Below are 59,784 nucleotides of genomic sequence, written 5' to 3' on the forward strand. Positions count from 1 at the left end.
ACACGAACATTGCTGCAAAATATGTTTGCGACATATGTTAGAGAGGCCATTTTTTCTGTGTGTATAAAAAGTGTTAGTAGATTCTTGCAGGTTCTGGAACATGCATTACATTTGTATTAACAAGTTTAAACTATTAACCTTCTTGTAGGGCACCCAATATTTATCTAAAGCTTAAAATTCCGATTCACTTTGTATTCAATTAAACTACAATGTTGCTGTCATTAGCATACGTTTTCCTATTTATTTTGAATTATGTAAATATTCAATTAAATGTTGAAATGGGACTTTCACCCAAAATAATTCTTGTCATTCATTAGTACGCGTTTAACTTGTCGTCTGTCGATCCGCAAAGTGTCCGGGTTTTAGTAAAGCCGAGAAAAGTACAATTGGAATTGAAATTTTTGCAATCAAAATGTCGATAGTAAATTTTTATAAAAATCAAGAAATCTTTATAACTGGCGGATCAGGTAAACAAACACATAATAGACTATAGCCTGTTTATGGATCAATGAACTTGAAATGGTTGATCGGACTCTCAATATTCATATTCTGTCTGAGAGTGTAAGAAGTTATTGAACCATGCTCCATGATTTTTTTGGGAGTACGAACTATCCGGATTTAACGTTTTGACCGTGATGGTATATAATGGAGTGAATTACATGTTTCATTTTATCGTAGTAACTAACCGATATATAAATTCATTTAGAATTCGATTCATATTTTGTGTGAGAAGTGTGAAGATAAGTGTAAGACATTATAGCTCTTTTCCAGAACCTGCAAGAAGCTACTATTTTTTAGTACGATAACATTTTTTCCTTTATGGAAAATACATAGTAAAAATTAGTAAAATCTTGCAGTACTGGAACAGACCATATTTAAAACTATACCAAGAATTTTGTGGATTAAGAATCATGAGGATATACGGTGTGACCATGATAGCAGGTTCGAAATATTTTGGAGGGAAGGGTTGAGGTTAAACAGTTTCAAATATATCACACCACTTTCGGGAACTGCCTGTTTCACGACACATAAAATTCATTGTCCAACATTTCAAACTTAGCCAGTTGGTTCGATGTCCCAAACAGTGTGTAGAGCCACCAACACTTGTTCTGCATGAGTCCTCCACTGATATGTGTAAAAATGGAGTAGATGGAGTGCAGAAGCGCTATTGTAGTGCTGTGTTGCTTGCGAAATCCATGCTGATTATTAGCGAGTGTATAGAAATATCTGATTCTGGAGAGGTGCTGTAAAGCCTCGCGAGTCTATCATCAATCCCACGGTGGCGGGTTCTTTGATACCGGATTGATCCGGAACCACAAAACACCCTTGTTCCGGCCAGCGACTGCGCATATGTTTGTATTTGTATCGTTTTTCTGTGTTGGAAGCAGCATATCACGGAATGCCGGCTCCGGATTCTTTTAGTCTTTGATGGGACAGAGGAGATGCAATAGATGCCGGGAGTGGACGCATATCAGGGGTTGTTTTGCGAGGGACTGCGACAGGACTATGTTGCTACATGCTGCATGATCACATTCCCCAGTGAGTCGTCGTCGTTATCAGAATACGCAACTGCCCCGCAGTCCCCCTAACGGCAGCCGCACATGCAGCTAACACCAGCCATTGTTGTTCCAATCCCTGAAAATGCATCATGTTTGCAATTTAATTGCAATGGACTCCGAGGTGAGATCGAGGAAATAGTAGATTTCATGATCCGGAAGAATGTCATGGTCGCAGCGGTGCAGGAAGCCAAACTCAACAACAACTGCTGCTTACAGGGTTGTGATACAACATACTGAGGAAGGATCGCAGCACGTACGTGGAAGTCACGATCCAGTAGAGTGAAACAGGGAGTTCCCCAAGACGGGGTGATATTTATACCCTCAGCCTTTAGGCTAAAGAGGGTATTTACACTTTGATACGACCAAAAAATTGCCTCATCGAAATAATGGTTTTAGACCCCAAGTATGTTTGTACGATATCTGTTTTAGACAATTTTGAGTAGATCTAGCAATGTCCGTCCGTCTGTCGGTCTGTCTGGCTGGCTGGTGCGCACGATAACTCTCGAACGGATCAATCGATTCGGTTCAAATTTTGGGTATCGAAATATTTTGTCCAGATTTGATTTAAGTTCGAAGATGGGCCATATAGGTCCACTCCTTCAGGTACCTCCCCCACAAATGTTCAAAAATTGTCGCAAAACTTGTGCGCACGATAACTCTCGAAGAGAGTAACCGATTTGATCCATACGTTGCACGTCGTGAAATTTGTACCAGACTAAGATGAGGTTCCAATATGGACTCAATCGGTCCACTCCATCGGGTACCTCCCACACAAAAATTTCGGATAAGTTCAGATTAGGACCTGCTCTCGAATCGCTTTAATTTTCTTTGCAGCAACTTGTATTTACTTCCCCCCTATACGACGGTACAAGTTTTATGAGGGGCAAGTCCATACTTCCTGAGAAAATAGCCTGAAAGTTTGCAAAAGGCCCCTATGACACCGTGTGTAGAGGTTGGAGCGCAAGATAACTCTCGAACGGATCTGCCGATTCGGTCCAAAATATTGCCTTCGTAATATTTTGTCCAAACATAGTTTAAATTCGAAGATAAGCCATATCGGTCCACTCCTTCAGGTACCTCCCCCACAAAAGTTCAAAAATGTTCGGAAAAATTGTGCGCACGATAACATTTGAAGGGAATGACCGATGTAATGCATACTTTGCACATCCTAATATATCTACCAGATATAGATCAGCTTCGAATATGGACTATATTTGTTTACTCCTTCTAGTACCTCTCACACAAAATTTCGGATAAGTTCACTTTAAGACCTGCTCGCGAATCACTTTGATTTTTGTTGAAGCGATTTGCATTCGCTACCTCCATTACGACGGTAAAAGTTTTTTCAGGGGCACGTCCATATTTCTTGGGAAAACAGCCATATGTGGCGGTCGGAGAGCACGATAACCGGTTTGGTCCAACATTTGGTCTTCGTCATATTATATCCAAACTTATTTTCATAGGGCAATACCGGTCCACAACTTCCGGTACTTCTCCCCAATATTTAAAAACACTTGAATGGGACAACCAATTTGGTCCAAACTTTGGATCTCCAAATATTTTTTCAAAATTTAGTTTAACTTCTAAAATGGCCCATATCGTTCCTCCATAAGGGTACCTCCCCGACAAAGGTTCAACATTTGTGTCTTAGTGCAGTTAATTCCTAATCCACATTTTTGTCGGCAGGTTCTAATGTCCAAAAAGGGCCACAAATTTCTGAAGAGACCTTAAATACATTCGATCTGTCCGTAGGCGATAATTTCACTTCACATTGGCTGAGGGTATATATCGGTCGGCAAAGCCGACTGACACTTTTTTACTTGTTCTAGATGACATTGATATCGTAACGAATGCGTATGATTGTATGATCTTGATCGATTTTAACATATTTTTCCACGTGAGTTATATGCAAATATCCGCCATTAAATCTACCTACGGATACTATGTTCACCAAAAAATATTTTTTAAAAAAATCCAAAAATATTTATTTGCTGCCAAAAATATTTATAACAAATTCAAAAATATTTCTGCTATTCCATGGCACAATTACCCAGGTAGTGGCATCGTAAAATTTTGAATATGTCATGTCAAAACTTCCTTTATGTTGTTGGGGAAATTACAACAAAAATATGGTCTGTTCCAGTACTGCAAGAATCTACTAATTTTTACTTTTTTTCGATAACATAAAGGAAAAAATGTTATCGTAGTAAAAAATAGTAGCTTCTTGCAGGTTCTGGAACAGAGCAATAATTTTTTTATAAAGGGATTTGACTTTTCATATTCGATCAGCTGGTGTGATACCACTACCTGGTAGTTCTGCCATGTGCTATTCCTAAATTGCTCTGTTCCAGAAGCTGCTATTTTTTACTACGATAACATTTTTTCCTTTATGTTATCGGAAAAAATAGTAAAAATTAGTAGATTCTTGCAGTTCTGGAACAGACCCAATACGTCCGTATTCCCAAAACGTACATATGTGGTGAAAAAAGTAGAACACATGTATTCTTATGAAACTACCGAAATATGTCGAGCGTACTAATATACTTTTTGTAAGTTGAACAAATTCAACTATGACAGCCCAGCAAACCAAATGTCTGATGTCCGACAAGTCGGAACAATTTCGGAAGCAAAGTCGTTCAGATTTCGTTCCGATTTCTAAACGATTTTTCGGAGCGGAAATAGTTCAGATTTTGTACCGATTTCGTTCCGATTTCGGAACGAATGTCGGAAAGAAATTTCCTTTCCGAATTTCCCAAGGATTTTCTTCAGATTTTCGTTACGAAATCGGACCGAAAACGATCCGATGTCGCTACGACATTTCGTTCCGAAATTATGTCAACCACTTCATACAACTTTCGTTAAGATATCGTTACGATTTCGGATCAGAAATCGGACGTATCGTCCGAATTTTGTTCCGATTTCGTTAAGATGTCGGTACGATTGGTTTGCTGGGAGAACATTTTGTATGCATGTATGTGTGTGTGTTTTGTATTTTGAAAAGAAAAGCCCAACAAAACCTGAAATACAATTCATTGCCAAGGAAAATTATTTACTTTACGAATGAAAACATTTAAATAAGTTTTGATCGCGAATTTTGTGTTTGAAATGTGATGTTGGACTCAATGTATTTGGGTAATACGGACGCTCAGAGAGCTTTGTTGTGGTAGTATTTGTGTATTTGTGTACGTCCCGTCGTTAATTACCCAGCAAACCAATCGTACCGACATCGTAACGAAATCGGAACGAAATTCGGACGATACGTCCGATATCTGATCCGAAATCGTAACGATATCTTAACGAAAGTTGTATGAAGTGGTTGACATAATTTCGGAACGAAATGTCGGAGCGACATCGGATCGATTTCGGTCCGATTTCGTAACGAAATCTGAAGAAAATCCTTGGGAAATTCGGAAAGGAAATTTCTTTCCGACATTCGTTCCGAAATCGGAACGAAATCGGTACAAAATCTGAACTATTTCCGCTCCGAAAAATCGTTTAGAAATCGGAACGAAATCTGAACGACGTTGCTTCCGAAATTGTTCAGACTTGTCGGACATCCGACATTTGGTTTGCTGGGTAGGTATAGCAGTTTATTGGAAAAACTTATTTGTATATTTAAAAAAGTCCTAAAATATTTTTCCACAGTTAATGAAGACCAAAAATATTTTTTTTTAAAATTCAAAAAAATTTATTGATGGCTATATATTTAAAAAAAAATACAAAAATATTTATTTGTTAATAAAAATATTTTTTAAAAAAATTAAAAAAAAATAATAATAATTAGCTAAAAATATATGGGTGTATATTGCGATAATACTTGTGTCTGTGTCCCGACGCATTTAATGTTAAAAATATTGAATAAATTTTAATTCTTAGAAACGGAATAAGTAATACAAAATGTCGAGGCTCGAAAATCAAAATAAAATATTCTACATATTTATATGAAAAAAATGGTCGCAAGGTGCAAATACTCATTTTGTGCTCAAAAAACACTGATATTCATTAATATTTCAAAATATATTATATAAATGAGGGTGCCACCGTGGTGCAATGGTATGCACGCCCGCATTGCACGCAGAAGGTAGTGGGTTTGATTCCCCGACCAGGCAACATCAAAATTTTCAACGGTGGCAAAATACCCCTCAGTAATGTTGGCGACATTTCCTGAGTATTTCAGCCTTGAAAAATTTCTCCATAAGTGGTGTCTTAAGACACGCCGTTCGGACTCGGCGATAAACAGTAGGTCCCATATCATTGAGCTAAATATGAATCGGGGTGCACTCATTGATATGAGAGAAGTCTCCCTTGTCCCGTATGGGATGTTGTGGAAAAATGTTTTTTTTTTTATTATATCAATGAAATACGCCGAGTTGGAATGTGTAACGGAATTTGGCCTATAACTAAATGTCCCAAAATATATAGAAATCGGTTGAGATTTCACATATTTGCTGCATCGAACACACAATATATGTTTAATTTCGATGAAATATGGAATGTGTGACTGGATTCGGTCTAAAAATAAATGTGCCAAATTTATCGAAATCGTTCAGATTTGGGTATAGCTCCCATATACATATATTTTCGCACTCTTTCACGTATTTGCTGCACCAAACACCCTATGTCTGTCAAATTTTGATGAAATTTGAAATGTGGGACGGAATTTTGTCTTGTAATAACTGTCCCATATTATATAGAAATCAGTTCAAATTGATATATATCTCCTATATTTTACATATTCACTTAAATTTTTACAGACTAACGTGCCTAGTTACTCGGTAATTAGCAGAGCTCCGAAATACTCGCTCGAATTCTACTCGCGAGTGAAATTCGAGCGAGTTCGAGCGGGAGTACTCGCGCGAGTAGAAAAAATAAAACGACTATACTCTATTTTTACTCGTCACTCGCGAAGCATATTTCAGACTTGCTCGTTTTTACTCGCGAGTGAAAAGTGTTTGCGAGTACGAGTACATTAAGAGTACGAGTTTTGCAAGAAAAAACGAGTGGGAGTGAAAAGTGCCCCCCTCAACTTGCACACCCTCAACTTCCCCGTCTTCAACTTTCCCCTCCCTCAACTTGCCACCCCTCAACTTCTCCGCCCACAACTTGCCCACCCTCAACTTCCCCGCCCACAACTTGTCCCCCATAAACTTGCCCCCCATAAACTTGCCCCCCCTCAACTTACCCGCCCCCCTTAACTTCCCCGCCCAAAACGTGCCCCCCCTCAACTTCCCCGCCCAAAAAGTGCCCCCCTCAACTTTCCCCCCATAAACTTGCCCCCACCTCAACTTCCCCCCCACCCCTCAACTTCCCCGCCCACAACTTGCCCACCCACAACTTGTCCCCCCTCAACTTGCCCCCCCTCAACTTCCCCGCCCAAAAAGTGCCCCCCCTCAACTTGCCCCCCATAAACTTGCCCACCCTCAACTTCCCCGTCTTCAACTTTCCCCTCCCTCAACTTGCCCCCCCCCCTCAACTTCCCCGCCTTCAACTTCCCCTCCCTCAACTTGCCCCCCCTCAACTTCCCCGCCCACAACTTGCCCCCCATAAACTTGCCCCCCCTCAACTTGCCCACCCTCAACTTCCCACCAACATTACACAAACATTTTTTCAAAAATATATCAATTCATTTTTTTACTCGATTTTACTCTTCGAGTGAACTCGTACTCTATTTCGTGTACTTTCACTTCCACTCTTATTTTTAAACCCCGAGTACTCGCGAGTGCTCTCAAATAAAACAAAAGAGTGGAGAGTAAACTTCTTTTAAAACTCGCACTCTTCGAGTACTCCCACTCGCAGGTACTTTTCACTTGCGAGTAAAAACGAGTAAAGCGGACTTTTTACTCCCACTCTTCGAGTACTCCCACTCGCGAGTACTTTTCACTCGCGAGTAAAAACGAGCAAATCGGAGCTCTGGTAATTAGGCATGTAAAGGGAAACCACTGACCATTGCTTTAAACAGTCTGTTTTTATACCCTCAGCATTTATGCTAACGAGGGTATATACACTTTCATACGGGCAAAATGTGACCCATCGAAATAATGGTTTTAGACCAGGCCTGCTCAAGGTGCGCACCTGAGCTGTCGGTGTGTGTCAATTTTCTCACACACACAATTTAAAAAGAGAGCTTTTGTTTTTGTTTTGAATATTTTCAAAATTAAAAATCAGTCTCTATTGAACATTCAATGAGGAAGGTTCTGTTTTCGAATTTGTCTATGAATTTATATGCGTACACTGAAAAAATGAATGAAGATACTGAATACGAATTTTTATTTGCCTAAAATTTTTACGGCAAATTAGAGTGTTTGGTTTGTCAACGCACTTTGGTTTGTCACGAACTTGATTTGCAACAAATTATAACATCAACAGTCACATTTGGTCAAAATAAAATAAATATTCTATATATTTTGAAATATAAAATAAAAAAAAAAAAACTGTTACGATATTTCTCACAGTATACAGAGAGACAAAGGAAAATTGAAATTTGTGTATTTCAAAACCAACACAATTACAAAATGTGTTTGTATGTGTCTGAGCAGGCCTGTTTTAGACCCCAAGTATGTTTGGACGAAATCCGTTTCAGACAATTTGGGGTAGATTTAGCAATGTCCGTCCGTTTGTCTGTCTGGCTGGTGAGCACGATAGCTCACGAACGGATGAACCGATTTAGTCCAAAATTTGGCCTTCGTAATATTTTGTCCAGACTTAGTTTAAGTTCGAAGATGAGCTATATCGGTCCACTCCTTCCGGTACCTCCCCCACAAAAGTTCCAAAATGTTCGGAAAATTTCTGGGCACGATAAATCTTGAAGGGAGTAACCGATTTGGTCCATACTTTGTACATCGTGAAATTTCTATCAGACTTAGATGAGGTTCCAATATGGACTCAATCCGCCCACTCCTTCGAGTACCTCCCACACAAAAATTTGGAAAAGTTCAGTTTAGGACCTGCTCTCGAATCGCTTTGATTTTGTATTTACTTCCCTCCATACGACGGTTCGCTACCTCCATTACGACGGTAAAAGTTTTTTCAGGGGCAAGTCCATATTTCTTGGGAAAACAGCACTAAAGGTGTAAAAAACCCCTATGTCACCATATGTGGCGGTCGCAGAACACGATAACCTTCGATCTGTTCAAGCGATTTGGTCCAACATTTGGTCTTCGTCATATTATATCCAAACTTAGTTTCATGGGCAATACCGGTCCACAACTTTCGGTGCTTCTCCCCAATATTTAAAAAAATGTCACTAAAATGCTAATACGATATCAACAGAATGGGGCAATCAATTTGGTCCAAACTTTGGATCTCCTAATACTTACTTACTTAGCTGGCCCATTACAGAACATTTGTTCTATAGGCCGAACTAAGAAGAGATCTCCATTCCTCTCTATTTGTTGCTTTGCACTCTGGAATACCGCGCCTTGTCATCTCATCATCCACTTGTTTGCGCCATCTATTCCTTGGCCTGCCAATTCTGCGTGCACCGCCATGTGGCATGTATTCATACGCCTTTTTAGTGGGTTCATCATCGCTCATTCTTTTGATATGGCCTAGCCAACGCAATCGCTGCATCTCGATACGTTTAACAATATTGATGTCGTTGTATAGCAGATACAGCTCGTGGTTCATGCGACGTCGATATTCACCGTCAACGCAGATTGGTCCGTAGATCTTTCGAAGAATTTTTCTCTCAAACACACCAAGCACTGCCATGTCTGCTTGCGCAAGTACCCAGGCTTCGGAGCCATACATCAGCACGGGTAGTATCAGTGTTTTGTAGAGCGTTATTTTTGTTTGACGAGATGTGGCTTTGTTTTTAAACTGCTTACTTAATCCAAAGTAGCATCTGTTGGCCAATACAATTCTTCTTTTTATTTCACAACTGATGTCGTTTGTTGTGTTGACGGAGGTGCCGAGGTAGACGAAGTCTTTTACTACCTCAATATTATAGGAACCAACTTCCACAGTCGGTCCGAGCTCAATGGACGCATTGCGCGTCGACACCATCAACTTGGTCTTCTCACCGTTTACCGCCAGACCCACTTTAGCAGATTCTCCTTCGACTTTTATAAAGGTATCAGTTACTTCTTTTACTGATCGACCCATGATGTCTATATCATCAGCATAAGCAAGTAACATGTGACTATTGGTGTAGATTGTGCCACTTCTTTTGACGTTTGCCTCTCGTATAACCTTTTCTAGCAGGATGTTGAAGAGGTCACACGAAAGGCTGTCACCTTGTCTGAAACCTCTTTTGGTACCAAACTCTTCGGAGAGGTTCTTTCCTATTTTAACTGAGGACCTCGTGTCAGTTAAAGTCATTTTACAAAGCCGGATGAGCTTTGCGGGAATACCAAATTCAGACATGGCTTGGAATACCTTTGAACGCAGCGGGCTGTCGAAGGCTGCTTTATAATCGACAAAAAGGTGGTAGGTGTCGATCTGCATCTCTTGGGTCTTCTCCAGGATTTGCCGCAGGGTAAATATCTGGTCAATGGTGGACTTGCCAGGTCTAAAGCCGCATTGGTATGGTCCAATTATCTCGTTGACCATAGGCTTTAGTCGTTCGCACAATATCCCTGACACGATCTTGTAGGCAATAGGGAGTAGACTTATGCCCCTATAGTTAGAGCATACAGTCTTATCTCCCTTCTTGTGGACGGGGCACAGGATACTCAGGTTCCAATCGTCGGGTACTCGTTCTTCCTGCCAGATGGTGCTAACTAGCTGATGAATACACCTTATCAGCGTGTCGCCTCCGGTTTTGAACAGCTCGGCTGGCAAGCCATCGGCCCCTGCTGCCTTATTATTCTTCAGCCGATTTATTGCTGTCTTTACCTCATCTTGGCTGGGCGGTATACATTCAATACCATCTTCTGGGATTGGGACTGTGGTATCTTCGTCGTCTTCGCTGCTATTGGATACCAACAGATTTGAAAAATGTTCTTTCCATATCCTGAGTACACTATCTGTATCAGTTACCAAATTACCTTGCTGGTCTCTACAGGAGGATGTGCCTGTACCAAAGCCATCAGTTTGATGCTTGACTCTTTGGTAGAATTTTCGGACTTCATTCTGGCTCCTGTACATCTCGATTTTTTCACACTCCCGCTTTTCCATCTCTCTCTTTTTCCTGCGGAAAAGACGTTTCTCCTCTCTCCTTTTCTCCCTGTATCTCTCTCGTGCGCTACGCGTTGCTACGGATTGTAAAGTAGCCTTATATGCCGCATTTTTCTCTTCGGTGGCAGCACGACACTCCTCATCATACCATGGATTCCTTGGTGGAGGTCTCTGGTATCCAAGTATGGATTTTGCGGCAGTTTGCATGGAGTGGGCAATGCTATGCCATTGCGCTGATATGTTATCGGGATGAGGAGTGCTTTGATTAAGCAATTGGGCTAGTTGAGTGGAATATGCTGTGGCTATCTGTTGTGATTGCAGCTTACCGATGTCTAACTTTCGTGTTGTGTCTGTTCGTACTTTGTTTGCTACGTTTAAGCGAGTGCGTACCTTTGCTGCAACAAGGTAGTGGTCCGAATCAATGTTTGCGCCTCGGAACGATCGTACATCCAACACGCTCGATGAATGTCTTCCATCTATCACAACATGATCAATTTGGTTTCTTGTTTTCTGATCTGGAGACAGCCAAGTGCCCTTATGAATATCGAGATGATTAAATCTGGTACTGCTAACTACCATGTTTTTTGCAGCTGCAAAGTCTATCAGCCTCATACCATTGTCAGATGTTTCACTGTGGAGGCTGAATTTCCCGACTGTTGGGCCAAAGGTATTCTCCTTTACAATTTTGGCATTAAAATCGCCTAGAATGATTTTAATGTCATGGGCAGGACAACGGTCATATGTTTCTTCTAAGCGCTCGTAAAATATATCTTTGGTCTGTTCGTCCGTTTCTTCAGTGGGAGCATGAGCGCAAATAAAGCTGATGTTGAACAATTTAGCTTTTATTCGAATTGCAGCAAGTCTTTCATTCACTGGGGTGAAGCTGGATACCAGATGTTTTAGTCTCCGACTAACTACGAATCCGCAACCAAACTCATGCTTTACGTCATGGCAGCTATAATACAGTGCGTCACCTTTAGGTGTTGTTGTGACGCCTTTCCCAATCCATCGTATTTCCTGTATGGCAGTAATATCGGCCTTGTACTTTTCAAGTACGTTTGCCAATGCGAAGACGGCACCTTCTCTAAAAGAGTGCGAACATTCCAGGTGCAGATTCGCAGACCATGGTCCTTAAAACGTTTGCGGGGTTCGTCAACTTTAGAGGGGTTTGTTTTTCTTTTCTTTCGTTTTTTCATAGTAGGATGTTTTTTCTAGGGGAGGGTTACTAACCCGACGCCCAAACCCAAGTTTTTAACGTTCTTATGGGTGAACGCGCGGCACATGTTAGCTCACTACCTTTAACGGGTGTTAAAGGCAGTTCCCCAGGTGACACCACGAGGAGGTCAGTGTCCACTTGAGATGAAAGAGGGACCAAGATAAATCCTGGGCTTTGCCATGTTAAAGCCGGTCAAGACCGTTGCTTGGTATCTTCCATCCCCTACGTCACCCAACGGATTGACGTAGGTGGATGAAATTTTGGGAAAATCTTTTATATGTACGTAGGACTTTTGGTATTGAAAGCGGGCTATGTAGGTCCACGCTTTCGTATAGCCCCCATACAAAATGACGAGTGACGCGTCGTCGTTTTAAGGAATTTTTAAAATATTTGTCCCATTTTACCACCGAATTGTTTGTAATTTGGTATTTTTTGTCTCCAGAGGCCAAAAAACATTCCAACCAAAGTTGGTTTATATAGGTCCACGTTTTGGTATAGCTCCCATATAACGCCCCATATAAAGTACGCGTCATTTTAATATATTTTGAATGTATTAGTCCCATTTGACAACAGAATCGGCTGTAACTTTGTATTTTGTGTTTCCAGAGGCTAAGTAACATTTCTACCATAAAACGTTTATATAGGTCCATTTGATATAGCCCCATAGGACGATATCTCCCTATTTTCGGTATTTTGAAGGTTTTGGCCTGATTTTCACACCGAGATGGCTGAAATTTGGTATTTAGTGTTCGTTGGGGGTATGAAATCTAATTAAATTGCACAAAGGTCCACGCCATCATATAGCCCCCATAGAACCGTACCTTCCGATTTTCGGTATTTTAAAGGTTGGTATAAAAAGTTCGCTCCAACCGAACTTAATGCTTTTCCTACTTGTGTACTTCCTAAAATTTCATCGAAATAACGGATTTGAAATCAATCCCATGGCGACCGGTTCTATGCACCGGGTTGACGCGGTGGAATCTTCAAGCAGGGACGTCAATCCCACGGCGGCGCGTTTTTTCGTACAACACAACACCCGTGTTCCGGCCAGCGGCTGCCACCTCCTCAGTGTACACATGTTTGTATTTTTATCGTTTTTCTGTGTTGAGAGCAGCATATCCCGGAATGTCAGCATCGGATTCTATTGGTCCGTGCCGCGACCGAGGAAAGCCCAGGACCAATTTATTTGTGCTCAGTATGTCACATCCGCATCCACCATACTCGAAACTTCAATGAGAACAATAGGTGCCGGGATTGGAAGCATTTTAGGGATTGTTCTGGACTCGTCCATGCGAGGGACTACGATAGGGGATATGTTGCTTCATGCTGCGTGAACACAGCCCCCAGTGAGTCGTCGTCGTTGTCATCAGTTCCCCCGAAAACAGCCGCAAAACGTAGCACTTAACACTAGCCGTTGTTGTTCCAATCCCTGAAAATTCATCCCTTTTGCAATGTTCTGCGAGGTAAGATCGAGGAACAGTGGATTTCATTTGACGGAAGAATATCATGGTCGCGGCAGAGCAGGCAATCAAGCTCAATAACAACTGCAGCATCAAAGCTATGCTTCTACGTAGGTTTCATGCAGCTGCAACAAGAACTGCAGCTTACAGCGTTTTGATGGTTACAACATACAAAGGAAGGATCGCACTAGAAGTGGAGGTGGGGGATAAGCTTTCGTATTGCACTAGCCTGTTCAATACAGACCTACCTCACTTGAGCCTGGATCATGGGGGAAGTATAGAACGTCAGGTGTGGAACTGCCGTGGTTAAGTTTCTGAACGTATATATCTCTCCGTTAAATAGCGGTACTCCAGGTGATAGGCCCAACATTAGTCCGTTTTTGGAAGGTCATAATTGTTTGATCTTGGGGCACATTAATTCTCATAATGAGTTGTTGCATTTCGTCCTAGGAAACAACCAGAGGGGTATAGTGTTGGTTGAGAAGATTTATAGCGCTACGTTTTACACGGTCAATAAAATAACGGACATAAAAATCGTGTCACCTGGTCTGACAAATGACGTCACCTGGCAACCCGTCGTTTCTCTTGGATCAGACCGCCCGATTTCATCACCTCTGAACGCGGCGCTTTCATCAATCATGTGAAAGTTAATTGTCATAGTTTCAGAGAGTTCAGTAATCTGCACAATCCTTCTGATGTTCGGGTAGCAGAAATGACGTTCCGAGACCTCATCACTTGTACAGCCGCTCGCCATATACCTGCTGGTCGAATACCCGAAGTGAGACCAAACTTCCCAACAGAGGCGACGGGATTAGGAAATGGGCGTAACGAGCTTTGTCTTGCCAGCCCCAGTGACCCCAGAGTCAGGGAGCTGACACTGGAAGTTAACAGGTTGGTCAGTGAGCATAAGTAGAACAAGTGGTTAAATCATCTGAAGAGTTGCAACATTGAAGCCGGAATAAGTGAATTGTGGGTAACGTTTGAGTCAATCTCGAACCCTGGAAAGAAGGAAGATAGGACCTCGGTTACATTTGGTGACGTCACGCTGACTGATCCAATGAGGTGCGCAAGTTATTTCAATCGACAATCGACCCTTGAAGCTTTAGTCCTTCTCAGCGTTAGAAATAGCTATCCAGTTGCCGATCATCATCATGGCTTCCGTAAGCACCACAGAACGCCATCTTCACACATATTAGTAGAGGACTCAACCAGAGCAAGCCGTGTGGTAGAATAGTGATGGTAGCGCTTTACGTATCAAAAGCCTTTGATATTGTTTGGAGACAACGATCAGACTACCCTCCGACCAAGTTTGAGACGTTGTATAATAAATTACATATGTGGACTCCAATCGTACGAGAAATTCAGGAACAATCAGTCCGAGCGCCGTAGAGAGAAACAGGGAGTTCACCAAAGTGGGGTTACATCTCCAGAACTGTTTAAACTCTACCTCTCCTGTGTTCCGCCCCCTCCAGACGGCATTGAAATCGTTACGTCAAAATCTGCACTGTCTCCAACTAGCCTGGCTTTATAAATAAATTCATCCCATCAGGATGAATTCCAAATTTGAGGCCCAATTTCCTAACACATACAGCCCGTCTAGCTGAACAAAGAGATCTATTACGCCAGACGACAGCAGATGGCCCTTGTATAAATAACCTCTAAACAGTTAATAGAAGTCTTAGGAGAACTTAAAAGAAAACTTAAAAAAGAAGCTCCCATTCACATCATACCAGATGACGTAAGCGAAACGATAATTAAGGCTAAGCCATCCAAACGTAAGTATATTAACGGCAGGCCGACATTCATATGTATGTGGAATTCAGAGTCAGAAAGTCGAAGAGTCGTAAATTAAAAGTGGGTGTTCCACAAGGCGGTGTCATCTCGCCGCTACTCTTCAACTTCAATTCTTTGAAATTCCCTGGTCAGTTAAAAAGGTGCAGTGTGTTGTGCGGACATGTGCCGCATGCTGGACAGATATTTTGCACGGTGTCATCGATCCTTGCCCTATAGAAATTTAGACGACTGCACCATTCCGAGCGTAGTTGAGCCAAAACTACTCCGGTTTGTCGTAGCTGCTGACGCTCCTCAGCTGCGATAGATGGCTGTTCTCCGAGGACCGAATTCACATGATAGTTGTTTATGGCATCTGCGATTGCATGCGTGTGGGTGGGGGAGTCCTATCCAACATATAGTGTTTAGGATGAAAGTATGTCAATGTGTTGCTGTACCGGAAGAATATTTGTTTCCTCATGTAGATGGTCTACTGTAGACATGACAGTTTTGAATACTTTTCAATCGCGTTGCACTTATGTAGATTTAGTGGCGGATGTTTGCATATTCCTCGCGTGGAAAAAGGTCGTAAGATCGGTCATATAGGAGTTCAGCCTTTCACAAATGATTTCAGCAAAGGTACCTGACGCCAGACTTCGGGAACGATGTCGGTGTCTAGCGGCAGGTTGAGAACTTTGGAGAAGTACTCGACTCACGGCACCTACAGCTGTTTCAGCATTAAATTGTGGTTGTTTATCCTCGGCAGGAAGAGGTCTAATGCGAAGTAATACTCTTCCCTTCGCCCTGTCGCTCCCGGGTTGTTCGATAAACTGTCGATTGATAACTTGCGCACATTTTCGGATCATTCAGTGTAACGTCACCAAACGTGACTGAGGTCCAACCTTCTTTTATTCCAGGGTTCGAGAGTGACTTAACCGTTGCCCACAATTCACATATTCCGGCTCTAATGTTGCAACACTTCAGATGATTTTAGCCACTTGTTCCACTTATGGTCACCGACCAACCTGGTAACTTCCAGTGTCAGCTCCCTGACTCTGAGGTTACTGGGGTTGGCTCGACGAAGCCATCCATTTCCTAATCTCGTCGCCTCTGCTGGGAAATTTGGGGGTCGATTATGAATAGCAACCCAATTCCAGTTGCGTTGCCCACAGCAAATTTAGTAATACGATTTTCTGTTTCCGCAATAACATTTATAAGTATAAAAAAAGTTTTTACAAATAAATTAATAGCTGAAGGTTTAAAACACTGATATTGATTGAATTTGACAAAAATTTCCGTCTTTTTGCTCGTTTTAATCGCATGATTTTCTCTTCTGGAAACGCAACTAAAGTTGAGTTGCTATCCATAATCGACCCCTTGGTCTCACTTCGTATATTCGACCAGCACGTACATATATGAAGAGCGGCTGCAGCAGTAATGGTTTCTGGGAACGTCCTTTCTGCTACACGAGCATCAGAAGTGTTGGTCAGTTCAATAATCTGAAGTGGTTATTATCGAACTTTCTGAAACTAGGTATATAAGCTCTTTCCCATGATTTATGAAAGTGCGGCTTTCACAGGTGATGAAATCGGTCTGTCTACTGATGGAGACAATTATGGGGAGATGGTCTGGTTCAAGAGAAACGACAGGTTGACAGGTGACGTCATTTGTCACACCAGGTGTCCCGATGGTTATTTCTGGCGAGCCGTGACACTCACCGATAAGTCTGGTAGGGGTATCCCCATTGATTGTGCAAAACTTAGAGCTATCAATCTGCTCGGCCAGCAATATACCCCTTTGATCACTTCCGAGAACCAGATGCCACAACTCATGATGAGCATTAAAGTCCCCCAACTGTCTGGTTATGACGTTCCATAAAGCGGGCTAATGTTGTGCTTATAAACTGGAGTACGGGTATTTATCAGCGAAATGTATACGTTATCAACTCTATCTCTACAGTTCTACACCTGACTGCTGCCCCCATACATTCTATGTATGGGTCATTAGAAGCCCGGCTCAAGCGAGATAGGTCTGTATTGAACATACTGGTGCAATAGGAAATCTAATTCCCCACCTTCACTTCTGGTGCGATCCTTCCACAGTGTTATTGAGCTTGGTTTCCTGCAGCGTTGCGACCAAGGTACTCTTCCGACTCATGAGATGCACTATTTCCTCGATCTAACTTCTGTGAGAAGTCTCCCTTGTCCCGCCTGGAATGTTTGTGGAACAAATATTATTAGCTTTGTTCCCGTACTTTTTAATAGTAAAGCCCTCGGCACATACGGTCCGTTGGGACACGCGTTGTCCCAAAACAGTTAAATTATGTTTAACTTTAACGCGTCAGCTATATTGTTGTTTTTCAAAAAACTTGGCTTCACTTACACTTTTTCATGTGGTTGTTGTAACGCAACGCACAACGCACCGTATGTGCCGAGAGCTTAAAACTCGTAAAAGAGAGAAAGAGAGAAAAATTGTTGCCACACAAAAGTTTTTTCAAATGGAAAAAAACGTCAATAAAGCTGGAACAAATGTCAAAGTCGGCGTACCAGCCAATCAGACGCCGGCATCCATGTTACTATTTTTTTACACGCTCAAATTTGTCGAGTTAAAAGTTTTTAAAGTCATTCAGCGCCATTTTCGTTTAAAGAGAAGTGAACATTTTACAACTTTTTTGTGTACGGGAACGGGTTTTCGGGTAAAATGTGTAAAAGTCGTAAAAATTGTAAAAACTTTTTAGTTCTGGAACAAAGCTATTACAACTTAGAAGTTCATTGCAATTAAATTGCAAACCAGCAGCAACAACAAATTCTGGTGTTAGGTGCTGTGTATGCGGTTGCTGTTGTGGTGACTGCGGGGCAGTCCCGTTCACGCAGCATGCAGCAACATAGTCCCCGTCGTTGTCCGTCGCATGGACGTTCCAGAACAACCCCTGATATGTGCCCCCTCCCGGCATCTATTGCATCTCACCGAAGTTTGAGTGTGTTGGATGCGACAAACTGAGCACATATAAATTGATCCTGGATTTTCCTCAGTCCCGTCACGGAGCAACCGCTGGCCGGAACAGGGTGTTGTGTGGTTCCTGGTCAAGCCGGTATTGAAGAACCCGCCATCGTGGGATTGACACCTACCTTGTGGGATATGCAGATGACATCGCTGCAGTAATAAAATTATTTTGGTATACAGTCACGAAAAGTCTTTGCATGAGTAATACAGTATTAGGGTATAATGCTACTAAACTGAAAGAAAGGGTGCTTCTGTAGACCATTTCTGTAGACCAGAAAGGATCCTTCTATAGAGTGCTTCTGAAGACCCTATCTAAAAGAAAACATGCTGCTATAGACCCATTCCGAAAGAAAGGGTGCTTCTATAGACCCTTTATGAAAGAAAGGATGCTTCTGCGGACCATTTTTTAAGAAAGGCTGCTTTTATAACCCTTTCTGATAGAAAGACTGCTTCTCAATAACCTTCCTAAAAAAAGTGCACTTAAAGAAAGGGTGTCTCTATAGACCCTTTCTTAAAGAAAATATGCTTCTATAGAGCCATTCTGAAAGAAAGGCTGCTTCTATATACCCTTTCTGGTAGAAAGGCTGCTTAAAGAAAGGGTGCTTCTATATAACCTTTCATAAAGAAAGGATGTTTCTATAGAGTCACTCTGAAAGAAAGGCTGCTTCTGTAAACCCCTTCTGATAGAAAGGCTGCTTCTTTAGAACCTTTCTTAAAAAAATGCTACTTCGTTAGACCCTTTTTGAAAGAAAGGATGCTTCTGTAGACCCTTTCTGATAGAAAGACTGCTTTCTAAAAGAAAGGGTGCTTCTGTGGACTCTCTCTGAAAGAAAACATGCTTCTATAGACCCATTCTGAAAGAAAGGGTGCTTCTATAGACCCTTTCTTAAAGAAAGGGTGCTTCTATAGACCCATTCTGAAAGAAAGGATGCTTCTATAGACCCATTCTGAATGAAAGGCTGCTTCTATAGACCCATTCTGAAAGAAAGGATGCTTCTATAGACCCATTCTGAATGAAAGGCTGCTTCTGTAGACCCTTTCTGATAGAAAGACTGCTTCCGAAGACCCTTTCTGAAAGACGACATACACTAGAAGGTGAGATTGGTCATTTTGAAAGTAAAAGCATATCAACGAAAATTATGGAAAGAGAAGCAAACTGTAACCGTTATATTCAATAAAATTCTTACGACACTATTTTTTTAAATTACTGGTCTGTTCCTGAACTTAATCTACAATAATCTATTAATTTTTACTATTTTTTCGATAATATAAAGGAACAAGTATTGCTCTGTACCAGAACCTGCAAGAAGCTACTACTTTTTACTACGATAACATTTTTTCCCTTATGTTATCGAAAAAAATAGTAACAAGTAAAAAAGTATCAGTCGGCTTTGCCGACAGAGATATACCCTCAGCCTGTGCAAATTTAAACACTTTTTTCACAAAAAACTTATGTATTTAGGGGGTTTCAAAATTTTGGTCGTATGAACCGACAAAAATGTTGATTAGGATTAAAGTTCAAACATTTTGCGGAAAAGGTACTTAACGGAATGGACCGACATAGACCATGGGGGTGCCATAATGGGGTTTTTACAACCTTCGGGCTGTTTTCTGAAGAAGTATGGGGCAACCTGAAACAACTTTTACCATCGTTATTGAGACAGCGAATGTAAGATGCTTCAACAAAAATCAAAGTGATTCAATAGAAGGTCATAAAGTGAACTTATCCAATATTTTGTGTGGGAGGTACGGGATGGAGTAGACAATTATAGTCCATATTCGAACCTGACCTATATCTGGTAGATATTATGAGAATGTGTAAAGTATTGATCAAATCGGTCACTCCCATCAAGAGTTATCGTGCGCACAATTTTTCCGAATATTTTTGAAATTTTGTGGGGTAGGTACCTGAAGGAGTGGACCGATATGGCTTATCTACGAACTTAAAGTAAGTTTAAAAACAATATTACAAAGGCCAAATTTTTTCGGCATTTCCCTTCGAGAATTATCTTGCGCTTCCACCCATAAACATGCTGTCATAGGGATTGTTTTTCAACTTTCAGGCTATTTTTTCAGGAAGTATGGACTTGCCGCTGAGGAAACTTGTACCTTCGTATAGGGAACAGTGAATACAAGATGTTACAACAAAAACCAAGGCGATTCGAGAGCAGGTCCTAAACTGAACTTTTCCGAAATTTTGTGTGGGAGGTACTCGAAGGAGTTTACCGATTGAGTCCATATTGGAACCTCATCTAAGTCTGGTAGAAATTTCATAATGTGCAAAGTATGGACCAAATCGGTTACTCCCTTCAAGAGTTATCTTACGCACAAATTTTCCGAACATTTTCGAAATTTTGTGGGGGAGGTAACGGAAGGAGTGGACCGATATAATCCATCTTTGAACTTTAACTAAGTTTGGACAAAATATTACGAAAGCCAAATTTTGGACCGAATCGGCAGATCCATTCGAGAGTTATCTTGCGCTCCAACCACTACACACGGTGTCATAGGGTTTTTTGTAACTTTCAGGCTATTTTCTCAGGAAGTATGGACTTGCCCCTAATGAAACTTACAGCGTCGTATAGAGGACAGCGAATACAACTTGCGTAAACAAAAATCAAAGCGATTCGAGACCAGGTCCTAAACTGTACTTTTCCGAAATTTTGTGTGGGAGGTACCCGAAGGAGTGGACCGATTGAGTCCATATTGGAACCTCATCTAAGTTTGGTAGAAATTACACGATGTGCAAAGTATGGACCAAATCGGTTATTCCCTACACCTACCTGAAGGAGTGGACCTATATGGCCCATCTTCGAACTTAAATCGAATCTGGACAAAATATTTCGATACTCAAAATTTAAACCGAATCGATTGATCCGTTCGAGAGTTATCGTACGCACCAGCCTGTCAGACAGACAGACGGACAGACAGACGACGGACATTGCAAGATCTACTCAAAATTGTCTGAAACGGATATCGTACAAACATACTTGGGGTCTAAAACCATTATTTCGATGAGGCACATTTTTGGTCGTATCAAAGTGTAGATACCCTCTTTAGCCTAAAGGCTGAGGGTATAAAAATTAGTAGATTATTGCAGTTCTGGAACATACCATATACTTTTACGACTTTGTCGACAGAGATATACCCTCGGCCTGTGTGAATTGAAATACTTTTTTCTCGAAAACTTTTGTATTTAGGGGGTTTTCGGAATTTTGGGCGTATGAACTTCCCGACCAAAATATGGACTAGGATAAAAGCTCAAAGCTTCGAGAGTTACCGTGCATTCCAGCCACTTCATGTGGTGCCATAGGGTTTTTTACAACTTTCGGGCTGTTTTCTCAAGGAGTATGGACTTGGCCCTGAAAAAAAAAATTACCGCCGTAATGGAGACATCGAATGCAGGTTGCTTCAACAAAAATCAAAGTGATTCGAGAGCAGGTCTTAAAGTGAACGTATCCGAAATTTTGTGTGGGACGTACCCGAAGGAGTGGACAGAAAGTCCATATTCGGACCTGATCCAATTGGTAGATATATTAGGATATGTAAAGTATGGACCAAATCGGTAACTCAATTCAAGAGTTATTGTGCGCACAATATTTCCAAACATTTTGGAACTTTTGTGCGGGAGGTACGTGAAGGAGTGCCCTGATATCTTCGAACTTAAACTAAGTTTGGAGAAAATATTACAATACCCAAAATTTGGTGCGAATAGGTTGATTCGTTCGAGAGTTATTGTGGGCACCAGACAGACGGACGGACAGACGGATCCTACATTGCTAAATCGACTCCAAATTGTCTGAAACGGATTTAGTCCAAACATACTTGGGGTCTAAAACCACTATTTCGATGAGGCAAATTTTGCCCTAAGAAACTCTTATGTTACACGCTGAAACTTTCATACAAAACATTCCCATTATTTTGGCGTTCTAAAGTCGAGTTCCCCATTACAGTAATTTCATAAAATTACTTTTGTATGGAACTCGATCTATGAACGCCAAAATAATGGGAAAGTTTCGTATGCAAGTTTCAGCGTGTAACATAAGAGAAAGTGTATATACCCTCCTTAGCATAAATGCTGAGTTTGCAATCAGTCCCAAACAAATATTTGTTTGCATCCGAACATAATTTCTTTGTGTCCAAACAAATATATGTTTGCAACATTTTGTAACATATTTCAAAACTAGGAAGATCCGGGTTCGCTTCCCAAGTCAGGTAACAAAACATCACATTTTAAAAATGACAAAATTAATGTAGGCGGATATTGCAAAGAATAATTTTTCTAAAAGAGAAGAGAAATAAAAAAAATAAATAAATAAAAATAAAAAAATTAATAAAAGTGAAAAATTTAAAAAAATAAAAAATTTAAATAAAAATAAATAGAAAAAAATATTTTTTTTTATTCCAAGAACTATCGCGGAAATGATCTTCTTGAAGTGTCGCTGGAGTGACTTCCAAGACGACACGCCGGGGTAATTCATTTCTTCACAACGGATGTCACTTCTGGCTGACTTCCGTGACTATCGCCGTGACTGTTTTCATCGCCCTGGGTGACACGCCTATGTCATAGTTATAGGTATTGCTTGCAGGATGAGCATACATTTCAATGTGTTTCACATTGACATTTACGCTCCCTTGCTCTCAGAATGCGCCCACTGCACAGAGGCCAATTTTCCAAAAAAACTGGCCAAAACTGCAAAAATGAATGGATTTAGACATAACCTTAGGTCCTTATGTTTTTCTGGTCGCTGATTTCATTTTTCCAATTTTTTAACCCTTAGACGGTTATTAAAGGGTTCTTTTTGGTCCTTTCTCATATAAAATGAGATCGTATCAGATCAAAATATATTCTACAAATTTGTTCGCCATCAATTTCTACTTCATGTGAGTTTTGGCAAAGTTATCATACAAAGCATCATTTTAGATGAATGTCGTCAAAGACAAAAAGTTCTCCGCTAAATTCCACTATAAGTTACCAAAGAAGTGAAAGCTTTATTTCCATTATATACCAAGGAAATATCGGTATCAATTTTGCCAAAAAACCAAGAAACTAAAATGGGGTTGAACACTTCTACCATTTATACAGTTTTGAAAATATTCGAGTTGAGATTACTTGGAATCCTTGCACTTTAGGTGTCGGAAACTTTACTGACAAGAATGTGAGGAATATTTTTCTTAAAAAAAATTAACCCTCGTGCAAGTCATAAAGGGATCTTTTTGGTCCCTTTTTCCACAAATGTTTAAAAACTTCTATGAAATGTGATGGAATCAGATCAAAATATTCTAGAAATTTGTTCGCCATAAAATGTTACTATAGGTCCTAGAATACATCAAAACTCTAAATTATACCCAAACACCAGAAGTGACACTATACTATATTCTGACATTCTGGATCAAAGAAAATCTGTACATATCTGCAAGACAAAATGCCACGTAAAAACGAAAAGTGCAAATATGTGCAGGATGTTTCGATGGAAACTGGTAAAAAACTCTTTCCTTTTTATGAAATGATAACTCGATTTTACTCATTATTATTTTCATCGCTTTTTGTGAAAATTGATCTTAAAAAAATCAACAAACACGAAAATTGCTGCAAAATATGTTTGCGACATATGTTAGAGAGGCCATTTTTTTCTGTGTGTATAAAAAGTGTTAGTAGATTCTTGCAGGTTCTGGAACATGCATTACATTTGTATTAACAAGTTTAAACTATTAACCTTCTTGTAGGGCACCCAATATTTATCTAAAGCTTAAAATTCCGATTCACTTTGTATTCAATTAAACTACAATGTTGCTGTCATTAGCATACGTTTTCCTATTTCTTTTGAATTATGTAAATATTCAATTAAATGTTGAAATGGGACTTTCACCCAAAATAATTCTTGTCATTCATTAGTACGCGTTTAACTTGTCGTCTGTCGATCCGCAAAGTGTCCGTGTTTTAGTAAAGCCGAGAAAACTACAATTGGAATTGAAATTTTTGCAATCAAAATGTCGATAGTAAATTTTTATAAAGATCAAGAAATCTTTATAACTGGCGGATCAGGTAAACAAACACATAATAGACTATAGCCTGTTTATGGATCAATGAACTTGAAATGGTTGATCTGACTCTCAATATTCATATTCTGTCTGAGAGTGTAAGAAGTTATTGAACCATGCTCCATGATTTTTTTGGGAGTACGAACTATCCGGATTTAACGTTTTGACCGTGATGGTATATAATGGAGTGAATTACATGTTTCATTTTATCGTAGTAACTATCCGATATATAAATTCATTTAGAATTCGATTCATATTTTGTGTGAGAAGTGTGAAGATAAGTGTAAGACATTATAGCTCTTTTCCAGAACCTGCAAGAAGCTACTATTTTTTGGTACGATAACATTTTTTCCTTTATGGAAAATACATAGTAAAAATTAGTAAAATCTTGCAGTACTGGAACAGACCATATTTAAAACTATATCAAGAATTTTGTGGATTAAGAATCATGAGGATATACGGTGTGACCATGATAGCAGGTTCGAAATATTTTGGAGGGAAGGGTTGAGGTTAAACAGTTTCAAATATATCACACCACTTTCGGGAACTGCCTGTTTCACGACACATAAAATTCATTGTCCAACATTTCAAACTTAGCCAGTTGGTTCGCATGAGTCCTCCACTGATATGTGTAAAAATGGAGTAGATGGAGTGCAGAAGCGCTATTGTAGTGCTGTGTTGCTTGCGAAATCCATGCTGATTATTAGCGAGTGTATAGAAATATCTGATTCTGGAGAGGTGGTGTAAAGCCTCGCGAGTCTATAATCAATCCCACGGTGGCGGGTTCTTTGATACCGGATTGATCCGGAACCACAAAACACCCTTGTTCCGGCCAGCGACTGCCACCTCAGTGTGCATATGTTTGTAATTGTATCGTTTTTCTGTTTTGGAAGCAGCATATCACGGAATGCCGGCTCCGGATTCTTTTAGTCTTTGATGGGACAGAGGAGATGCAATATATGCCGGGAGTGGACGCATATCAGGGGTTGTTTTGCGAGGGACTGCGACAGGACTATGTTGCTACACGCTGCATGATCACATCCCCCAGTGAGTCGTCGTCGTTATCAGAATACGCAACTGCCCCGCAGTCCCCCTAACGGCAGCCGCACATGCAGCTAACACCAGCCATTATTGTTCCAATCCCTGAAAATGCATTATGTTTGCAATTTAATTGCAATGGACTCCGAGGTGAGATCGAGGAAATAGTAGATTTCATGATCCAGAAGAATGTCATGATCGCAGCTGTGCAGGAAGCCAAACTCAACAACAACTGCTGCTTACAGGGTTGTGATACAACATACTGAGGAAGGATCGCAGCACGTACGTGGAAGTCACGATCCAGTAGAGTGAAACAGGGAGTTCCCCAAGACGGGGTGATATTTCTAGATGACATTGATATCGTAACGAATGCGTATGATTGTATGATCTTGATCGATTTTAACATATTTTTCCACGTGAGCAAATATCCGCCATTAAATCTACCTACGGATACTATGTTCACCAAAAAATATTTTTGAAAAAAATCCAAAAATATTTATTTGCTGCCAAAAATATTTATAACAAATTCAAAAATATTTCTTCTTCTTCTTTATTGCGTATTCGATTTTCGAATGTTAGCGATCATATTACAATTGTCAAAAAATTACATATTTATGTTTTTATAAATTATTAACAAAATAGGAAAATATATCTCTATTTCTCGCAATGCTTATTAAATTTTCGGCGTTCTGGAATTCTGTCCATTGCTGGATATTTTGAATCCATGACATCTCTTTTCTTCCTCTGGTACGTCTTCCTTCTATGTTTGCTTGCAGTATTTCCTGGAGAATGATGTATTTACGGTTTCGCATAATGTGCCCTAGATATGCTGTTTTCCGTCTCTTTATGTTGTCTAATAATTCTCTTGTTGTATTCATTCTTCGCAATACTTCAATATTTGGTACATGCAGGACCCATGGTATTTTTAGTGCTCGACGGTACACCCACATCTCAAATGCTTCGAGTCGTTTGATATCTGCCGCTTTTAACGTCCACACTTCGACTGAATATAACAAGACTGGCCATATATACGCTTTAATGAAACGAGATTTTGTTGCAACATTTATATCATAGCTTATTAGGACTTTTTTATATTTATGAAATGCATCTCCTGCCATTTCTATGCGACATTTGATTTCTTTTGAGTAGTCCCATTGATCATTTAGCAAAACTCCCAGGTATTTGAAACTTTGTACACTCTCAATATGGAAATTTTGTATTTTTAAAATCAACTCGTTATGAGCGTTGTTCTTACTTATTATCATAAATTTTGTTTTGAGGGTGTTTATTTTTAGCCCATACAACTCACTACTTGATGTTAGTCTATCAACAAGATTTTGTAGGCCTGATATGCTGTCGGATATTAAAGTAGTGTCATCAGCATATCTGATATTATTTAGGTAATTGTTGTTTATCAATATACCTTCTTGGATGCCATCTACTGCTTCGTGAAAAATTTTTTGGGAGTAAATGTTGAAGAGTAGTGGAGATAAAATGCATCCTTGTCGAACTCCTTTAGATATTGCTACATCTTCAGTTAAATCTCCATTTATGTTGACTTGGGCAGTCTGGTGCCAGTACAAGCTTTTAATACACCTTATCTCTTTCTCATCGATTCCAATTGCTGTGAGAATTTCCATGAGCTTATCATGCTCCACAGTGTCGAATGCTTTTTGTAATCTATAAAGCATAAAAAACGTCTTTGTGGACATTTCTACATTTTTGAACGAGTATTTGTATGCAGAATAAAGCCTCACGGGTTCCCTTTCCTTCCTTAAAACCAAATTGAGTTTCTCCCATTTCCTTTTCACATTTCTCATATATTCTCTTCTGGATAATTTTAAGAAAAATTTTAAGAGCATGACTCATTAAACTAATGAGACGATAGTCATTGCATTTTTTGGCATGGGGTTTTTTTGGTATTGTTATGAAGGTGGATTTTAGCCAATCCTGTGGGTATATACCAGTATCGTAGATGTAGTTAAACAGTTTTGTCAGTAGCTCAATGTTGCTGTTATTTAGCATTTTTAATAATTCAATTGGAATTTCATCAGGTCCTGTAGCTTTTCCATCTCGAAGGGATTTTATTGCTGATTCTACTTCATTATTTGTGATGCTGTTTCCTGTCATATAATCTGATGCATTGTTAACGTAGCTTGATCTGTTATCATCCTTAAATAGTGTTTGGATATATTCTTTCCAGATATGTTTCTTTTCTGCAATTTCAAAGACCGGTTCATTGTTGTTATTGAAAAGGACAGATGGATTTGTATTCCTATATTGTCCAGATGCTTCTTTCAATTTCTTATGCAGGTTGAAATCGTCATGTAGGCTCATAAGTCTTTCAATTTCCTGACATTGAGTATTTAGGTGATTATTTTTAGCATTACGTATCTCTCTTTGAATTTCTCTATTTAGTTCCCAGTATTTTTCGTAATCTTTATTTTTAAATGCTCTTCTTTCATCCATTAGCTGCAGGATTTCTTGAGTCATCCAAGTTTTGGTCTTTGGTTTTATAAAATTGCCTAGGGTGTTTCTGGCTATTGAGTTTATAATATTCTTTACATTATTCCATATATTTTCTATATCTTCGCTGTCGACATTATTCAGCTCTGTATTTAGTTTTGTACATACATCCGATTTTAGTGTTTGGTTTTGAAGTTTTCCTAAGTCAAGTTTTTTACTTTGTGCCTTTTTAGAATGAGTTTTTAGTTTTATGCGTATCTTTGCCATTAAAAGGTTATGATCAGATGGTACATCAGCACTCGGATATGTTGTGGCCTTCCTAATTGATGAGCAGTGTCGCCTGTTGATAAGAATGAAGTCTATTTGGTTTCTAATGATGTTGCCAATTCTGTCCTGTGGAGATTTCCAAGTGTAGAGCTTTCTTGGCGGTAGAGTGAAAAGTGTATTTGCTATCTTCATGTTGAATTCTTGACAGAATTGAATGAGTCGTTCGCCTCTTTCATTTCTTTCGCCCAATCCATATCGTCCTGTAACACCACCTTCACCTCTCCCTACTTTTGCATTAAAATCACCTTGGATGATATTTATATCATGTGGTTTTGTAAGTTTAACAAGACTTTCTATTTCATCATAAAACATTTCTACTTCTTCATTGCTTCTGTCTGATGTGGGAGCATATACTTGAATTATATTGATGTTGAGCGGCCTTGCTTTTATTTTGATCATCATGATCCTATCTGACTTTGGAAAAAATCCTACCTCACTTTTGGAAATGTTCCCTCTAATGATAATCCCAACACCATTCCTATGATTCTTGTTCGAATTTCCAGAGAAGAAGATTTTGGCACCATGGGATACGAATTTCGAAACATTCGGCCATGTTCAGTCTTTCCATTTCGGATATTGTGTTGCTTAGTTTGCCTGATTCATAAAGGCTTCTAACATTCCAAGTACCAATGTTAAGCGTCGTTTTAGTTTTACCTCCGGGGATTCTTAGCACCCTCGAGTTACCGGAGATTGAGGGCCATATGTTTGTTTCTGCATTCATTGTAATATGGTTTTCCAGGGATAATACATCAGTGATTTCCCCTTATCTTCTGATGGGTTGTAAGTTTTCCGTCCTCGTTTCAGCCGCTCTTCTTAGAGTACAGACGCTGTTTGCAGCCGCCCACTGTGGAAACAGACACCGCTACCTGTTGGTCCGCGAGAGGTATTTGATTTCCCTCTTACCACCCATATCTGGGAAGCATTCCCCTATCCGCCACCTGGGGACCCGTCCTCTAGGGGTTACATGCTCCCCCGAGGAAAATATTTCTGCTATTCCTAAATTGCTCTGTTCCAGAAGCTGCTATTTTTTACTACGATAAAATTTTTTCCTTTATGTTATCGGAAAAAATAGTAAAAATTAGTAGATTCTTGCAGTTCTGGAACAGACCCAATACGTCCGTATTCCCAAAACGTACATATGTGGTGAAAAAAGTAGAACACATGTATTCTTAGTCCCGGTCCACACTAGAGTGATTTCACTGAAAAAATTGCATGAAATTATGCGTCTCTAGATCGACCTCCATAGTAGAGTAAAATCATAAAATTGCTGTAGTGGGGAATTCGATTTAAGCACACCTAATTTCATGAAATTTTTAATGAAATTCACGCTAGTGTGGACCGGGACTTATGAGAACTACCGAAATACGTCGAGCGTACTAGCCCCCCGTTTACACATGCAAGTGACAGTTCGAAAAATGCCAATACACTCACACATATTCACTGTCACACCAACTAACAACCTCACTGCCGATAAAATTTCCTTGTCAGTAATCAATGTAAGTGCTTTGAAAGTAACTTCAATTCTTTTCCGAACGTTTACACATGCAAGTGTCAGTTCGAAAAAATTGAAGTTTCGACTATAATATGTATACAGAACTGTCTGCAAGTTACTTGCATGTGTAATCATTGGGTAATATACTTTTTGTAACCCAATGATTACGCATGCAAGTAACTTACAGACAGTTGTGTATACATATTATAGTCGAAACTTCAATTGTTTCGAACTGAGACTTGCATGTGTAAACGTTCGGAAAAAAATTTGATGTTACTTTCAAAGTACTTACATTGATTACTGACAAGGAAATTTTGTCGGCAGTGAGGTTGTTAGTTGGTGTGGCAGTGAATATGTGTGAGTGTATTGGTGTTTTTCGAACTGTCACTTGCATGTGTAAACGGGGGGTAAGTTGAACAAATTCAACTATGTCAGCCCAGCAAACCAAATGTCTGATGTCCGACAAGCCGGAACAATTTCGGAAGCAAAGTCGTTCAGATTTCGTTCCGATTTCTAAACGATTTGGCCGGTACGATTGGTTTGCTGGGAGAACATTTTGTATGCATGTATGTGTGTGTGTTTTGTATTTTGAAAAGAAAAGCCCAACAAAACCTGAAATACAATTCATTGCCAAGGAAAATTATTTACTTTACGTATGAAAACATTTAAATAAGTTTTGATCGCGAATTTTGTGTTTGAAATGTGATTTTGGACTCAATGTATTTGGGTAATACGGACGCTCAGAGAGCTTTGTTGTGGTAGAAAGGTGAAATATTTATGTACGTCCCGTCGTTAATTAGGTATAGCAGTTTATTGGAAAAACAAAGGTTGCAAAAATATTTGTATATTTAAAAAAGTCCTAAAATATTTTTCCACAGTTAATGAAGACCAAAAATATTTTTTTTAAAAAATTCAAAAAAATTTGTTGATGGCTATATATTTAAAAAAAAAAAATACAAAAATATTTATTTGTTAATAAAAATATTTTTTAAAAAATTAAAAAAAAATAATAATAAAATAATAATAATTAGCTAAAAATATATGGGTGAATATTGCGAAAATACTTGTGTCTGTGTCCCGACGCATTTAATGTTAAAAATATTGAACAAATTTTAATTCTTAGTAACGGAATAAGTAAAACAAAATGTCGAGGCTCGAAAATCAAAATAAAATATTCTACATATTTATATGAAAAAATGGTCGCAAGGTGCAAATATTCATTTTGTGCTCAAAAAAACACTCATATTCATTAATATTTCAAAATATATTATATAAATGAGGGTGCCACCGTGCAATGGTATGCACGCCCGCATTGCACGCAGAAGGTCGTGGGTTTGATTCCCCGGCCAGGCAACATCAAAAATTTTCAACGGTGGCAAAATACCCCTCAGTAATGTTGGCGACATTTCCTGAGTATTTCAGCCTTGAAAAATTTCTCCATAAGTGGTGTCTTAAGACACGCCGTTCGGACTCGGCGCTAAACAGTAGGTCCCATATCATTGAGCTAAATATGAATCGGGGTGCACTCATTGATATGAGAGAAGTCTCCATTGTCCCGTATGGGATGGAAAAATGTTTTTATTTTTATTATATCAATGAAATACGCCGAGTTGGAATGTGTAACGGAATTTGGGCTATAACTAAATGTCCCAAAATATATAGAAATCGGCTGAGATTTCACATATTTGCTGCATCGAACATACAATATATCGTCTGCTCCGTCGGAAAAGGTCGTAAGTCCCTCTCAATAAATTTTTCAGGAGGAAGAAACAACATTCCAGCGCTTTCTGTATTAAAGATTTTATTGTAGTGGTAAAGGCAGTATTTTTCGTTTATTTATTCCGCTTCAATACCTGTACCTTGTTTGATAAAATTCTATTGCGTTTGGGAGATAATTGGATGTCTTTGGACTTACGACCTTTTCCTTGTACAGTTTTGTATTTTTGTAGGGACTTACGACCTTTTCCTACAATTTACGGACGTCTTTAAAATAAAATATTTATAATTTACAAAACAATATTATAAGTTTGTTTTGTCCAATATTCGTGTAACATCGCGAAGTATTCGTCGTAGACCCCCTCCCCTTGCCATTTTTTCATATCTTGATGAGATAAAGCGATCTAGCTATGTGTATCCGTCTATCCATTAACAATTGTAATAAAACTCCAGGCCTCAATTTTGGACCGATCGTCACGAAATTTTGTGGAGAGGTCGGGTTCCGACTACAAGTGACCCCATTAGATGTTGGTTATGATCGAAAGGTGTGAAATAGACCAAACCCACAATTTTTACCCGACTTTGTAGCTGTCCTGTAGATAGCAGTAATATTCCGATCGGAGCGAAATTTTAAGAATGATTTGAGTTTAAGCTTGCAATTTAACATGGTGATGAGATAATTATTAGCGGGTTTAATGGACCAAAACTTTTGTGTGAAATCATATATATAAAAGACAATGTGTGTATGTTTGTATGTTCCGCATAGACTCAAAAAAGGCTGAACCGATTTTTGTTGTTGAAAATTTCAGAGAATATACAAGGAACAACCGAGGTGAAAATAGGCTTTATAGTTTTTGAATATCGGAGGGGGCGGGGGCAGGCCCTATTTTTTAAAAAACGCTTTTTTGCAAAAGTTATGAAAGTATCGGTCAGAAAATTATTTTGCGAGGCAACAGTTGCTGAATCTCCGACCCTAAGTACTTCCATGTAATTTTCAGACTATGCACAGGAATGTCCCTTGGTGGAAGTAGGCTATATATTTTGTTGAATTTCGGAGGAGCGGGTTAAAACTGTGCCCTATTTTTTAAATGCGCTATATATATATATTGTTACGGAATTAGGTTTAACTAATCTCCGTGTAGACGTTGTTTTATTCCCCGATACGATTTGTACCAAATAAAACAGGGTTCGTTTTAGATTACGTTTCTACAATGCTTACTTACTTTATTACACTTATTCAGAACCGACTTTAATTACAAAGCACACAGCAAGTCTCTAGTTAGCACGCAGCTCTTATTTAACCGATCTGTTCAGTTCAACGCTTAAAACACAACTACTCCGTCATTGCCATTTCCCCGGTATTTATACCCCAAAGTCTCCCTGTTCTAGAGTCCTCCAGAACACATATGGCAACATACTCACATACATACATGGGGGAATACAATTGGACGACAAGCACAGTAATGACGTAACAACAACAAATAAACAGATGCAAGAAATAAAGAAGGGACAAACTAAACAATAATTACATGACTAAAAACACATTAATGAAAGGTAAAGTAACATCTAGAATAATGAAGAGAGTTCTACATGGTAGTTGTTGTTGCTTAAATAAAGTAACTGCGTAATAAAAACTTTACGTTACAATTCAAATTTTTAAATTAACGGAAATTAAACTAAACTAACTTAAACCTATCAGTTACATTCGTAACAATATAAAACTTACGAACGATTCCGTTTTCCTTAATTCTCTTTCGAGTTGAGCTGTTAGGCCTTTAGAGATACATTGAAAAATTAGGAGTCTACCGAAGTCCCACGCATCCAACCATTACACTACGTTTCACGGGTGGTAAATCTGATCTTCAGGTGTATTAGGATGTTGTTTTTGTGGCAGACGAAGGCAAAGCTTGGTAACTGGTATATATATCGAACTTCATTAGATAAATGTATATGCGAAATTATGTCAGTTAATTGAAACTCCAAACTTTTCCTATAGTCCTGCTTTGGTAATCCCATTTTTCAATGTTCACAAATACTATGGTAAGTTTTATTCCTACATCATTAGTAATTGCTCTTCTACATCAGAAGATTTTTTATTTTTTGATCATCAATTATTGTCTACTAAAGTTTTGACAAGTTGATGGTGGCTTAGAACGCTAAGACGCCGGCAACCTTGACACTCAGTTGTCGGAGACCCAGGTTCGAATCCCAGCCTGGCTCATGCTGAAATTATTTTTTATTTTTGCCTTATTAAGGCGAAGGCCATTTATAGTGATATTTAATTAATTCTCTTTCGAGTTGAGCTGTTAGGCCTTTAGAGATACATTGAAAAATTAGGAGTCTACCCAAGTCCCACGCATTCCGTTTTAGCAATTAGACTCGACCAGATTAAAATTCTAAGTCGGTATAACCATGACCGTCTGTCCGTCTTTTGAAATTAAGATACAGCTCGCAATTTTTAACATAGATCTTCGTGATTTGGTATAGAAGTTTCTATTACTTCTAGGATGTTTGGTATTGACGTCATCAGAGCTTTCAGAATCACCGTGAAAACCATAGGGAACTAGACCCATGACACCATAGTCTAATTCCAATCCAAATTCATACTGCTCTTTGTTAGCAAAAACCATGATGACTTCATAGTTTAATAACATTTCAATCAATTATTATTTTAGAATCATTTTTTTTTTCTCAATCATTTATTTATTCAAGTGTTAATATAAATGCCCCAGCGCCATAAGGCATTGTAGGGGCAAAACTGACAACCTTAATATTACTTATTATACACAGTTTTTAATGTACATTATAAGAGAAAAAAAGGGAGAGGAAATTAATACAATTTACGTTAGAAGTGAATCGATATCAGATAGTAAATAGTGTTTCAATTTATTTTTAAAAGAAGAAATTCGCATTACATTTTTTACTTCTACTGGCAGCTTGTTATATTCACTTGGTCCAGCATAACCAATTCTTTGTTTTGTTGTCTCAAAACGGCACCTCGTTATATGCAACTGTCTAGATTGACGTGTAATTCTTGAAGTTCTCTGAAAATTAGCAGGGAATGATATTGATCTAGAGTTATTCAATGTAATGGATTTAAAGACGTATTTCAAAATGTGCATCTTGTATAAGCCACGTACTGGCAAAATTGATTTGGCTTTCTCTCTGTATAACGTAGATGTGGGGTATCTGTTGGGTAGGTGTAAAGCTACCTTCAGTGCAGTATTCTGCGCTCTTTGCAAGTCCTTCAAATATCCAGTGTTTTTACTTGCATATATTCCAGGCAGATATGTAAGGTGGGAATGTATTAACGCTTGATATATCATAAGCAGACTTTCTGAACTCAATTGTCGTCTAAATTTCCGAAGAATTCCTGTGGCTGAATAGACTTTTGATTTAAATTTTTCTATATGAGAGTTCCAAAGCATGTTATTCTCCATAGTCAGACCCAAATATGTTATCGATTTCGATTCAGTAATGGAGACTCCATTCATATTCCATTCCGAACATACTATCCTCAGCATGAAGTTTAAATCGCATAAATTTAGTTTTGGATGAATTCAATAAAAGGTGGTTCAACCTTGCATATTCTGCTAGTAACGCTGCATCATACTCTATTTGCGTTCGAAGAACTTTTTCATCTTTATATTTGTAGAACAGGCTTACATCATCAGCGAACATAACAAGTTTTCCATAGAAAGGCATATTTTTCAAATCATTTATATAAATTTTAAATAACAGAGGGCCCAACACACTTCCTTGCGGAACACCATATTTAACCGGCACACGTGAACTTTGGGCATTACCAACTTTGACAAATTGGTATCTATTTCTTAAAAAATCCTGGAAAAACAGCAAGGTTTCCGCCTTAAAACCAATAAAATGCAACTTTTTAATCAAGGTATCATGATCAACCAGATCGAATGCCTTGGTAAAATCAAAAAATACTCCTGCAACTCCCTTGCATCCAGAGTCAATACCACCGCATATGTATTCAATAATATTAAATACAGCTTCATCCGTACCGGAAGCTTTTCTAAAGCCAAACTGGTTTTCAAATAATATCTTCTTCTCCTCCACAGATGCCGTTATTTGTTCACAAATAATCCTTTCAAATACCGTATCTAGTACTGACAAGACTGCAACTGGTCGAAAATTATTAATATTTCTTGAATTGGATTTTTTGGGTACTGGAACTATTTTGTGGACTTTAAGAATATCCGGATATTTCCCAGATTTTATCATATTATTGAAGATTTTTAGTAATATATCGGCAACCTCGTTTTTCCTTATCAACAACATCTTAGGTTTAACATTATCTGAGCCGCAACTTTTCTTTGGATTCAAAGCATTAAGTTCTTCTAAAATCCGATTCCTGTCAACTTTGGTTAGACGAAACTGACTGGTTGCCATTGTTAGTGTTCCAAACATATTAATGTTATCATTTGGTTGATGCTGCATTTCATTACTCAATTGCTCTACTGAAGTAATAAAATGAAGATTCAGTTTGTTCGATTTGTCAATATCTTGCGTCAAAGTGTTGCCCTCTTCATCAACGATCTCCTCCAAAGGCTTCTTATTTCTACCCATTTCTTTATTCAAAAAATTCCAGACCTTTCTGCCATCTCCGTTACATGATCATGATTTAATAATATAAACATTGCACTTACCCGTCCGTTAGAAGGTATTACTTTATTGAATTCAGAATACAAACTAATCTCGTTATGTGAATGTCATATGTCCTATGAATGACCACAAATGACCAGTTGATAAAGTTAAGTAAGATATACGACAGTAAAAACAGTAAACAGTAAATTTTGATTATTTTTTAAATTTTTCAATATATGATGTATTTGAACACATACAGCATCCCAATTTGTATCAATGAAAAGGCCAGAAGTCCATCTTTCATAATCAGTTCGCTTATAGGGGAAAATAGATTTCAAATGTAAATTTTCGTTGCAATATAGAAATTATCACATTTTTGTTCAAAAGTTTGGTCCACAGGCTCCGCCAAATATCATCCGATTATCATCCAAAAGTGTAGGCTAGTTCTTTACATTGTAACCCAACCATGGATGACGTTAAACATTATATCTGGACTACATTAGATGTAGTATTCTTTTAAAGTATACAAATTTTTAAATTAACGGAAATTAAACTAAGCTAACTTAAACCTATCAGTTACATTCGTAACAATATTTTGAATGTATTAGACCCATTTGACCAAAGAATCGGTTGTAACTTTGTATTTTGTGTTTCCACAGACTAAGAAACATTTCTACCATAAAATGTTTATATAGGTCCACGTGTTGATATAGCCCCCATAATACAATATCTCCCGATTTTCGATATTTTGAACGTTTTAGCCTCATTATCACACCGATATGGCTGAAATTTGGTATTTAGTCTTCGTTGGGGGTATAAAACTTTCCCCCAGAAATTTGTAGGTATAGGTCCACGCCATCATATAGCCCCCATAGAACGGTACCTTCCGAATTTCGGTATTTTGAAGGTTGTGGCCTCAATATTTCACCGAAATGGCTGAAATTTGGTGGTTGGACTTCATTTAGGGTATAAAATATTCCATATGAAATTTTTCGGTATAGGTCTACGCCTTCATATAGCCCCCATAGAACGAATTCGGAAAATTATAAATATTGGTCCATGTTTTGGAAAGAACAAAAATGTCGCCCATATTAACTGTTTTGAAGGGAGTATTATCAGTTAAGATATATGTATTACTCCTGCAATAAAAGGTAGAGTTTAGTACTTTCATAACTTACTTACTTACTTAGTTGGCCCATTACAGAACATTTGTTCCATAGACCGAACTAAGAAAAGATCTCCATTCCTCTCTGTTTTTCGCTTGACTTTTTGGAATACCGCGCCTTTCCATTTCTTCATCCACTTGTGTGCTCCATCGAAGCTTAGGCCTGCCGATTCTGCGTGCACCGCCATGTGGCATGTATTCATACGCCTTTTTAGCGGGTTCATCATCGCTCATTCTCATGATATGGCCTAGCCAACGCAATCGTTGCATCTCGATACGTTTAACTATATGCATGTCTTTGTATAGTTTATATAGCTCGTGGTTCATACGACGTCGATATTCACCGTCAACGCAAATCGGCCCGTAGATCTTTCGAAGAATTTTCCTCTCAAACACACCAAGCACTGCCTTATCTGCTTGCGCAAGTACCCATGCTTCGGAGCCATACATTAGCACGGGTAGTATCAGCGTTTTGTATAGTGTTATTTTTGTTTGACGAGATGTGGCTTTGTTTTTAAATTGCTTACTTAATCCATAATCTTATTTCACAACTGATATTGTTTGTTGTGTTTATGGCAGTGCCGAGGTAGACGAAGTCTTTAACTACCTCAAAATTGTAGGTACCAACTTCTACGGTTGGTCCGAGCTCTATGGACGCTTTGCGCGTCGACACCATCAATTTGGTCTTTTCGCCGTTTACCGCCAGACCCACTTTCGCAGATTCTGCTTCGACCTTCCTAAAGGTATCAGTTACTTCCTTTACTGATCGTCCCATGATGTCTATTTCATCAGCATAGGCAAGTAACATGTGGCTATTGGTGTAAATTGTGTCATTTCTTTTGACATTTGCATCTCGTATTACCTTTTCCAGCAAAATGTTGAATAGGCCACACGAAAGGCTGTCTCCTTGTCTGAAACCTCTTTTGGTACAAAATTCTTCGGAGAGGTTCTTTCCAATTTTAACTGAGGACCTAGTATCAGTTAGAGTCATCTTACAAAGCCGGATGAGCTTTGCGGGAATACCAAATTCAGACATTGCATGGAATACCTTTGATCGGAGGGGACTGTCGAATGCTGCTTTATAATCGACAAAAAGATGAAATGTGTCGATCTGCATCTCTTGGGTCTTCTCTAGGATTTGCCGCAGGGTAAATATCTGGTCAATGGTGGACTTGCCAGGTCTAAAGCCACATTGGTATGGTCCAATTATCTCGTTGACCATTGGCTTTATTCGTTCGCACAGTATCCCTGACACTATCTTATAGGCAATAGGGAGTAAACTTATGCCCCTATAGTTGGAACATACAGTCTTATCTCCTTTCTTGTGGACGGGGCACAGTATACTCAGGTTCCAATCGTCGGGTACTCGTTCTTCCTGCCAGATGGTACTAACTAGCTGTTGAATACACCTTATCAGCGTGTCGCCTCCGGTTTTGAACAGCTCGGCTGGTAAGCCATCGGCTCCTGCTGCTTTATTATTCTTCAGCCGGTTGATTGCTGTTTTTACCTCATCTTGGCCGGGTGGTATACATTCTATACCATCTTCTGGGATTGGATCTGCGGTATCATCGTCTTCGCCACTATTGGACACCAGCAGATTGGAGAAATGTTCCTTCCATATCCTGAGCACGCTATCTGTATCTGTTACCAGATTACCTTGCTGGTCTCTACAGGAGGATGTGCCTGTACCAAAGACATCTGTTTGATGTTTCACTCTTTGGTAGAATTTTCGGACTTCATTCTGGCTCCTGTACATCTCGATTTTTTCACACTCCCGCTTTTCCATCTCTCTCTTTTTCTTGCGGAAAAGACGTTTCTCTTCTCTCCTTTTCTTTAAAGTAGCTCTATATGCCGCATTTTTATCTTCGGTAGCAGCACGGCACTCCTGGTCATACCATGAATTCCTTTGTGGAGGTCTCTGGAATCCAAGTATGGATTTTGCGGCTGTTTGCATGGAGTGGGCAATATTTTGCCATTGTGTTGTTATGTTATCGGGACAAGGAGTGCTCGCGTTAAGCAATTGGGCTAGTTGAGTGGAATATGCTGTGGCTATCTGTTGTGTTTGCAGCCTATCGATGTCCAACTTCCGCGTTGTGTCTGTTCGTGCTTTATTTGCAACGTTTAGACGGGTACGTACCTTTGCTGCAACAAGATAGTGGTCCGAATCAATGTTTGCGCCTCGGAACGATCGTACATCCAACACGCTGGATGAATGTCTTCCATCTATCACAACATGATCAATTTGATTACTTGTTCTTTGATCTGGGGACAGCCAGGTGCCCTTATGAATATCGAGATGATTAAATCTGGTACTGCTAACTACCATGTTTTTTGCAGCTGCAAAGTCTATCAGCCACATACCATTGTCAGATGTTTCACTGTGGAGACTGAATTTCCCGACTGTTGGGCCAAAGATATTCTCCTTTCCAATTTTGGCATTAAAATCGCCTAGAATGATTTTAATGTCATGGGCAGGGCAACGGTCATATGTTTCTTCTAAGCGCTCGTAAAATATATCTTTGGTCTGTTCGTCCTTTTCTTCAGTGGGAGCATGAGCGCAAATAAAGCTGATGTTGAAGAATTTAGCTTTTATTCGAATTGCAGCAAGTCTTTCATTCACTGGGGTGAAGCTGGATACCAGATGTTTTAGTCTCCGACTAACTACGAATCCGCAACCAAACTCATGCTTTACGTCATGGCAGCTATAATACAGTGCGTCACCTTTAGGTGTTGTTGTGACGCCTTTCCCAATCCATCGTATTTCCTGTATGGCAGTAATATCGGCCTTGTACTTTTCAAGTACGTCTGCCAATGCGAAGACTGCACCTTCTCTATAAAGAGTGCGAACAGTCCAGGTGCAGATTCGCAGATCATGGTCCTTGAAACGTTTGCGGGGTTCGTCAACTTTAGAGGGGTTTGTTTTTCTTTTCTTTCGTTTTTTCATAGTAGGCTGTTTTTTCTAGGGGAGGGTTACTAACCCGACGCCCAAACCCAAGTTTTTAACGTTCTTATGGGTGAACGCGCGGCACATGTTAGCTCACTACCTTTAACGGGTGTTAAAGGCAGTTCCCCAGGTGACACCACGGGGAGGTCAGTGTCCACTTGAGATGAAAGAGGGACCAAGATAAATCCTGGGCTTTGCCATGTTAAAACCGGTCAGGACCGTTCCTTGGTATCTTCCATCCCCTACGTCACCCAGTACTTTCATAAACGAAATAAAACTAATTGTTCCTATTCACTTCAATACACTTCGTGGTGGAGGGTATAAAAAGTTCGGCCCGGCCGAACTTAACGCTTTTCTTACTTGTTTTTTTTTTTTAAATTCAAATCTATTTAGTGGTGACAAAAAGAAAATTCAAAAATATTTCAAAAATATAACCAATTCAACCGAAAATATTGAAAAAATTAAAAATATTTATTGTATATATGTTTTTATTAGAAAGTCAAAAATATTTTCTAAAAATCCAAAATTGTTAATTTGCTGCCAAAAATGTTTTTTTTTAATAAATTCATGAATATTTTTTTAAATCGTGTCTTTATTTCAGCTAACACCTATATTTTGTTGTATACAAATATTTGAATAATTCAATATATATATGAAATTTATTAGTTGCGGGCGGAGGTAGGGAAGACTAAGTTTCACTTCTCACCAAACAACTTTATCAGTTCCCTTTTTAAATCCAAAATTAATCAACTTTGTATTTATTAAAAAAAATCTGAAAATATTTATTGTGGATAAAATATATTTTTAAAAAATCAAAAAGTATTTCTTAAATAATCAAAACAAAAAAATAATACAGTCAACATTATTTTTTTTTAATTCAAAAATATTTATTGTTGGCAAAATATTTTTTAAGAAATTCAAAAGTATTTATTTATGATCAAAATTTTTTTTTTTAAAAAATTCAAAAATATTTATTGTTGTTACTTTTTTTATCCAAAAGATTTATTGGCTTGGCGGCCAAAAAATATTTTTAAAAATCCATAAATATTTATTGGTGGCTAAAAATATTAAAAAAAAAAAAACAAAAATGTCATCACCCTATTGTAAAATCTTAATCTTTTAGGTTACATTGGTAAAGCATTAATTGAAAAGTTGCTGCGATGCGTGCCGAATTTTGGTAAGATTTTCATTCTAATACGCAGCAAAAAAGGTAAAACGCCCCATGAAAGATTGGAAGAACTATTGAATTCGTATCTATTTCGTCGAGCTCGTGAGGAACATCCAGAGTCGTTTACCAGAATATTTCCCATCGAAGGTGATTGCACCGAATTGGGATTGGGTATATCGGCGGAAAATCTAAAGAAACTTGAAAATGTCAATTTGATATTTCACGTGGCTGCTTGTGTGCGGTTTGATGACAATTTTAAGAATTCCGTCTTTATGAATACACGTGGTACACATGAGATGGTAAAAATTGCGGAACATATGCCGAAGCTAAAAGCATTTATACATGTTTCCACAACATATGCCCATCCGGATCAAAGGACCGTTGAAGAGAGGGTAAGTTGTAAGCAAAAAATATTCATTCCTTTGAGGAATAAATAATGTGTGTGTGTTTTTATTAAAGCTCTATCCACCCTATGCTGATTGGCGCACAACAATCAAATTGGCCGAGACCTACGATGATGAAACTTTGGATGTTTTATTTCGCAAATATGGTGAAAATCATCCCAACACCTATACCTTTACGAAAAGTTTAGCTGAGCAAATCATAAGAGAATATCGAACAAAACTGCCAGTGGGCATTTTCCGTCCTTCGATAGGTAAAATTGTGCTCATCAAAAGCTTCTTAAGAAACTCTTTAATAACTTCACTAACTTTTTACCATTTTCAGTTATCTCCTCTATAGAAGAGCCGTACCCAGGTTGGGTTGACAATTTCAATGGACCAATTGGTATGTTGGTGGCCTGTGGTGTTGGTATAATGCGCACGAATAATGGCAATCCCGATTGTATTCCCGATTTTATACCCGTCGATTTTTGTGTACGAGCATTGCTGTTGACCGCCTATAAAATCGCAACACAGCCAGCTAAGGAGGAGGCAGAGAAGTTAATTGATGGTGTAGAGGTTTTCCATTGTTCAAACTCCAAAATGAATGCAATCAGTACTGGAGAATTGATTGAAATGGGTAAAAAAGTCATATTGGACAATCCTTTTGAGAAATGTATTTGGGTACCACAGGGCGGTATAACGCGATGTGATGTGTGGCATTATATAAGGGTGAGTTGAAGTTTGAAACGGTCCTAAAAATCTTTAACAAATCCATGTTTTGTTGGGTTCTTTGTAGGTTCCTAAAAATCTTTAAAAAATCCAAGTTTTTTTGTATCTTTGAAGGGTCCTAAAAATCTTTAAAAAATCCACGTGTTTTGTGATCTTTGTAGGGTCCTAAAAAATCTTTAAAAAATCCAGGTTTTGTGTGATCTTTGTAGGGCCCTAAAAATCTTTAAAAAATCCACGTTTTTTGTGATCTTTGTAGGGTCCTAAAAATCTTTAAAAAATCCACGTTTTTTGTGATCATTGTAGGGTCCTAAAAAATCTTTAAAAAATCCACGTTTTGTGTGATCTTTGTAGGGTCCTAAAAAATCTTTAAAAAATCCACGTTTTGTGTGATCTTTGTAGGGTCCTAAAAAATCTTTAAAAAATCCACGTTTTGTGTGATCTTTGTAGGGTCCTAAAAATCTTTAAAAATCCACGTTTTGTGGGATCTTTGTAGGGTCCTAAAAATCTTTAAAAAATCCACGTTTTGTGGAATTTTTGTAGGGTCCTAAAAATCTTTAAAAAATCCACGTTTTGTGTGAACTTTGTAGGGTCCTAAAAATCTTTGAAAAATCCACGTTTTGTGGGATCTTTGAAGGGTCCTAAAAATCTTTAAAAAATCCACGTTTTGTGGGATCTTTGTAGGGTCCTAAAAATTTTTAAAAAATCCACGTTTTGTGGGATCTTTGTATGGCGCTAAAAATCTTTAAAAAATCCACGTTTTGTGTGATCTTTGTAGGGTCCTAAAAAATCTTTAAAAAATCCAGGTTTTGTGTGATCTTTGTAGGGTCCTAAAAATCTTTAAAAAATCCACGTTTTGTGGGATCTTTGTATGGCGCTAAAAATCTTTAAAAAATCCACGTTTTGTGTGATCTTTGTAGGGTCCTAAAAATCTTTAAAAAAATCAACGTTTTGTGGGATCTTTTTATGGTTCTAAAAATCTTTAAAAAATCCACGTTTTGTGGGATCTTTTTATGGTTCTAAAAATCTTTAAATAATCCACGTTTTGTGGGATCTTTGTAGGGTCCTAAAAATTTTTTAAAAATCCACGTTTTGTGGGATCTTTGTAGGGTCCTAAAAATCTTTAAAAAATCCACGTTTTGTGGGATCTTTGTAGGGTCCTAAAAGTCTTTAAAAAATGCACGTCTTGTGGGATCTTTGTAGGGTCCTAAAAGTCTTTAAAAAATTCACGTTTTTTGGGATCTTTGTAGGGTCCTAAAAGTCTTTAAAAATCCACGTTTTGTGGGATCTTTGTAGGGTCCTAAAAGTCTTTAAAAATCCACGTTTTGTGGGATCTTTGTATGGTCCTAAAAGTCTTTAAAAATCCACGTTTTGTGGGATCTTTGTAGGGTCCTAAAAGTCTTTAAAAAATGCACGTCTTGTGGGATCTTTGTAGGGTCCTAAAAGTCTTTAAAAAATTCACGTTTTTTTGGGATCTTTGTAGGGTCCTAAAAGTCTTTAAAAATCCACGTTTTGTGGGATCTTTGTAGGGTCCTAAAAGTCTTTAAAAAATGCACGTCTTGTGGGATCTTTGTAGGGTCCTAAAAGTCTTTAAAAAATTCACGTTTTTTTGGGATCTTTGTAGGGTCCTAAAAGTCTTTAAAAAATCCACGTCTTGTGGGATATTTGTAGGGTCCTAAAAGTCTTTAAAAAATTCACGTTTTGTGGGATCTTTGTAGGGTCCTAAAAGTCTTTAAAAAATGCACGTCTTGTGGGATCTTTGTAGGGTCGTAAAAGTCTTTAAAAAATTCACGTTTTGTGGGGTCTTTGTAGTGTCCTAAAAATCTTTAAAAATCCACGTAATGTGGGGTGTTTGTAGGGTCCTAAAAAATCTTTAAAAAATCTACGTTTTGTGGGGTCTTTGTAGGGTCCTAAAAATCTTTAAAAAATCCACGTTTTGTGGAGTCTTTGTAGGGTCCTAAAAAATCTTTAAAAAATCCACGTTTTGTGGGGTCTTTGTAGGGTCCTAAAAATCTTTAAAAAATCCACGTTTTGTGGAGTCTTTGTAGGGTCCTAAAAATCTTTAAAAAATCCACGTTTTGTGGGGTCTTTGTAGGGTCCTAAAAATCTTTAAAAAATCCACGTTTTGTGGAGTCTTTGTAGGGTCCTAAAAATCTTTAAAAAATCCACCTTATTGGGGGTCTTTTTAGGGTCCTAAAAAATCTTTAAAAAATCCACGTTTTGTGGGGTCTTTGTAGGGTCCTACAAATCTTTAAAAAATCCACGTTTTGTGGAGTCTTTGTAGGGTCCTAAAAAATCTTTAAAAAATCCACGTTTTGTGGGGTCTTTGTAGGGTCCTAAAAAATCTTTAAAAAATCCACGTTTTGTGGGGTCTTTGTAGGGTCCTACAAATCTTTAAAAAATCCACGTTTTGTGAGGTCTTTGTAGGGTCCTAAAAAATCTTTAAAAAATCCACGTTTTGTGAGGTCTTTGTAGGGTCCTACAACTCTTTAAAAATCCACGTTTTGTGGGGTCTTTGTAGGGTCCTAAAAAATCCACGTTTTGTGGGGTCTTTGAAGGGTCCTAAAAATCTTTAAAAAATCCACGTTTTGTGGAGTCTTTGTAGGGTCCTAAAAATCTTTAAAAAATCCACCTTATTGGGGGTCTTTTTAGGGTCCTAAAAAATCTTTAAAAAATCCACGTTTTGTGGGGTCTTTGTAGGGTCCTAAAAAATCTTTAAAAAATCCACGTTTTGTGGGGTCTTTGTAGGGTCCTAAAAAATCTTTAAAAAATCCAAGTTTTGTGGGGTCTTTATAGGGTCCTAAAAATCTTTAAAAAATCCACGTTTTGTGGGGTCTTTGTAGGGTCCTAAAAAATCTTTAAAAATCCACGTTTTGTGGGGTCTTTGTAGGGTCCTAAAAATCTTTAAAAATCCACGTTTTGTGGGGTCTTTGTAGGGTCCTAAAAATCTTTAAAAAATCCACCTTTTGTGAGGTCTTTGTAGGGTCCTAAAAAATCTTTGATCTTTGTAGGGCCCTAAAAATCTTTAAAAAATCCACGTTTTGTTGAGTCTTTGTAGGGTCCTTAAAATCTTTAAAAAATCCACGTTTTTTTTGCTCTTTGCAGGTTCCTAAAAATCTTAAAAAAAATCACGTTTTGTGTGATCTTTGTATGGCCCTAAAATCTTTAAAAAATCCACGTTTCGTGGTCTTTTTGTAGAATGCTAAAAATCTTTAAAAAATCCACGTTTTGTGGGGTCTTTGTAGGGTCCCAAAAATCTTTAAAAAATCCACGTTTTGTGGGGTCTTTGTAGGGTCCTAAAAATCTTTAAAAAATCTACGTTTTGTGGGATCTTTGTAGGGTCCTAAAAATCTTTAAAAAAAAGCCACGTTTTGTGGGATCTTTGTAGGGTCCTAAAAGTCTTTAAAAATCCACGTTTTGTGGGATCCTTGTAGGGTCCTAAAAATTCTTTAAAAAATCCACGTTTTGTGGGATCCTTGTAGGGCCCTAAAAGTCTTAAAAAAATCCACGTTTTGTGGGATCTTTGTAGGGCCCTAAAAGTCTTTAAAAAATACACGTTTTGTGGGATCCTTGTAGGGTCCTAAAAGTCTTTAAAAAATCCACGTTTTGTGGGATCCTTGTAGGGTCCTAAAAATTCTTTAAAAAATCCACGTTTTGTGGGATCTTTGTAGGGTCCTAAAAGTCTTTAAAAAAATCCACGTTTTGTGGGATCTTTGTAGGGTCCTAAAAGTCTTTAAAAAATCCACGTTTTGTGTGATCTTTGTAGGGTCCTAAAAGTCTTTAAAAAATCGACGTTTTTTGGGATCTTTGTAGGGGTTTAAAAATCTTTAAAAAATCCACGTTTTGTGGGATCTTTGTAGGGTCCTAAAAGTCTTTAAAAAATCCACGTTTTGTGTGGTCTTTGTAGGGTCCTAAAAGTCTTTAAAAAATCCACGTTTTGTGTGGTCTTTGTAGGGTCCTAAAAGTCTTTAAAAAATCGACGTTTTGTGCGATCTTTGTAGGGTCCTAAAAGTCTTTAAAAAATCGACGTTTTGTGGGATCTTTGTAGGGGTTTAAAAATCTTTAAAAAATCCACGTTTTGTGGGATCTTTGTAGGGGTTTGAAAATCTTTAAAAAATCCACGTTTTGTGGGATCTTTGTAGGGTCCTAAAAGTCTTTAAAAAATCCACGTTTTGTGGGATCTTTGTAGGGGTTTAAAAATCTTTAAAAAATCCACGTTTTGTGGCATCTTTGTAGGGGTTTAAAAATCTTTAAAAATCCACGTTTTGTGGGATCTTTGTAGGGATTTAAAAATCTTTAAAAAATCCACGTTTTGTGGGATCTTTGTAGGGTCCTAAAAGTCTTTAAAAAATCCACGTTTTGTGGGATCTTTGTAGGGGTTTAAAAATCTTTAAAAAATCCACGTTTTGTGGGATCTTTGTAGGGGTATAAAAATCTTTAAAAAATCCACGTTTTGTGGGATCTTTGTAGGGTCCTAAAAGTCTTTAAAAAATCCACGTCTTGTGGGATCTTTGTAGGGTCCTAAAAATCTTTAAAAAATCCACGTTTTGTGGGATCTTTGTAGGGTCCTAAAAGTCTTTAAAAAATCCACGTTTTGTGTGATCTTTGTAGGGTCCTAAAAATCTTTAAAAATCCACGTTTAAAAAATCCACGTTTTGTGTGATCTTTGTAGGGTCCTAAAAATCTTTAAAAAATCCACGTTTTGTGTGATCTTTGTAGGGTCCTAAAAATCTTTAAAAAATCCACGTTTTGTGTGAACTTTGTAGGGTCCTAAAAATCTTTAAAAAAGCCACGTTTTGTGGGATCTTTGTAGGGTCCAAAAATCATTAAAAAATCCACGTTTTGTGGGATCTTTGTAGGGTCCAAAAATCTTTAAAAAATCCACGTTTTGTGGGATCTTTGTAGGGTCCTAAAAGTCTTTATAAAATCCACGTTTTGTGGGATCTTTGTAGGGTCCTAAAAATCTTTAAAAAATCCACGTTTTGTGTGATCTTTGTAGGGTCCTAAAAATCTTTAAAAAATCCACGTTTTGTGTGATCTTTGTAGGGTCCTAAAAATCTTTAAAAAATCCACGTTTTGTGGGATCTTTTAAAAAAATCCACGTTTTGTGGGATCTTTGTAGGGGTTTAAAAATCTTTAAAAAATCCACGTTTTGCGGGATCTTTGTAGGGGTTTAAAAACCTTTAAAAAATCCACGTTTTGTGGGATCTTTGTAGGGGTTTAAAAATCTTTGTAGGGGTTTAAAAATCTTTAAAAATCCCCGTTTTGTGGGATCTTTGTAGGCGTTTAAAAATCTTTAAAAATCCACTTTTTGTGGGATACTAAAAATCATAAAAAATCCACGTTTTGTGGGGTCTTTGTAGTATCTTAAACATCTTTGGGATCTTTGGAGGCTCCTAAAAATCTTTAAATAATCTACGTATTGTGGGATCTTTGTAAGATGCTAAAAATCTTTAAAAAATCCACGTTTTGTGGGATCTTTGTAGGATGCTAAAAATCTTTAAAAAATCCACGTTTTGTGGGATCTTTGTAGAATGCTAAAAATCGTTAAAAAAATCCACGTTTTGTGGGATCTTTGTAGGGGTTTAAAAATCTTTAAAAAATCCACGTTTTGTGGGATCTTTGTAGGGGTTTAAAAATCTTTAAAAAATCCACGTTTTGTGGGATCTTTGTAGGGGTTTAAAAATCTTTAAAAAATCCACGTTTTGTAGGATCTTTGTAGGGGTTTAAAAATCTTTAAAAAATCCACGTTTTGTGGGACCTTTGTAGGGTCCTAAAAATCTTTAAAAAATCCACGTTTTGTGTGATCTTTGTAGGGTTCCAAAAAATCTTTAAAAAATCCACGTTTTGTGTGATCTTTGTAGGGTCCTAAAAATCTTTAAAAAATCCACGTTTTGTGGGATCTTTGTATGGTCCTAAAAATCTTTAAAAAATCCACGTTCTGTGGGATCTTTGTAGGGCCCTAAAAATCTTTAAAAAATCCACGTTTTGTGGGATCTTTGTAGGGTCCTAAAAGTCTTTAAAAAATCCACGTTCTGTGGGATCTTTGTAGGGCCCTAAAAATATTTATTAAAATCCACGTTTTGTGGGGTCTTTGTAGGGCCCTAAAAATCTTTAAAAAATCCTCGTTTTGTGGGGTCTTTGTAGGGGTTTAAAAATCTTTAAAAAAATCCTCGTTTTATGGGGTCTTTGTAGGGGTTTAAAAATCTTTAAAAAATCCACGTTTTGTGGGATCTTTGTAGGGGTTAAAAAATCTTTTAAAAATCCACGTTTTGTGTGATCTTTGTAGGGTCCTAAAAATCTTAAAAAAATTCACGTTTTGTGTGATCTTTGTAGGGTCCTAAAAATCTTAAAAAAATTCACGTTTTGTGTGATCTTTGTAGGGTCCTAAAAATCTTTAAAAAATCCACGTTCTGTGGGATCTTTGTATGGTCCTAAAAATCTTTAAAAAATCCACGTTCTGTGGGATCTTTGTAGGGCCCTAAAAATCTTTAAAAAATCCACGTTTTGTGGGATCTTTGTAGGGTCCTAAAAGTCTTTAAAAAATCCACGTTCTGTGGGATCTTTGTAGGGCCCTAAAAATATTTATTAAAATCCACGTTTTGTGGGGTCTTTGTAGGGCCCTAAAAATCTTTAAAAAATCCTCGTTTTGTGGGGTCTTTGTAGGGGTTTAAAAATCTTTAAAAAAATCCTCGTTTTATGGGGTCTTTGTAGGGGTTTAAAAATCTTTAAAAAATCCACGTTTTGTGGGATCTTTGTAGGGGTTAAAAAATCTTTTAAAAATCCACGTTTTGTGTGATCTTTGTAGGGTCCTAAAAATCTTAAAAAAATTCACGTTTTGTGTGATCTTTGTAGGGTCCTAAAAATCTTAAAAAAATTCACGTTTTGTGTGATCTTTGTAGGGTCCTAAAAATCTTTAAAAAATCCACGTTCTGTGGGATCTTTGTAGGGCCCTAAAAATCTTTAAAAAATCCACGTTTTGTGGGATCTTTGTAGGGGTTTAAAAATCTTTAAAAAATCCACGTTTTGTGGGATCTTTTAAAAAATCCACGTTTTGTGGGATCTTTGTAGAGGTTTAAAAATCTTTAAAAAATCCACGTTTTGTGGGATCTTTTAAAAAATCCACGTTTTGTGGGATCTTTGTAGGGGTTTAAAAATCTTTAAAAAATCCACGTTTTGTGGGATCTTTGTAGGGGTTTAAAAATCTTTAAAAAATCCACGTTTTGTGGGATCTTTGTAGGGGTTTAAAAATCTTTAAAAAATCCACGTTTTGTGGGATCTTTGTAGGGGTTTAAAAATCTTTAAAAAATCCACGTTTTGCGGGATCTTTGTAGGGGTTTAAAAACCTTTAAAAAATCCACGTTTTGTGGGATCTTTGTAGGGGTTTAAAAATCTTTGTAGGGGTTTAAAAATCATTAAAAATCCCCGTTTTGTGGGATCTTTGTAGGGGTTTAAAAATCTTTAAAAATCCACGTTTTGTGGGATCTTTGTAGGGTTTTAAAAATTTTTAAAAAATCCACGTCTTGTGGGATCTTTGTAGGGGTTTAAAAATCTTTAAAAAATCCCCGTTTTGTGGGATCTTTGTAGGGTTTTAAAAATCTTTTAAAAATCCACGTTTTGCGGGATCTTTGTAGGGGTTTAAAAACCTTTAAAAAATCCACGTTTTGTGGGATCTTTGTAGGGGTTTAAAAATCTTTGTAGGGGTTTAAAAATCTTTAAAAATCCCCGTTTTGTGGGATCTTTGTAGGGGTTTAAAAATCTTTAAAAATCCCCGTTTTGTGGGATCTTTGTAGGGGTTTAAAAATCTTTAAAAATCCACGTTTTGTGGGATTTTTGTAGGTGTTTAAAAATCTTAAAAAATCCACGTTTTGTGGGATCTTTGTAGGGGTTTAAAAATCTTTAAAAAATCCACGTTTTGTGGGATCTTTGTAGGGGTTTAAAAATCTTTGTAGGGGTTTAAAAATCTTTAAAAATCCCCGTTTTGTGGGATCTTTGTAGGGGTTTAAAAATCTTTAAAAATCCCCGTTTTGTGGGATCTTTGTAGGGGTTTAAAAATCTTTAAAAATCCACGTTTTGTGGGATTTTTGTAGGTGTTTAAAAATCTTAAAAAAAATCCACGTTTTGTGGGATCTTTGTAGGGGTTTAAAAATCTTTGTAGGGGTTTAAAATCTTTAAAAATCCCCGTTTTGTGGGATCTTTGTAGGGGTTTAAAAATCTTTGTAGGGGTTTAAAATCTTTAAAAATCCCCGTTTTGTGGGATCTTTGTAGGGGTTTAAAAATCTTTAAAAATCCACGTTTTGTGGGATCTTTGTAGGGTTTTAAAAATTTTTAAAAAATCCACGTCTTGTGGGATCTTTGTAGGGGTTTAAAAATCTTTAAAAAATCCCCGTTTTGTGGGATCTTTGTAGGGTTTTAAATATCTTAAAAAAATCCTCGTTTTGCGGGATCTTTGTAGGGGTTTAAAAACCTTTAAAAAATCCACGTTTTGTGGGATCTTTGTAGGGTTTTAAAAATCTTTAAAAAATCCACGTTTTGCGGGATCTTTGTAGGGGTTTAAAAACCTTTAAAAAATCCACGTTTTGTGGGATCTTTGTAGGGGTTTAAAAATCTTTAAAAAATCCACGTTTTGTGGGATCTTTGTAGGGGTTTAAAAATCTTTGTAGGGGTTTAAAAATCTTTAAAAATCCCCGTTTTGTGGGATCTTTGTAGGGGTTTAAAAATCTTTAAAAATCCCCGTTTTGTGGGATCTTTGTAGGGGTTTAAAAATCTTTAAAAATCCCCGTTTTGTGGGATCTTTGTAGGGGTTTAAAAATCTTTAAAAATCCACGTTTTGTGGGATCTTTGTAGGGTTTTAAAAATTTTTAAAAAATCCACGTCTTGTGGGATCTTTGTAGGGGTTTAAAAATCTTTAAAAAATCCACGTTTTGTGGGATTTTTGTAGGTGTTTCAAAATCTTAAAAAAATCCACGTTTTGTGGGATCTTTGTAGGGGTTTAAAAATCTTTAAAAAATCCACGTTTTGTGGGATCTTTGTAGGGGTTTAAAAATCTTTAAAAAATCCACGTTATGTGGGTATTTGTGGGGTCCTAGAAATCGTTAAAAAATCCACGTTTTGTTGGGTCTTTGTAGAGTCCTAAAAATCGTTAAATCAACCTCGTTTTGTGGGGTCTTTGTAGGGTCCTAAAAATCTTTAAAAAAAATCCACGTTTTGTGGCTGCTAAAAAGCTTTAAAAATTCACTTTCTGTGGAGTAATGAAAATATTTAAAAAATCCACGTTTCAAAAATCCATGTTTCTTCTAAAGAGCTTCTATAAGTTTTTTTTACAAATTCCTCTTTAGGATTTCCTAAATAACTAATTATTTTTTTCATATTTCCAGGTGTTCTTCTTCCAAATATTACCGGCTCTCTTTTTTGATTTTTTACTAAGTTTCACCAAATATCCTCCATTGTATGTTCAAATGGAGCAATAAAAAAGTCCTTAATAAATATGTCCCTCCACTTTCAGGTTAATGAAACTGCAGAGACGCATTTTTTGCACCAAAAATTCCCTGGAATTGTTCATAAATACTGAATGGAATTTCATTAACACAAGGCTACTGGCCTTGGAGGATCTAGTAGGTGATGATGAACGGTATGTTTGAAATACAATTAGATATGGCAAATTGAAATAATTCTGAAATTTGTCTTCTTTTTAGGCCAACCTTTGGTTTCATGCATTACATTGATATGAACAAAAAGACGTTCCTTGAGAATGGCATTAAAGGTGCTAAACAATTTCTACTTAAGGAACCGCCAGTGGCATCACCTCAAGCCCACTTACGTTTGCGTATTTATGTGGTCCTGGATTATATCGTGAAATATTCGATACTTTATTATATGTTGCGCTATATTTATAGAACCGTAATTGTGTAATTAAGTGTGTAATAATGGAAATTGTATAACTTGACAAATGTAATAAAGAACTGCACATTTTGTGCTCGCTGATAATGTGCTAAACCGGCTAATGAACTCATATCTAAATGGCCTATAAGAATATTTATGTAATCCGCGTTCTGTGGCCTCTTGGATGTCCCCGAAAAAATCTTAAAAAAATCCACGTTCTGTGGCATCTCGAATGCCCTAAAAATCATTAAGAAATTCACGTTTTGCGACATTTTTGGATGCCGCTAAAAATCTTTCAGAAATCCAGAAATTTATTCTCTTGACTTGACCTAAAAAACATGACTTACCTATATATGGTCTTATACTATGTTTACATTTACGAAATCCACTCGATTTCAACTGTCAATTTCATTGCTCAAACGTCAAATGAAATCCAATCGATTTCAGATGAGTTTTCATTTGACGTATACACAAAGGAATTGACAGATGAAATCGAGTGGATTTCGTAAATGTAAACATTGTATTACTATTACTAGCGGCAATGTATGACGTTGGTCATCAATAACATGTTAATAGAATAGTCCGAAAACTTTCCATATTACTGTCCTTAACTAGGCGTTTACACCAGACAGTTTGTCTTCAAATACAACTCTGATTTACTAACACATACATATATTTGTCGGCTGTCTTCCAGCTGTCCATCAGTTTTTCACAGACAGCAGGGTTAACAAATTTTTGGCATTTTTTGTAAAAATATGTGAGATGATAACTGAAATGTGTTGAAAACAAAAGAACATGAACAAAAACAAAATATGTGAACGGAAAACAAAAAGAAATCGATGATTTTCATTCAAAATTTTGCAACTGTTTTTGCAGTTGTCTGGACGCCTACGTCACACAGGCAAGTTTTGGGATTTTGACAATCAATACATGAAGTCAACTGTCCTGCCATTTGTAAACGCAGGGTAAAACTACACCTACCTTTTCATCTACCTCCTGAAGATCCGGAGTATGCCGTTGAAACGTGAACAAAGGCTTTCAATATGGGTAATTCTTGGGCAAATTTAATGATTTCATAGGCTGCACATGTGTTCAGTAATATCGCTGTCTTCAGGTTGTTCCTTGCGACGTTCTGCAGGTGTTTTATTCTTTTTGGGACGCATTAAAACATAAATTTTAGAAACATTTGGTATAGAGCATAGAATTTGCTCAATCAATACTTTGCCAATGAAACCTGGAACAAGAAAGAAGAATTTTTTGGGTTCGTTATCAACAATATTGCGTTAAGTTTGGTCCTTATAAAAGTTGACAATAGACATGTTTTAAGTTCAAGTTACTTTACTGTTTCACTGTCAAATAAAGAATGTCCATTTCGATATAAGTAGACGAGAAATAATTTTTGCATTTGCATATCGTATATAGTAAACTAGCAAATGCCCGCTACTTCGTATGCGGAAAGGGAATAAAATATATATGAACAATATTTAATATGGAAGAGGTGAACACTGGCGATTCTGTTGAACTAAAACCTATTTTTAATACCAACATTTAATTGATTTAATTCCTTTTAATACTGTATACTGTATTTCGAATTTCCCAAAAAAAAAAATATCTGCCGTATTGCACCCCTACTATATTTTTTATTTCGAATTACCAATACTACGACCTCATATCACAGACATACACCAACAGCTACTCATATTGCTAATTTCAGACTTGACTTTTGGTTTTACCCCTTCACTAACACAGCATTCCCTTCCAGTACGAGTTTCCAAACACTAAACTTTATCTCACCCTTTCACAACAATTCAAGGTTTTAGCTTCAGCGGTTTCGCCAAGAACCCGAAAATTCTACGAATGCCGAAAATTCTACGAACCTAATTTTCGGAATTCAAAATGACCACAAAAATTTGTATATCACCATATAACAGTACCCCTCGACTTAGTGTATTTTAAAAATAGAACAAATCTATATTGCCAAATTTTCTTTAAATTTGGACCTTGTATACTCAGAGGATACAAAAGTTTCATTTAAAAAAATGTCTACTTTAATCCACTTTTATTAGAAGAGATATTTTGAAGACTTAGAGTAATTTGAAGATTTTATGCACATTTTCCGACCGAAATTCGGAATTTGTGGTTAGAAAAAAAAACTTTTTTACAAAAAATTTTAGTTTATGTGCACGGGTATGTTAACCCTATATAACGGTACATTTTTTGATGCATTTCAATTTAAGCCTTTTTATTATCAGGGGATAATAACCTTCTAGTTAACAAAATTGTCGCATTGAACCACGTTTTCAAATTAACATAAAAAAACAAACAAAAAATGGAAAAGATACTCATACTTCCAGTACATTATTTTTTATTATTTAGAAACACCTTCGCGTTAGCATAAAATCAATAGAACAATATTCAGTACAATTTTTAAACTCCGAACTTTATCTAAATTTCAGAATGATCTTCTTAACAAATATTTTTCCATTTCGTAGTTTTTTGTCCAAATTATATAATCCAAGCTTTGTTCCTACACCGAGCCCAAATTTAGTACCATTTAGTACTTTTCGTTCCCCTATAGTATGCAGTTCTCACTTTAACCGTTTACACAATACCAACATGGTTTTGGTACCAACATGTTACCAAACTTTTCGTACACATATGTAGGTAGGTTTCGAAAATTACTTCTAATATTCAACATAAATACCAACCGCAATTCACTTTTCCAGTTTTATCTGTTCCTCTGAAACCAATTATAATACTATTTAGTACTTTTTGTATAAATAAGCATTTTCAAAACCTCCTTTAAACCACCTCTCTAAACACCAATTTCTAATCTAAAACCGAATTTCAAAATTCCAGTTCTACCCCTTTACAAAATCACAAATTGAACAAAATTCTGTACCATATAGCAAATACCAAAATGTACCAAATTTTGTACCATTTAGCAGTTTTCGTACACGACTTTCCAATAACTACTTTCATATATCTGCAATGTAGTTCAATTTGGCACTTTTCCATAAGTACGCATTTCCAAAACTACCTCAATCCTACACTCCAACAGTAATCTGTTCACGCAAATACAACTTGTATCGAATTTAGTACCATTTAGCACTGCTTCGTGCACGATTTTCCAAAGCTACCTCCATATCTCAATTCTAGATTCCAACAGTAATCTTAATTCCAAATTTCAGGATTCCAGCTCTATCCGTTCACCCAAATCCAAAGTGTACTAAATTCAGTACGTTTCGTGTACTTATAGTTAGTCCCAATTTACATTGGGCGAGTTTACTTGCGGCAATTTTCATTTTGTAGGAGAGAGAGGTGAGGCATATGGTAACCCTTTGCCTCTCAGCACCCTCTCTCACATACAAACTGACAATTGCCGCAAGTAAACTCGCCTAATGTAAATTGGGACTAAGAATTTCCAAAAACTTTTCTTTGTTACTTTCCATTTGTGACCCTCATTCCAAATTTCAGGATTCCAACTCAATCCGTTCACCTAATTTCAAACTGTACTAAATTTAGTACCATTTCGTACTTTTCGTACCCTTTAGTTCGAATTTCCAAAAACCTTTCATTGTTACTTTTCATCAGTAATCCTCATTCCAAATTTCGGGATTCCAGCTCTATCCGTTCACCCAAATCCAAATTGTACGAAAATTAGTACCATTTAGTACTTTTCGTGCACTTATAGTTCGAATTTCCAAAAACCTTTCATTGTTACTTTTCATCAGTAACCCTCATTCCAAAATTCGGGATTCCAGCTCTATCTGTTCACCCAAATCCAAATTGTACTAAATTTAGTACCATTTATTATTTTTCGTGCACATGTAGTTCGAATTGCCAAAAACTTTTCCTTGTTACTTTCCATTAGTGACCCTCTTTCCAAATTTCAGGATTCCAACCCAATCCGTTCACCCAAATTCAAATTGTACTAAATTTAGTACCATTTCGTACTTTTCGTACCCTTATAGTTCGAATTTCCAAAAACTTTTCTTTGTTACTTTCCATTTGTGACCCTCATTCCAAATTTCAGGATTCCAACTCAATCCGTTCACCTAATTTCAAATTGTACTAAATTTGGTACCATTTAGTACTTTTCGTGCACTTATAGTTCGAATTTCCACAAACCTTTCATAGTTACTCTTCATCAGTGACCCTCATTCCAAATTTCGGGATTCCAGCTCTATCTGTTCACCCAAATCCAATTTGTACTAAATTTAGTACCATTTTGTATTTTTCGTACCCTAATAGTTCGAATTTCCAAAAACCTTTCATTGTTACTCTTCATCAGTGGCCCTCATTCCAAATTTCAGGATTCCAGCTCTATCCGTTCACCCAAATCCAAGTTGTACTTAATTTAGTACCATTTAGTACTTTTCGTACGATTTTCCAAAACCATTTAATTACATCAACACCACTTCCCAACCTTGATTTCCATACCAAATTCCATGGTTCTAGCTATATCCGTTCAAAATATACAATTGGTACTAAATTTTGTAAATTTTAGTACTTTTCGTACACTTATAGTTCGAATTTCCAATAACCATTTGGTACATCTTTCTAACTCTCCATCAGTGACCCTCATTCCAAATTTCAATATTCTAGCTCTTACCGTTTGCCTAATACAAAGGGTACCATATTTAGTACCTTTTAGTACTTTTCGTACACTTCTAGGTCGAATTTCCAAAAACCCATCCTTATCTCACCCCTACACACCAACAGCAACCTACACCCAAAATTTCAACTTTCTAGCTTCAGCGGTTTCGTCTGGGCGCTGATGAATCAGTCAGTGAATACCTCACCTCACCGCTCTTTTATATATATAGATTAGTAAACACTGTAACGGTCCCAATAAAGTTGCATTCAAATGTTTTCTCACTTTGAACTTTGATGCAGAATATTTCTTACTAATATTTGAGGCATTTGCTCAATGTTCTAAAAATACACAAAGTCTGTATTGTGGTCTCTTTAGGTGATTTTTTTCCTTTATTACATTCCTTTTTTAGCATTGGGCTTCTACAAGATGTTTCCACTTATTTCTATCATTACAATATGTTTTTAATTCATCAAAGGATATATTAAGTTTCTTGATGTCTGTGAGGATTGTTCGTCGCCATGTTGTTATCGGCCTGCCTCGCCTTCTACTGCCTTGGGGGTTCCATTCAAGAGCTTCTCTGCATATACTTTGTGGCGGTTGGCGTAGAGTGTGTCCGATCCATGACCACTTTTTATACCCTCAGCATTTATGCTAACGAGGGTATATACACTTTCGTACGGGCAAAATGTGCCTCATCGAAATAATGGTTTTAGACCCCAAGTATGTTTGGACAAAATGTGTTTCAGACAATTTGGAGTCGATTGAGCAATGTCCGTCCGTCTGTCTGGCTGGAGCGCACGATAACTCTCGAACGGATGAACCGATTCCATACTTTGCACATCCTGAAATGTGTACCAGACTTGGATAAGGTTTCAATATGAACTCAATCGGTACACTCCTTCGGGTACCTTCCACACAAAATTTCGGAAAAGTTCAGTTTAGGAACATCTCTTGAATCGCTTTGATTTTTGTTTTAGCAACTTGTATTCACTGTCCCCCATACGACGGTACAAGTTCCATTAGGGGCAAGTCCATACTTCCTGAGAAAATAGCATGAAAGTTGCAAAAAACCCCTATGACACTGCGTGAGGTGGTTGGAGCGCAAGATAACTCTAGAACGGATCTGCCGATTCGGTCCAACATTTGGCCTTAGATAAGCCGTATCGGTCCACTCCTTCAGGTACCTCCCCCAGAAAAGTTCAATAAAGTTCGGAAAAATTGTTCGTACGGTAACTCTTGAAGGGAGTGGTCGAATTGCGCCATACTTTACAAATCCTAATATATCTACCAGATATAGATCAGGTTCAAATATGGACTATATTTGTTCACTTCATCCGGTACCTCCCACACAAAATGTCGGATATGTTCACTTTAAGACCTGATATCGATTTTTGTTGAAGCAACTTGCATTCGTTGCCTCAATTACGATGGTAAAAGTTTTTTTCAGGGGCAAGTCCATACTTCTTGAGCAAACAGCCCGAAGGGTGTAAAAACCCCTAGGCACCATATGCAGTGGCTGGAGATCCACTTCCATAATGGTCAATGTCGATCCAATCCTTTTAGTATCTCCTCCGCAAAACTTTTGAACTTTAATCCTAATCAACATTTTTGTCGGTTCAAACGCCTAAAAGTTTTAAAACCCCGTAAATGCATTTTTTGGGAAAAAATTGTTGCGATGTACACAGGCTGAGGGTATACCTCTGTCGGTAGAGCCGACTGACACTTTTTTACTTGTTCTTCATAATTTGTATATTTATTGACGTCTCGTTTGTTTTCCTCCATAGATCAGCATTGGAGATTGTATTTGGCCAAAATATTCTGCATATTCTTCGTAAAAATTTGTTGAACTAGGTTTGGTATTGTTGTGGTTGATATGCATGGCTTTAGTTTTTTGATGTTGACTGTTAAACCGGCTTGTGCAGATAACTTCACTATCTCGTCCAGTTTGGATTGCATATCACCGTGTCTATGAGACATAAGGCATATGTCATCGGCGAAATCAAGATCTTCGAGGTGGTTTTGAAGATTCCAAACTATCCCCCTTTTTCTTTTTACTAACTTCACCCATTATGTTGTCTAGTGTGACGGCGAAGAGTAGAGGTGATAATGGGCAGCCTTGTTTCACTCCAGCGTTAGTGGAAAAGGTTTCACTGTACGTTGTGCCATTTCGAACCCTTGTCCTGTGGCTCCTTCGTACATTGCTTTTATTAAGTTGACAATTTTAGCGGGTACTCCTTTGGCTTCCAGTGATGTCCATATTACGCTTCGGCGGATTGAGTCAAATGCCTTCTGGAAATCAATAAATACCAGGTAGAGTGGAGAGCGCCATTCGATTGACTGGTCTATGATAATTCGAAGCGTGTTAGCTTGGTCTACGCAACTGCGGTGGGGACGGAACCCAGCTTGTTCGTCTCGTAGAGTTCTTTCTATTTCCTGGAGCCTTGTGTTAATTACGACTGCAATTAGTTTGTATATTGTATTAAGTAACGTTATTCTTCTCCAGTTATTTATTGCAGACAGTTAGGTTGTCATTTTTTGGCAATTTTATAATAATCCCCGTTTTCCAACTTTCTGGGAGTTGTTCCTGTTGCCAGGTTTCCACTATGAATGGGAGAAGGATTTCAGCTGAAACTAGTAGGTCGACTTGGAGAATTTCGGATATTATGCCATCGTCTCCGGGTGCTTTGTTTCGTTTCATGGCTTTTATTGCTGTTGCGATTTCGTCAACACAGGGCGGATCGATGTTTATAGCTTCTGTCGCCGATGGTGATTGATATGTATTACCAGTTGCGACTTCGCATTCCTTATTTGGATTTATGTTGCTGTTTGTTTCGAAATGTTCCTTCCAACGCTGGGTTTGTTGTTCAGTTGATGTGAGAAGTTGCCCATTGACATCCATAATAGGTTTGTTTGGAATAGTTGACGCACATTAATTGATGCTGCGGCTTTCTCTTTCGCGAGAAGAGAGTTTAACTGCTTTGGCTATTGCTCTATATTCAGCCCTTAGGCCGTTGTCTACGTTGCTCTGCATTTTGAGGATGTTTCGCCTTTGAATAAGATTCCATGTATTGTCGCTCATCCAAAATTTTCGTTCATTTTTAT

The 59,784-nt window shown here is 37.7% G+C and overlaps 1 protein-coding gene across 2 annotated transcripts; it reads left to right on the forward strand.

Annotated features, from left to right (window-relative positions):
* The first annotated feature begins 280 nt into the window (after positions 1-280).
* Positions 281-52,196, forward strand: LOC141397217 (fatty acyl-CoA reductase wat-like). Of its 2 annotated transcripts, none has more exons than XM_073973297.1 (7): positions 281-467; positions 41,047-41,483; positions 41,551-41,746; positions 41,818-42,203; positions 51,578-51,648; positions 51,706-51,831; positions 51,896-52,196. In XM_073973297.1, exons 1-7 carry the CDS (start codon positions 413-415, stop codon positions 52,110-52,112), a joined length of 1,488 nt encoding a protein of 495 aa, XP_073829398.1. In that variant the 5' UTR covers positions 281-412; the 3' UTR covers positions 52,113-52,196. The 2 variants fall into 2 exon arrangements, with proteins under 2 accessions (XP_073829398.1, XP_073829399.1); XM_073973298.1 differs by lacking the exon at positions 281-467 and adding an exon at positions 23,983-24,171.
* The last annotated feature ends 7,588 nt before the right edge of the window (positions 52,197-59,784 follow it).

This window comes from Musca autumnalis, unplaced genomic scaffold (genome assembly GCF_047663935.1).
Source record: "Musca autumnalis isolate F117 unplaced genomic scaffold, ASM4766393v1 scaffold_3, whole genome shotgun sequence".
In the NCBI taxonomy this organism is placed as follows: Eukaryota; Metazoa; Arthropoda; class Insecta; order Diptera; family Muscidae; genus Musca; species Musca autumnalis.

Excerpts from the sequence above, each read along its gene's own strand:
- LOC141397217 (XM_073973297.1), top strand. The coding sequence starts at position 413 with ATGTCGATAGTAAATTTTTATAAAAATCAAGAAATCTTTATAACTGGC. Across the intron at positions 468-41,046 it reads CTTTATAACTGGCGGATCAG|GTTACATTGGTAAAGCATTA; the intron begins GTAAACAAACAC and ends TTAATCTTTTAG. Across the intron at positions 41,484-41,550 it reads AAAGGACCGTTGAAGAGAGG|CTCTATCCACCCTATGCTGA; the intron begins GTAAGTTGTAAG and ends TTTTTATTAAAG.